The sequence below is a fragment of the Artibeus jamaicensis genome, unplaced genomic scaffold (assembly GCF_021234435.1).
Source record: "Artibeus jamaicensis isolate MK-2021 breed Jamaican fruit bat unplaced genomic scaffold, CSHL_Jam_final contig_484, whole genome shotgun sequence".
NCBI classification, from domain to species: domain Eukaryota; kingdom Metazoa; phylum Chordata; class Mammalia; order Chiroptera; family Phyllostomidae; genus Artibeus; species Artibeus jamaicensis.
Window position 1 is genome coordinate 4,839,145 of NW_026521859.1, and position 72,089 is coordinate 4,911,233.

General features: G+C 42.4%; 1 protein-coding gene and 1 pseudogene across 7 annotated transcripts; both read right to left on the reverse strand.

The window, feature by feature from the left end:
• Positions 1-29,741: 29,741 nt before the first annotated feature.
• TFAP2B (transcription factor AP-2 beta) lies at positions 29,742-58,840 on the reverse strand. Of its 7 annotated transcripts, XM_037151252.2 has the most exons (10): positions 58,593-58,840; positions 55,613-55,639; positions 53,914-54,372; positions 49,171-49,231; positions 41,412-41,631; positions 39,647-39,765; positions 37,392-37,533; positions 34,216-34,475; positions 33,106-33,168; positions 29,742-31,884 (listed from the first exon to the last, which is right to left on the reverse strand). In XM_037151252.2, the coding sequence occupies exons 1-9, from the start codon at positions 58,671-58,673 to the stop codon at positions 33,107-33,109; spliced, it is 1,431 nt and encodes a 476-aa protein (XP_037007147.1). In that variant the 5' UTR covers positions 58,674-58,840; the 3' UTR covers positions 29,742-31,884; position 33,106. The 7 variants fall into 7 exon arrangements, with proteins under 7 accessions (XP_037007147.1, XP_037007150.1, XP_037007152.1 ...); XM_037151255.2 differs by lacking the exon at positions 33,106-33,168 and having other exon boundaries at positions 58,593-58,839; XM_037151258.2 differs by lacking the exons at positions 29,742-31,884; positions 58,593-58,840 and adding an exon at positions 55,846-56,208 and having other exon boundaries at positions 32,832-33,168.
• An 11,948-nt stretch (positions 58,841-70,788) lies between these two features.
• LOC119053619 (40S ribosomal protein S16-like) lies at positions 70,789-71,229 on the reverse strand (annotated as a pseudogene).
• Between the last annotated feature and the right edge of the window lie 860 nt (positions 71,230-72,089).

A 72,089-nucleotide genomic window follows, 5' to 3' on the forward strand; every position in this document is an offset into this window, starting at 1 on the left:
TATACAGAAAAAGGTATAGTTAGTAGGTAGTGGGTTTTATGTTATCCCTCTCAACCGCTAACTGAAGGTCAGTTGGAAAGAGTAGCCCATGGTTACTTATAAGTCATAATCAACAGGAATTGAATTAGTTGACCCTCCTCAGGATAGAGATCTGTGGTCTCAAGGAAGAAAACTAGAAGAAGCAGTTGCTAATAAGAAACAAAAATGTGGGAGGTTCTAGGAGTTCTGCCCACCAAGACAGGAATGCCACAGTCCAGAGCCCAGTATAGCTGCACAGCTAATACACAGATTGATTTAACCATTGCTCAGGGACACATTTCTCTACAGAAATGTAGAGAACTCCTAGTACACACTCCTTTAATGAGTGCAATTTTCACTGGGGGAGGGGAAGGAGGGATTGGAGTAGTGGGTATTTGCTAAACTAGTACAGATTTGAATTCTGTAATTTGCCAAGCATTGTGGTAAGTGATTTATACTGCCTACCGTTTAACCATTCAGAGTATTCCTACAAAGTTAATATTATAAACCAACTTTGCAGGTGAGAAAGCTGAACCTTGGGTGTTAAACAACTTTTCCCAACACCAAACAATTAGTAAGTATTCAAGCCAGAAAATCTTGATTGACTCCCAAGCTCTTCTTTACTACACAAGGCTGCTCATCTTTCTTTTTGTTTGATTCAGGGAAAATTATTACCAAACTTTGAATTCATAACACAATTTTTATGAATGGAGAAGTGCTTTCTTTACAAGGATGGCAGAAGTGTTCTATGTAGCATCTTGCTAGCTTAGTGACAAGAATAATTCTTATATATTCCAATATTGACACACACATTTAGAACTGTAGACCATGTTTCTGAATTAAAGTGAATTACCTAGAAATTTACTAAAATAGGCCTGAGTTAATTGCTTTTGAACACAAATAAGTTGGACTTAAAGAATTAATTTTTTAACTTTATAAATTAACAAAACTTTTTGGAGAAATAAATAGCCAGGGCTGATCTCTTTCTTTAAGAAGAGAGAAAGCAAACATAGAAAGAAGTGTCATTTCCAGACAGAGACTGAACAGGGAAATGAAATTTAAGCTCCAGATCTTCAATTATTCTTTCTGACTTTAAGACCACTCTCCAGAGAACGATCTGGAGGGCTCTCTGCTCCGAGCGAATCTCTTTGGAGACAGCTCTGCATCTTTCTGCTCAGTTTCTTCCCTTTCTAAAAATGTTTCAGCTTGTCTTTGAAATATTTGTGGCATTAAAATGCAATTCTGTCTTCCCTCTTGCTTTTCTTCTGAACAGCAGGGCATAATTACTCTCCCCACTGCCACTCATAAACCCCTAGAATGTCTACATGTATGCTGTATCATGCATGTGCTCAACAAAATGCTTTTCCCGTGTAGAGAAAGCCTTGGAGATCTGACAAAGCCTTCAAGCTTCTACAACAGAATTTTAAGCACAGTATCTTCTTTTCCTATATTTAATACAGACCCTAGGCATCTTCTGTGGCTTTAAAGTCTACAAAATTATTACTCAATTTACATTCTTATGGTTACGCAAATGCCAGTTCCTCACAGGCATTGTGGTTGGCTTGTCCTGGATTATTTGAATGGTCTTAACCCCATCTCTCTTGCAAACTTAGTCAAGACTTTTGAAGTTCATATTTTTTTTAGCCTTTTGGAAGTTGTGTTTCATGGAGTGCCTCATGCATGGCCTGGAGTTCTAAACCGTATGCACAGTCGCCTGCATCATTGACAGGAGCTACTGTTTTTGGTGCTACATCACTGGGAAGAACTCCAGGCAGAGGAAGATTTACCACAATAATAATAATATAGTATGAAGTTATTTGCAAAGAAATGAATTACCCAATAAATACCCAGCATGGATATCAGAGTGGATTAGCCTTACATGCCTTATAGCAAAAGAAAACTACTTTGTAATAGGAAAATTATTTTTTATATCTCTGACCTCACCTGCTACATTTTCCTCCCAATTATTTTCCTGATAATTTCATACACTTTTATGAAGAGCAATTCCAGACTCCATTATTGTCCCAAGCTTTGACATCCTTAAAAAAAAGTGAAAAACTGCTATACATTCTCCTCTCTTCCCCACTCATAAAGTCCTAGAAGTGGATCAGACCAGAGAATCTTCTGACATAGGGTAATTATTTTTCATTTTTTTACATAAATCCCCCAGGCAAGACTAAGAAAGTATTTGAAGGCTGCACACCTCTACCTGGCAGAACTAAGGCCTGAGGCTGCTGACTTGGTAACTCCTGAGGGAGATGAAGAAGTTGGATGCCCATTAGGTCCCCTGGCCCAGGTTTGGGGACACGCTGTCGGCCACCTGCTGGTTTGTCAGCCTGCTCACCCTGGGCACAGTCCACTCAGCACCTCTCCCTGACCATAATGGGAGCTCCACTCCCACACTGACACGGCCTCACACCTGAAGAAGCTCAGCAAGCCAGGAAGAATAAACAAAGCCTTCCCCATGGAGTCTGCCCTGTCACTGTGTTATGTGGAGAAGCTGAACATATTCTAAAGCTAGAAGAATCCAAAGAGAAAGAAAGGGAAAGAGATCAGCTGCTATATTCCCAAATGCACAAGTCAGAAGTACAGACCCTTACCTGGCTGGTTACTATGAGACTACAGGACAGCTGACCATTCAGAGCCTCTGCTGTAAACTCCAGACTATGAATCCCAGAGCTCAACCAGGAATCATAAGGTAACACTGGAGGTGCAACAAGACAAAAAAAATTGCTAAAAGAGAAGAACAGATCAAAGCTCCAGAAAAAATACGACTAAGCAACCAAGAGATAGCCAGCCTACCAGATGCACAGTTCAAAACACTGGTAATCAGGATTGTCACAAAATTGGTTGAATTTGGTCGCAAATTAGATGAATAAATGAAGACTATACTAAGTGAAATGAAGGAAAATGTACAGGGAACCAATAGTGATGGGAAGAAAACTGGGACTCAAATCAATGGAGTGGACCAGAAGGAAGAAAGAAACAATAAAACAGAAAAGAATGAAGAAACAAGAATTAAAAAAAAACTGAGAAAAGGCTTAGGAACCTTCTGAACATCTTTAAAAGTTCCAACATCTGAATCATAGAGGTACCAGAAGGGGAAGAGGAGCATCCACGAGTGGAAAACTTATTTGAACAAATAATAAAGGAGAACTTCCCCATTCTGGCAAAGGAAATAGACCTCCAGGAAGTCCAGGAAGCTCAGAGAGTACCAAAGAAGGTGGACCCAAGAAGGAACACACCAGGGCACACCATAATTACATCACTCAAGATTAAAATAAAGGAGAGAATTCTAGAAGCAGCAAGACATAAGGGGATTGTCACCTATAAAGGAGTTCCTATAAGACTCAGCTGATTTCTCAAAAGGGACCTTACAGGCAAGAAGAGGTTGGAAAGAAGTATTCCAAGTCATAAAAGGTAAGGACCTGCATCCAAGATTGCTTTATCCAACAAGCCTTTCATTTAGAATGGAAGGGCAGATCAAGTGCTTCTCAGATAAGGTCAAGTTCAAGGAGTTCATCATCACCAAGCCCTTATTTTATGAAATGTTAAAGACACTTATCTAAGCTAAAGATAAAAAACATGTATAGTAAAATGACAGCAAATTCACAGTTATTAATAACCACACTTAAAACAAAAGGAAACCAAGAGAACAGCTAGATCAGGAATGGAACCATAGAAATGAAGATCACATGGAGGGTTAGCAACAGGGGAGTGGGAGAAGGAGAAGGGGGGAGAAGGTACAGAGAATAAGTAGCAGAGATGGTAGGTAGAAAATAGATGGGGGCAAGAATAGTATGGGAAATATAGAATTTAAAGAACTTGTACAAAAAAAAAAAGAAAGAAAAAAAAAAAAACAACAAAAGGAAAAACCCCAAAACGGGAGCAAACCACAAGAAAGCAAAAAAAACTTTAAAAAAAAAAACCAAAAAAAAAAAAAACCCCAAAAAAACCTTTTAGAGAAAAAAACCCTTTCCCTCAAAAACACACTGGCTTTAAATTAAAAAAACAAACCACAATAGAAAAAAAAAGACAAAAAAAGAGAGCCCAAAAGAAGATTAAAAGAAAAAAAAAAAAAAAACAAAAAAAAAAAAAAAAAAAAAAAAAAAAACTCAGTGAGCTCAGCCTGCTATGACAAAGGTATCCTGGACTGTGTGACTTATTAACAACAGAGATTTACTTCTCATAGTTCTGAAGGCTGGTTTAGTTCTGAAGAGGTTCTCTTCCAAGCTGGAGACCACTGACTTGTCTTTGTATTCACTTATGGCCAAGAGCAGAGAAAGGAAGCAAGCTCTCTCATGATTCTTATAAAGGCATTATTCTCATTCATAAGCGTTCCAACCATACAAACTCATCAAATCCTGATTACCTCCCAAAGAGCCCACCTCCTAATGTTATAAGGGAGTAAATATTCAAAATACAGATTTTCAGGGATGCAAACATTCAGTCCATAACAAGGCGTGTTCATTCAATTGCGCCTATATAATATGAAGTTCAAAGTACTTCAAATGAACTTAACCTTATTAGTCACTGAAGTTTTTTAGGGAAAACAGAAAATCTCAGCAATTAAATTATCATTCTTTAGGAGGAGAATGTACTATTTAATCTTTCTTTGGATTTCTTTACTTTTTGTTTTGTGCTCTGTACTTTAATCTTCCAATACTACAGGCATTGCTCATCATTTGCTCCAACTTTGAAAAGGTCTTATTTGTACATGTCAGCATAGACAGAATACTTTATCAATAGTTTTGCTATTTTTAATGCATTTGTACCTCTCAGACACAAAGTCTAAAGTAATCTATGAATATCATAGAAAAATAATAAAATTAAAATATGATATAGTTAATAGTATATTACCAAAATCTAGAGAAAGGAAATATGGTCTACAAATTCAATTATCATGACACACTTTTAGATTTAAAAGATTATATCTATGAATTCTAATAGTTTCCAAATTACCCTTTGATGACAGACTTCAGAGAGTGAATCAATTGGATTTTAGTAGCAGTAGGCACTGCAATACTGTGTTAATAGAAACAGTAAAGTGGTCCCTTCTTTTAACAACATCCTCTTCTTTTAACTTAGTGCTAAATAAACACAACTCCTGGAATAAAGACTTAATAGGGAAAAAAAGGGAAAACTTCCCAACGAATAATAGCAGCAGCATTTAAAGCACACAAAGAATTAAGATACATCTCTGCCACCAGATTAGTAATGAATAAACAGGGGCCACTAATTTTTATTGTGCTTGCAGTAAAACAGACCACACAGGCCTTCTCTTCTGGAAGCTGTAAGTAGTGGTTTAAAATCCTTACATGGCTTTAGCACCTGTAATGACTTAGGATGTTCAGAGATGTCCAGAGGAAAATATACTCAGCATTTTCTTATACATGCAGTTAAAAATGATTCCCTGTTAGCTACTGTGATCCAGAGAACAGCTTCAGGCCCAAACACCAGGGCTGTTGTTTTTTTTTCTCTACTCACCTATTATCTACATTAGATTTTTTTTAATGTGACTCATCAATTACCTCTATATAAATTCATCCTCCAGACCTAATGATTGATATAAATGCTCCCCATCTGTGATAACATAATTTACAGTACTAACTCCCTTTCATCTACAATTCTGCATAGGTTTTTGACTTGTACTAAGATCCCATACCACTTTAATTTTTCATACTGAATTCATTTCCAGACTGTACCCCAGGATCCCCTCACAAGACAGCTCATTTTCAGGACAATCTGTAAACACTATGGCAATCTGTAAGCCAACCTGATAGGAGGCTATGTTTATAGAGACCCCAAGGAACTGCTGCGGCTGCCGCTGGGGCTGCTGCTGTAGCTGCTACTACTGCTGCTGCTGCTGTGGCTGCTACTGCTGCTGCTGCCGTTGCTGCTGCTGCTGAAGGAAGAATCTTTCTTACTGTGATGCTCCCCCCATATTTGTGACAGTACCTGCTGTGTTCCGACTGATCTGGTACCAAACTAACTCAGATATGGCAGAAATCAATCTCTTGTGGTGGTTTGGAGAGTTGTACAACCTTTAGTTTCCTGGGAACAGAGCAGAATCAAGATGTTTATATGCAGGCAGAAAAACCTCCACATTTCCCCTTCCCAACCCCCAAATCCCCACTGTCATTCTACTATCCAGCTGTGTCTATGTTATGGTAGAAACTTGACAGTAAAGAATTTCAGAGGTGTCCCATGGATTCTGTGCATTTGCAACTTTTTCCCCTATAGTTCAATTCTAAACCTGCTGGTTTTAAAAAACAGGCACGCCTTTAAAAATTGTTGGATCTAGAACCTATGTCATAGAAAAACCCATTGAAATAACCGGAAGGCATACATATGACATATTTAAGTCGGCATGAAATAGTTAAACAGCAAAAGCCTGTCAAGGCAGCCAGTGAACAGCTTTTAAGCAAGGGCTGCTGATGTCATGGGGGGTTGCTGATAGCAAAACACAGGAAGTAACAATAAAGTAAGTGACTTCTGAGTAGGGGGAGAGCCTTTTTTTAAAGTAGGGCTCAGCCTGAACTTTGTTCCATTTCCCATCCCTAGAATCTAAGAGAATCTTCAAAACTTCTCCTTTGCTGCTGCAAAAGAGAGATATTTATTTCTGGGAGGCTATAGAATAACAGAACAAGTACCAAATGGGAGGCTAGCCATATTTCCAGCATTCACATGAATCCAGACCATAAGAGATAGAAACCAAATAGCTACAGCCATGAAAACAAGTACATAGGAGTTTGTGATTCAAATGCTGAACTTTGTCGTGTCGGACAGAGTAAGAATTTTCCATAATTTGTCTATTAGCTCAGACACAGATAAGTGACCGCGCCTATATGGGCCACTGTAAGATGGAATGCATCAACATGGGACATGAATCAATGGGACACCAGGTGATAACAGAAAAAAACAAGCGGCCGGACCCGAACAAGGGCAGAGATGTTTCCTAGCCATGTCTGCTGCTTCCCGTGGAAATGGTGAGAAGAAACACAGAGAGAATACAGAACTGCAATAGTAATATTTCCAAATATTAGAGTTTGTTTTTTCTATACATGTGCATAATTTAATGATTTAGTAAACACAATTATTTCATTCTATTGTAGCCATTTAATTGTTAAACTTTTTATCCTTTGGAGAATTTTTATAGTATTTTCAACAATGCCATGTGACCATTTTTAAAGAGAGAAACTAACAAAATGTCCCAAATTAGGTTTTCAAACAAAATCTTTATGTCCAGGTAAGCATATTAAACAAAATGATGCCTGACCTAGACCTAAGCCCTGTGTGATATATCTTACATTATATTTTTATGCTAAGGACTAATATCTCATAGTTACACATGCATGAGCTATGCTGCCTGACCAAACTGGACCATCAAAAATGACTAGCATCTTACATTCTTTGTACAGAAATAAGACATCATCTAAGCCTATTATTTTTATTCACCACTGAGAGCTGCTAAGTTATCAGTTATAGAAACACAGCCCAAATGTATAATTCAATTTTCTTTTCTTCAGCAGAAAGAAATCCTCCCCAAAAGAAAATGCTTCTTCACTTTTTAAAAACTTTTTATGTAGAAATATCATCAAACATACACAATTATTGCAAGAACAAAGAACTTTCATATTCGCCCAGATTCTCAATTTTATTACATTTCTTAACTTCCTCTCTTCCTTTCTACCTCTCTCCCTCCTGAGCTACTTGAGAATAAGTTGCACTCACCATGCTCTTTATCACAGCAAATCATCAAATCACAAAGCTTAACACTGATGCAAAGTTATCTTCTAATATCTTAACCATATTTAAATTTCACCAATTTCTCCAATAAATTCTTTCAATAGCAAATTTTTCTTTGATTCAGGCTCTAATACAGGATTGTTAATTTCATTTGGTTGCATGTCCCTTCAGTCTTCTTTAATCTGAAACATTTCCTTAGCCATTCTTTGTATTTTATGACATTGATATTTTTGAAGCATACAGACAGACCACTCATAATGTGGTCTTTTTATAATGTCCCTAAATTAGGAGTTATATGATGTTTCCTTGTGATCAAATTTAGATTTAGATTATGCATCTGTTTTGCAAGATGTCATAGTGTATAATGACCACACAGGTGACTTCTCAGACATCACATGGGGGCCATGGAACCAGCCCAGATAACATTTTCTTATAAATATTTCCCTATATCCAAACAGAAAATAGGCTGAAATCACCCTCTACACTTTGACTGAAAATAATTTATACTATGTACTCTTTCCCCTGTATATCTGTGTTTTAATTTTTTTTAATTTATAATAAAGAATTGGAAAACTCTGCCTAATATCAAGGAAATTTCTGGCATCAAAAATCAAGTAAAAGAGATATCTAAAAGGAAGGAAGACAGCCTTTTTATGTTTCAGAGTCTTATTTAAATGTCTGGCTGACTCTAATTTAAGCTTAATATATTAGTATCCTAAATATCAGGTCTTTAGCGAGAAACAACAGTGGTATTACTAGCAATTTCACTTACTTGCTCATTCCTTAATCCATTCTTTCCTCTATTTTTCCATCTCTTCATCAAGCGTTCCTTTCTGTCCTTATAGTCCTTCATTGGATAATCATTTAACCTATTTTTTATAATCCTGTGCTTCAAAGTCCTAAAGGTTAGATGCCAGAAAACAATATTTCTCAAAAAACTGGTTTTTTGTACCACCACCCTTGACCTGGACATAAAACCCCTCCTTGGCTACTAGATGATTGGAAACATATACTTACGTACTTTAAAATTATCTAATTCATTTTTACATTATTCACCTAAATAGTTGCTAGTTGATAAGTGTGCATTTTCTATTATCATTTAGAAGACTCTGATGTGCCAGGATGTCCAGTGCCAATCAGAAGACTAGATGACTTTCTGAGAATCAGGTGAAAATCTCTTCATTGCTTGTCACTGGACAGGCCTATCAACTTTCTCCAACCTCCCTTCGTTCAACCAACTCTATGTGATCCATAGTATTTCAGAGAACTTGTTGGGGGGTGTTAAATGAAACAAAATATATGAAGGCACACTATAAACTGTAAGAAGCTAAAGAAATGTAAACTTGCTTTCATTACACTTTTCAACAAAAGATTTTCCTTTGAGTTTGCTTAAGGCCCAGACTCACATGAATGCTTATGCACTGGTTCTGAAGGTATCCATTAAAAGGAAAAGACATAGTATCTCAATTGGAATGGTAAAATTCAAAGATAGTAAAAGTATGTTAGATTTCTTAGTGTATATCCGAGGAGCTCTACCTCTGAAAATGAAGATTTGCTTACCTCAGAGAAAAAGAAGAAGAAAATGAAGAGCATTTAATATACCTATACCTATCTATCTTTATATATAGAATGTGTGTGTGTGTGTGTGTGTGTGTGTGTGTTTATGGAGAGACAGGTGGCAGATGATGATAGAGAGATAAAGGGGAAGAGAGAAATATTGGTGGAGAGAGAGTTTTTCTTAGCTTTGCTTCTTGAATCTCCCTCAGAAAAGAAGAAAGGAGAAAAAGAAGGAGGAGGAGGAGGAGAAGAGAAGAAGAAGAGCACTACGAGAATATCCTGAATCTGAAGTTCTGACTAAACACACTCTGAGAATTTCCTATATGATGAACTCAACTTTAATGCTGCTTCTACAGTATACCTGATGACCCAGTGTCTTTTGAGGAATATTAAGTTGCACATGTTTTTCTTCCCTAGACAAAGAACCAAATGCCTTGTCTATGATTTGCTTTCCTTAATGCCACTATTGTTCAGGGATTCGCTCAGCAAGCTAGGGGACTAGCGTGTGGATATTGAATACAAAGAGGCAGCAGGTTCCAAATGCAGCCTTCAAAAGATGAGGCTGTCCCTGCACCCTGCATGGGATAGAATGAAACTGTTTTGTCCAAAATTAAAAAGCCTGACCTGAGGGTCCTTACAGGAGAAAAAGATTTCCTACAAGGTGACATCTGGATTTTTTCCTTGCTTCTGCTACTGCTGCTGTTTTCACCACCATTTTCTATATTCCCGTTTCTTTGCTGCAACTGTCAAACTTTAAGTTTGAAAATATTTTATCCAGCCCTTTTGCACTAAACAGTTTAGGTAAAGGGAAAGCTTATGACTTCTCAAGTGAGTATATTTTTAAAGGGTTTAAAGGCCTCATCATTTCTTCCAGAAATTTTAATAAGCATATAGAAATAGCCAGCTGGCTAATCCTGGGAATATCCCTCCTCCCTGTTCATTTTATAGAAAGATCCTGTGGTCAGGAAATATAAAGCTTTCAACACATTGACCACAGCTAGGATTATAGCCTCATATGGTAGACATTTTTCCCACTGCCTTTTTCTGGTGGTTGGCAATATCCAGCGGTCCTCTCATCAGTGTTGAAGTCACCTTCACCCTTCACTCACCGGGGAGAACTTCAAGATTGACTGCACTAATGAGGGAGTCTGGAATTGAGACATTACATGTAAATCCATCAGTGTGATTAAACTTAGCAAGCACACTGTGTGTGCTTGGTACTTTCAAAGAGCCTGGCTATTAAACGGCTTCATATTTTTATACCTTTTGGCACCCTCATAAAAGGACTTAAGGAAACAGAATTTGTCCTCCACTGCTACAGATGGACTAGGGCAAATCTATGCTAAGAAGCTATAAAATAATTGGAAATATCTCAGGTTCATTGATCATCAAGTCAGTAACTCTGAAGAATATTTTTAAATATATAAAAGCATATAGTAAGAAGGTTATATGTGTATGTAAAAGCAGATATATGGTGCAAAAGCTATTAAGTTGCAAATAAAGTAAAACCTCATTAATTCAGACTCGCTTAAATCTGAATTTCTGATCTAACAAAGGTCTGGCTGAGCAGAAGTTTGTCTTTACCATATCAATGAAGGAAAGACTTACTGAACAAATTACTGGGGTAAATAAAGATAACAGGGAGAGGACATAAACTGTTTAAGAGAATACACTGTTTTTAGTATCCTCAAGAATTTAGGAGCACCCATTTACACACAAATGATTGATAGTATAATTACAAAGCAACCTTAGTACTCTTTAGACTTCTAAAAGAATCCACTTCTACACACTTGAAGGAAGTAAAGTCATATTCTTTTAAAATGTAATATAGTTCAAACTTCTCGCAAATGTATGCATATCTTTGTCCAGTTGATATAAATCAGTATGTTGTTAAATATATACATCATGCTATTTGTACATTAATATGCTACTAGTTTGGCCAAAAAGTTTGTATTTTTTCCCATAAGATGGCTCTAGTGGCACATAGTTGTTTTTAAGCTCATTCAAAATAATTTTGTTAGATTATATTGAAATGGCTCTCATATCATCATGCCTTTATAAAAACTTATCAAAACTGGTGAATTTTTGTATAGCCATTTTAATAATGAAGATGGAAGAAAATACACAATACTTTTGACATATTATGCTTTATTATTACAAGAAAGATAAAAACACACACAAAAAATTGTGCAATGTATGGAGAAGGTGCTGTGACTGATCAAACATGTCAAAAGTGGTTTGTGAAATTCTGTGCTGGAGATTTCTGGCTGGATGATGCTCCATGGTCTGGTAGACCAGTTGAAGTTGACAGTGAATAAATCCAGACATTAACTGAGAACAATTAACATTATACCCCACAGGGGATAGCAGGCATACTCAAAATATTCAAATCAATAAGCTTATTGGTGAAAATGAAAAATGTGTCTTATTTTAGCTGGCCCTCCCACATTGTCCTCCTCCTTGCTATAGGTTCTTACCAGTCTGGTTGTTCTGCTTGACTCTTTCTTAAATTCCTTGGTTGTCAGAGTTCCATGCAGTTTGATTTTCTGGTACTTCTGGTTGTTTATTGATTTTAGATTTGTTGTTATCCTCCTTTTCATTATGTAAGGAAGTGAAAGGTTTCTACCTATGCCTCCATCTCGGCTGGAACTCCCAAAATGTGTCTTTTATTTTAGAGAAAAAACTAAATAGACTTTTTGGCCAACCCAATACATTTGGTGTTTTTGCATTTCAAATACTATAACAAAATTTAGTTTTTCCATATTTCTATGGTACATACAGATACATATTTACATTTGTAATGTAAGTATGGCAGTATGGAACTGTAGAAGGAGCACACCTTAATCTGCTCTACCACCATCCTGCGAAGTGAGCTTGGGTGTCATCCGGAGACTAGGTTTCCTCACCTGTAAAATCAAGAGAGGTGCTTTAGTACTCATCTTACATCTCAATCTTGTTGCAAGGATCAAATTAAATGATATTATCTAAATAAAGTACTTTATAAAGTAAAATGCAAATAGTTTATAATTATTTTACCTATATAATAGATATGTATCTTTGATTTAGGAGGAAATACTGATGAGGCATACTATATTAAAATATCCAGATATAAATTTCAAATTCCTTATTACCTGAAAAATGTACTATGTCCTAGCACAGGGTGAAAGGAGAGTAAAGAAAATTGAAGCAATCTGTAAGCACCCACTTATTCTACTTATCACCTATGTGCAGCAATAGGGATTGAAACCATAAGATATTTTAGCAATTTGTAGAAACATTTCAGAGTTTAAAATTGTGCATGTAAGTGAGGTTTAAATAAAGTCCTCACAAAGGTACAATGTTTAGAAAACACAGAATAGCTCAATCCAAAGGGCAGATAAAACACAATGCCCAAACTAGGAGCTCCTGCAGCCTGGTTCATCTGTCCCAATGAAGCCAGGGTCTAGCACAATTGTAGGGTGTCCATCCTGTGGCCCACAGGCCACATGAAGCCCAGAATAGCTATGAGTGTGGCCCAACACAAAAATCATAACTTTACTTAAAATATTATGAGATTTTTCTTCTGATTATGTGTCTCAATGTATTTAACGTGTGGCCCAAGACAAATCTTCTTTCAGTCTGGCCCAGGGATGCCAAAAGATTGTGCACCCTAGTTTGAGTCTAGACTAGACTTGAGAATACAAGAGGTACTCAACAATTATGTTGATACCTCTTAGCTAGCTATCAGCTAATCCCAGGTGGAGTCACAAATTCAGGATCAAGTGAGGCAGGATGACGGAACAGTGAATGGAAGCCACACTACCAACCTTCCAGGACCAATGTGGAATTACAACTAAGTTCTGGAGAAATCATCAGGGACAAACAACTGAACAAGAGCAAGAGAGAAACCTTATTACCTGGGACAACAGAAGAATCAGCTTCAGCACTAACTGACTATACCTGCACAACAGCGCACAAGACATGGTGGGTAGAGTGACCCTCAGTTAACCAGATGGAGAAAAGGACCCACCAAAGAATGACCCAACAAAAATCAAAACCCAATTACATTTAGAGAGCCAACATATATGGCATAAAAGACATCTCAAGAACATCAAGTTCAGGAGATTAAAAGGACTACACCATGGAATCTCACAGTTCTCCTACCTTAGAAGTTTATACCACAAATTCAGGAAGTCAAGCAGTTTAAAAATCAGAGGCAAATTAGAAGAGTTTCACAAATAATGGGAAGACAATGAAACAATCCCCAAATGAAAGGAAAGTAGGAGTCCTCAGAAAGAATATTAAATGAAATAGAGGCAAGTCAACTATCAGATATTGAGTTCAAAACAATGGTTATAAGGGAGCTCAGTGAGAATTACCAAAACTACAGGGAAGGTACAAGGAACTTACAGAAAATTACACCAGCATGAAAAAAAGACATAGAAACTATCAACAAGAGCCAAGAGAAAATAAATAATACAATGTCTGAATGGAAGAACACAGGAAAAGAAATCAGAAGCAGGCTAGCTGAAGCAGAAGATCAAATCAATGAGCTAGAGAACAAAGTAGGAAAAAACTCCCAGAAAGAGCAAGAAAAGAAAAAAAAGACTTAGAAAGAAAAAGGAGGGGTTAAGGGAAATGCAGGACAATATATAACATAATAATATCTGTATAATAGGGATACCAGAAGGAGAAGAGGAGCAAAGGATGGAAAACCTCTTTGAAAAAGTAATGATGGAAAATTCCCTAATTTGATGAGAGAAAAAGTCACACAAATCCAGGAAGCAGACAGGGTCCCAATCAAGAGGAACCCAAAAAGGCCTACTCCAAGACACATCACAACTAAAATGACGAAATTCAAAGACAAAGAGAGAATCTTAAGGGCATCAAGGGAGAAACAGAAACTAACATACAAAGGAACCCAGATAAGGCTATCAGCTGACTTCTCAATAAAACACTACAAGCCAGAAGAGAATGGCAGGAAATATTCCAAGTAATGAAAACCAAAAGCCTGAAACCAAGACTACTCTACCCAGCAAGGCTCTCAATTAAAATGGAAGGTAAAATAAGGAGTTTCTCATACAAAAGAAGGCTAAAAGAATACACCTTCACCAAACGAGTGAAGACATGCTAAAGGGACTTCTTTAAAAAACTAAGAAAAAGAGTTAGAGAGAGGAACGTAGGTACAAAGGGGAAAAATGGCAATGAATAAGATCTATCAAAAATAACCTTCAGCCCTGGCTGGTGTAGCTCAGTGGACTGAGTGCAGGCCTGTGAACCACACAATTGCGGTTCGATTCTCAATCAGGTCACATGCCTGGGTTGCAGGCCATTTCCCAGCAGGGGACTCATGAGAGGCAACCATATATTGATATTTCTCTCTGTCTCTCCTTCCCTTCCCCACTAAAGATAAATAAATAGAATCTTTTAAAAAATAAAAAAATAACCTTCGATATAAGTGGATTAAATGCTCCAATCAAAAGACATAGAATAGCTGAATGGATAAGAGAGCATGACCCACACATATGCTGCCTGCAAGAGACCCACCTCAGAACAAAAGATTGCAAAGACTGAAAGTGAAGGGTTGGAAAAAAATATTCTAAGCAAATGGACAGGGAAAAAAAGCTAGGGAGAGATAGGTATATCAGACAAAATAGACTTCAAAACAAAGGCCATAAAAAGAGACACAGAAGGTCACTTCATAATTCTCAAGAGAAGAATCCATCAAGAAGACATAAACATTGTAAACATATATGCACCCAACATTGGAGCACCTGCATATATAGGAAGAATCTTGGAAGACTTCAAGAAAGCTATAGATAAGCAACACACTTATACTAGGGGATTTTAACACCTCACTGTCAAAAATGGATAGATATTTCAAAGAAAATAGCAACAAGGATATTGTGGCATTGAACAATACCCTAGATCAAATGGACTTAACTGACACATGTAAAATCTTTCATCCCAAAGAAGGAAAATACACATTCTTTTCATATGCACATGGAACATTTTAAAAGATAGACCACATGGTAGGACACAAAAGAAACCTGAACAAATTCAAGAAAACTGAAATCATATCAAGCATGTTCTCAGATGACAAGCACCTGAAACTAGAAACCAACCTCATGGAAAAAACAGTCAAATTCATGGAGATTGAATAGCATGCTATTAAACAGTGAATGGATTAAGAATGAGATCAAGGAAGAAATCAAAAATTTTCTGGAAACAAATGAAAATTAACTCACAACAGTCCAAAATTTCTGAAACACAGTGAAGGCAGTTCTGAGAAGCAAGTTCATAGCAATACAGGCCTACCTAAAAAATATAGAAACATTTCAAATAAACAACCAAACCCTACATCTACAAGAACTGAAAGAACAGTAAGCAAAACCCAGAATGAGTAGAAGGAAGGAAATAACCAAGACTGAAGCAAAATTAAATGACACAGAGACTAAAAGAACAATTCTAAAGATCAATAAATTCAGGAGCTATTGCTTTTTAAAGATAAACAAAATCAACAAGCTTTTAACCAGGCTCATCAAGAAAAAGAGAGAGAGAACCCAAGTAAACACAATCAGAAATCAAAGAGGAGAAATTACAACTGATACCACAGAAATACAAAGGATTGTAAGAAATTACTATGAACAAATATACGCCAAAACATTTGAAAACTTGGGTGAAATGGACAAATTTCTAGAAACATACAATCTTCCAAAACTGAATCAAGAAGCAGCAGAAAGCCTGAACAGGCAGATAACAGCTGGTGAAACCAAAGCAATAATCAAAAACTCCCATCAGAGCACAAAAGCCCTGGACCGGATTGTTTCACAGGAAAATTTTACAAAACATTTAAGGAAGAGCTAACCCCTAACCTTCTCAAACTATTCAAAAAATCCAAGATGAGGAAAGACTCCCAAACTCTTTTTATGAGGCCAGCAACATTCTAATCCCAAAACCAGATAAAGACACAAGAAAGAAAGAAAACTACAGGCCAATATCATTGATGAACATAGACACTAAAATCCTCAACAGAATATTGGCAAACTGCACTCAGCAATACATTAAGAAGATCATACACCATGATCAAGTAGGATTGATCCCAGGGGTGCAAAAATGGTACAATATTTGCAAATCAATAAACATAATATATCACATCAAAAAAAGGAAATACAAAAATCACATGATTACATCAATAGATGAGAAATCATTTGATAAAACACAGCACTCATTCATGATAAAAACAGTCAGCAAAGTGGGAATAGAGTGAGCATACCTCAACATAATAAAGGCCGTATTAAGAAATGTACAGCCAACATCATACTCAGTGGGCAAAAACCAAAAGCTTCCCCACCCACTAAGTTAGGAACACGACAAAGATGTATGCCTTCACCACTTCTATCCAACCTAGAATTGAAAGTCCTAGCCACAGTGATCAGACAAGCAAAAGAAATAAAAGGCATTCAAATCGGAAAGGAGAAAGCAAAACTGTCATTGTTTGCAGATGACATGATAGTATATGTAGAAAATCCTATAGACTCCACCAAAAAGCTACTCAAGCTAATAAGTGAATTTGGCAAAAAAAGCCAGATACAAGGTCAATATTTAGAAATTGAAGGCATTTTTGTACACCAGAAATGAAATATCAGAAAAAGAAATTGGGGGGGGATTCCATTTGATAGAGCAACAGGAAAAATAAAGTACCCTGGAATAAGCCTAACCAAGGAGGTAAAAGACATGTACTCAGAAAACTACACAACTCTGAAGAAAGAAAAGAGTAGATTAAAAAAAGAAACAAACAATGGTACATTTACACAGTAGAATACTACACAGCAGGAAGAAAGAAGGAAATCCTACCCTTTGCATCAGCATGAATGGAACTGGAAAGCATTATGCTAAGGGAAATAAACCAAGTGGTGAAAGACAAATACCACCTGGATTATCCTAAATGGATAAAAGATTTATATATAAGTCACAACACCATAAAAGTCCTAAAGGAGAACATAAGTGGGAAAATTTCAGACATTTCATGCAGCAATATTTTCACCAATATGTCCCCTAGAGCAAGCGACATGAAAGAATAAACAAATGGGACTCCGTCAAAATAAAAGACTTCTGCATGACTAAAGAAAACATCAGCAAAATGAAAAGGGAACCAACAGTATGAGAAAATATATTTACAAATGATACCTCAGACCAGGGTTTGATCTCCAAAATATAAAAAGAAACTGCATGACCCTAGGAAGAAAAACAACCCAATTTAAAAGTGGGCAAGGGACCTAAAGAGGCACTTCTCCAAGGAGGGCAATACAGAAGGCCCAGAAACATGCAAAAGGATGCTCAGCATCACTAGTCATTAGAGAGATGTAAATTAAAACCACAATGAGATACCAATTCACACTAGTCAGAATTGCCATTATAAACAAACAACGAGTGATGATAAGGTTTTGGAGAAAAGGGAACCCTAATACACTGTTGGTGGTAATGCAGACTGGTGAAGCCACTGTGGAAAACAGGATGGAATTTCAAATCTCAGAAAACTAGAAATGGAATCGCCTTTTGACCTGGCGATTCCACTGCTGGGATTATGCCCTAAGAATCCTGAAACCCCAATTCAAAAGAACCTATGCACCCCAATGTTCATAGCAGCACAATTTACAATAGCCAAGTGCTGGAAGCAACCTAAATGCCCATCGGTAAATGAGTGGATCCCCAAACTGTGGTACATTTACACAATGGAATTCTATGCAGCAGAAAGAAAGGAACTCCTACCCTTCGCAACAGCACGGATGGATCAAATACTATATGATCTCACCTATAAGTGGAACCTAATCAACACAACAAACAAGCAAGCAAAATATAACCAGAAACATTGAAATAAAGAACAAACTGCCCTGGCTGGTGTGGCCAGTGGATTGAGTGATGGCCTGCAAACCAAATGGTTGCTGGTTCAATTCCCAGTCATGGCCCATGCCTGGGTTGTGGGCCAGGTCCCCAGTTGGGGGCGCTTGAGAAGCAACCACACATTAATGTTTCTCTCCCTCTTTCTCCCTCCCTTTCTCTCTCTCTAAATATAAGTAATATCTTAAAAAATAAAAAAGAACAAACTGACAGTAACCAGAGGGGAGATGGGAGAAGGTAACAGGGGAAAACGGGGAAGGGTCATCAAGGAACATGTATAAAGGACACATAAACAAAACCAAAGGGGAGTACAGTTGAGGGTGGGAGATGGTGATGGGTGGGGTAGGGGGAGTGGTCAGGGGAAAACAGAGGCAACTGTACCTGAACAACAGTAAAAAAAAGAGAAAGAAAAAAACAAATTCAGGATCAACATACTTGCCTTCAAAGATAAAGTACTATGAAGTTCACAAGGTAAAAAAAAAAAAAAAGCAAGTCTTTCTTGTTACTGACATAGCCCCAGAGTCTATAACTTTTTAACTGGTCAGTAAGAATCTATTAAATAAATGAGCAACTACTATGTGCCACATTTTATGTAACCTGATTAAGATGATCTTTTACACGTAGTGTTTATAATATGAGGTGGCCAAAAGAAGACTTATAATAGGACAATGGGGCAAGTGCCATATAATGAAGGTGCTCTGAAAACAAAATATTGATTTGCTATCCCAATGGTACATTACAACCACCTGCAGATCTTTTGAAGCAGTAGCAGCGTCTCAGATCGAATAAACAAGAGGATGGGGCTTGGACATCAGTGTTTTATAAACTCCCTGTAGGTGATTTTACTGTGCATCTAGCATTGAGAATCATGGCGAGAGAAGTTTTTTTGTTTGTTTTTTTTTTTTTTAAGTAAAATAGGAGGTAAAGAAGTTAGGAAGGAAATTTTTCCCAGATGAGGTGATAGTTGTACTAAGCCTGTTTATCCCTATGATCCATCGAGCCCAGAAAAATGCTAAGATTTCTTCCCCTTCCCAATTTACAACAGATTATCTTTTCTCCAGGGACTATAAGGACCAGCTCCTTTCACAAAATGTTCTTCCAGACTCTTTGAAGTTCCCAAGTCCCAAGGACTTAAAGAGGCCTCAGAGAATCTCAGGAGTCCCAAATCACATTTCACTGGAGAGTAAGATTCAGTATCTCAATGTGAAGCAAGGCTGGAAGAAAAGGCAAGAACTAGGACCTTGTGAATCTCAAGTGGTTGAACTGCTTTATATTGGCTAATTTTCTTCACTTTGGGAGTTTTTCACATGTAATCATACTTAAGGGTGTGTGCTTTTATAATTGAATGAAGACTGGCATGATCTGAGAAGACAGTATCTTCATCTTTTTCATTGAGTTTCAATCATGACCACAGTTATGGTAATGTACACTCTCTTTTTTTTTAATAATAAATAAACAACCTGGTGTACAATTTTAGGAAAGAAAATGACGGCGTTCTAGAGTTCCAGCCAAGATGGAGGCGCAGGTAGAAACCCTTCACTTCCTCACACAACCAAATGGTGGATAACAACCAATCTAAAATCAATAAACAACCAGAAGTGCCAGAAAATCAAACTGCATGGAACTTTGACAAGCAAGGAATTAAAGAAACAGTCAACCAGACTAACCAGACCAATAAGGAGACAGATGGAGAAAACCTGAGTGGAGACGGTGGACCGTGGAGGCAGGGCTGGCTGTGGCAAGGCTGTGGGCTGTGAGGGAGGGGCTAACCTAAGGGGAAACTGAGACTCAGAGCTGACTGTGGGCTACAGCAGTTGCCGGAGTGGGACAAACTCCCAGTCTCACAAGAGTGCACTGGAAAGTGGGCTAGAGCCAAGCAGACGACCTGCACTGTTCCCTCTCTGGCCCCTCCCCCACAGGCAGTGCTGCTGCACAGCAGCACAGCAAGGACGGTTGCCCTGTGCAGGTGAATACCTAACGCCCTGCCCCCTTACAATTTATCAGGTGTGCCACACAAAGAAATAGAGCCCAAATGAAAGAACAGAGCAAAGCCTCAGAAAGAGAGTTGAGCCATGAGGAGATAGCCAACCTATCTGATGGAGAATTTAATTCCTGGTAATCAAAATGCTCACAGAACTGATTGAGCTTGGTTGAAAAATGAAAAAAACAAATGAAAGATACCCAAAGTGAAAGAAAGCAAATATTGAGGGAACCAATAGTGACAGGAAGGAAAGCAGGACTCAAATCAATGATTTGGAACAAAAGGAAGAAATAAACATCCAACCGGAACAGAATAAAGAAACAAGAATTCATAAAAATGAAGAGAGACCTTTGAACCTCTGGGACAACTAGAAACATTTCAATATCCAAATTAGAGGGGTGCCAGAAGGAGAAGAACAGCAGCAAGAAATTGAAAACTTATTTGAATAAATAATGAAGGAAAACTTGCCCGGTCTGGTGAAGGAAATAGACTTCCAGGAAGCCCAGAGAGTCCCCAAAGAGTTGGACCCAAAGAAGAACACACCAAGACACATCATCATTGAGTTACCTGAGATTAAAGACAGAGAATCTTAAAAGCAGCAGGACTAAAATAAAGAGTTACCTACAAAGGAGTGCCCATAAGACTATCAGCTAATTTCTCAAAAGAAGTCTTGCAGGCAACAAGGGGTTGGAAAGAAGTATTTGAAGTCATGAAAGGCAAGGACCTACATCCAAGGTTACTCTATCCAGCAAAGCTATCATTTAGAATGGAAGGGCTTCCCAGATAAGGTCAAGTTAAAGAAGCTCATCATCACCAAGCTTATTATATAACATGTTAAAGGGACTTATCTAAGAAAAGGAAGATAAAAAATATGAACAGTAAAAGGACAACAAACTCACAGCTATCAATAAATGAACATAAAAAAGAAAAAAAGCAACAAAAACAAAAACTAAGCAAACAACAGAACAGGAACAGAATCAGAGAAATGGAGATCACATGGAGGGTTTTCAGTGGGGAGGGGGATGGGAGGATAGGAGGGAAGAGGTACAGGGAAGAAGAAGCATAATTGGTAAGCGTTAAATATATGGGGAGAGATCAAAATGGTATAGGACACAGAGAACTCAAAGAACTTATATGTACAACCCATGGACATGAACCAAGGGGGTGTGGATGCTGGAGAGTTGGGGGTGCAGGGGGGAGGGGGGATAAAGGGAGAAAAATTGGGAAACCGTAATAGCATAATCAATAAAATATACTTAAAAAATGAAAATGATGGAGTTCTTTATTATCCTGACCTTTCAATCCCAGCTAAGTTAGAGAAATAATTTTCATCCTATTACAATTAATGCCAAAAATTTGGATACCAAAAAGTACTTATTGTGCCCTGGCCAGCGTGGCTCAGGTAGTTGGGCACTGCCCTGCAAAGCAAAAGATAGTCAGTTCGATTCCCAGTCAGCGCACATGCCTGGGTTGTGGGGTCAGTCCCCAGTGGGGGCACCTACGAGAGGCAACCAAAGGATGTTTCTCTCCCTTCCTTTCTCCCTCCCTCCCTACTCTCTAAAACAATTAATTAATTAATTTTAGAAAGTATCCATTGTAATGGATCTCCTTTTAAAAATACTGTGCTTCAGTCCTAACGCGTCAGGAGTTTTTAAGGCCTCTTCTTAAAACTGCTGAAAGCCACATAGAAAAATATTTTTTATTTTAAATAATTCTGTATTTTTATTTTATTTTTAAATTTTATTTATTTATCTTTAGAAGGGAAGGGAAGGAGAGAAATATCAATGTATGGTTGCTTCTGGTGCATCCCCTGCTGGGAAGTGGTCCCTGCTGGGAACTGGCCTGCAACCCAGGCATGTGCCCTGACGGGGAATCGAACCGTGATCATGTGGTTCGCAGGCCTGTGCTCAATCCACTGAGCTACAGGGTCAGGGTCCATATAGAAAAATATTTGACTTTAATACCTAGAATAAAAACCAAAGCACTAAACTCTTTTGTAAAGGAAGGAGCACTCTGCAACTGAAGTTCTAACTGCAGTTCTTCCAGGAGCCCATGGGTAAGGTTGAACGAGCCATTCTCTAGCACCTGTAAAATGAAGTAGTCAGGTTGATGATGTTAAAAGAGCATTTTCCATACTAACAGTCTGCTCTATGTTAAATTCAACATATAGAACATTTCCAAATGCATTCAAGGCAGACAGAAAATATCTTGAGGTAAGAATAAGCCAGCCTCCCCCGAATGCTTTCAACCTTTGTGTACAGATTCCAATATTGAAAACCATGTGAAGTTCGATCTCACCACCACCACCTTGGGATAGGGCCTTTAACATGTCACTCTAAATCTCTCAACACCAAGGCAGTTCTATCCCAACCAGGCTCTAAAGAACATGGAATTTTTCTTACATATATAATACATACTTACATTTGTAATATATATATACTTACAACTTTTTATGACCACAGGAAGCCTGTGTGGATTTTATTAGTGCACAGAGACTTTTTCCTGCACAGCTATTGCTCATCTAACTACAAGAGCCATAGCCCAGTTCTCTGCATAAATAAGGCCGTGCATGGGTAAAATGAAGGGGCTGATAGGTGGAAGCAACATAGAGAAGTGGCTATCGTTACTGTTTTAGGTCTCATCATACTTATTTGAGGACGATAAATCAATCAATAAAAAAAGACACATGAATAGAATGACAGGACCGGTCAGTCCTAAAGACAGACTTTCAGGCTCATCATTAATGGATCCAACAAGTGTGTTTAATTCGACTTTACACTTACAGACCTAACAGAGCCTGAAAAAATTCATGACCACGCTTGCCCATGTAAACTCAAAAGAATGTGCTTCTGGGGTGGCATAAACTCCTCTCTCTGCCCCTGTACATTTCATGGGCCCTTCTCTCATATTAACAAGGTTGTGGATATTACCTGCAGGATCCGTAAGCCCTTTACTACATGCCCTTTGTGGCGAGGTGCTTAAGGATCCAAAAACTTGTCCAAAACCAGGTGGGTAGAAAAGGAATTTAACATGTATTTGATAAGCACCACAAATTATATCATTAAACCAACCCAGAGTATGAATGATGGCAGGTCCAAAGGAGAATTAAAATCACCCAAATCTTCCTCATAGCTGAGAAGAACCACAAAGGACCTAACCGATTGTAAGATTAGAAATTACATTTTAAATTTCCCATCTGGAGGCATGTTTGTTTCTTGCTGCGTAAGTTTGCTCCTGAGTTCTTCAATGGTCTGTTTTGAAAGGATGAGGCTGCCTGAAACAAATGCCTCTATCTTAGGACTTAAAAAAAAATCACTGAAAACAATGTAGGATATAAATGTCTGTGCCCACAGCCAAGATAAAAAATGCAAAGTCTGGGCCACCTTGCCTTTAATTTTCTAACTGCTGTTTTGTAAGGCTGTGTCATGCTTCTCAGTTCAAACACGCTTTGGCTCTTTATTATTCATGGACCTTTTTCTCAGTCAGTGGTGTTGAATAATAAAACAGCCCAGGATCAAATGGGCCAATTCTCCACGCCTGACACCAACTGCTACTGTTCGCTGGGCTCTGCCAAGCGTTGCCTCTGATAATGAGTGGGATTTGGTTAAACAGTAAATTAATGAATAATGAAATATCCAGGTTGATCAGTTAGAGAGCACGCTTGCTTTGCCCTGGGCTAAACGCTCGGGGCAGACATTACTCTCAAACGGCACTTGCCTGGCTGCTGGTCTGGATAACTATTTTACAGCCTATTGCTTGACAGAATGCTGGGGAGGGGGGAATCAGTGGGGGAGAGAAAAAGAAGGACAGAGTTATTAACAGGGAAAAAAGAAAGAAAGAATAACCTAGTTATCACCTTGTAGGTTTCTAAACTGCATATGCAAGAACAAAGTCACAACTATGGTCTAGAGCAGTCAGGATTCCAAAATTTCTAACACATGTTCAACATCAAGGAGAAATGATGAATGAAAGTAGTCTTCTACCTGTGCCTACACACATATGTGATTAAGTGTAGGACAATTCAACTGCAAACTCATGTTTCTGCATAGATGTTAGAGCGATGACATGCAGGGAAGCCATCGGTGTCCAGCTGACAGGAAAACACTACTCTCAATTTCAAGTTTCATTCCCTGGTTCGTAGACATACCCCTTCTACAAATTTAAGAAGATTAAAAATAGGATGAGTTTTCCAAATCATCATTGCAATTGAGATTCCAAGAGATAGTTACATAGATATAGACATAGATACAGTTCATTTTTTCAACTTTAACATCACCTAATAGTTTTACATTGTTATGTAGTTTCACTCACACACAGTTTGGCTCATTTAAGATCAGATGTATATCCTCTGTAAGAAGCAAGCTTTAGATTAAAAAAAATTGACAGCAAAGTACTGTGAGGACAACATACACTAACAAAACATGCTATTTCACTCTTGACATTTATTCTGGAGACACATTTCTCTAAATGGTTATCTCTGGACTATCTACTTCTTCCTGGACTTCAAATGGCATCAAGATTGGTGGGTTTCACAGTTTTATACACTGGAACCTGAAATATTTTTCAATACATTGATTAACGTGTAGTGAGTGTGTGTCTTTGGCAAGTTGTTTGGGTCTCCTTTGATTTTAGTTTGTTCTTAAGTGGCCTTCACAAAAGTGAGGGGAGAGTAAGAATGTATTCAGGCACCGAACTTAACAGTCTTCACTGCTGGAAGTAAACACAACAAGGCTGGAGTGAGGCAGAATTATCTTCTGCTCCTGGTATAGAGGTGGCAAATGATAGGAGCCTAAAACCATTGCCCACAATCTAATAAGGAAAGGAGCGAGATGGAGGACCGGTAGCCTCAGCGCCCTTCCTTCCCACCCGGCATCCCCAGGGCCTGCAAAGCAGCAAGGCCAAGTGGCTGTTGCTCCCTCCGTTTCATCGTGCAAAACAGCACCATACACAAAGTTTTTACCTCTCCACACTGGCACCCAAACCGCTCTTCTGCAAGAAAAAATAAAACACTCTAATTGTCTTTATTACTTTCAGACACTGGCCACCAAACACAGATGTTCATGAGGATTAAAGGAAGGGGAAAAGGTCACAGGGACCCAGATCAGCTTGATCCTTCTTTGGATTATTTGGCCCCTTTGTCTTGAATGGTCCTTATCTTTGAAGAACAAAATAATATTTAGATTGAACATAGAAGTGAATAAATCCCTGTGGGTCCATTTTGGGGGTAGGGCTCCTGCCTGGGAAACCACCCATAAAAAAAAAAAAAGGGAATTGTGCTCTGCCTCAAATCTTGGAGGTTTCCTAACTTTAAGAATCTCTGGCTAAAATAATTCTATCTAGAAAGCAAGGGTGCTAATATCCAAGAAATGAAAAAACCTTTTCTTCCTTCCTTAACACATAGGACTCTCATGACAAGGAAAATTCAGGAGTACATGTGGTTTGGCTGTGGTGTGTTGGGGAGCTCTCATGTTGTGACAGTGTGTGTATGTGTGTAAACAGCACTAACTACAAGCCCCACCAAAAAAAGTTCTCTCAACTACTTTCCTGGCAGAATCATCTACCTAGAAGGGTAACATATACACAAAATTCATCCTGGTCCGATGTTGATACTGATATCAAAATCAGTGCTGGAGCTTTTGGAAGGGGGGTATAGGGTGAGGGGTGGCTGGCTAATAGGCCACTGAGCTTTGATTTGGTTTTATGCTTGTTTTGTTTGTACCGACTGGGATTTCTCCAACCATTTAGTACCGCCCTCCCTGCTCCTTTCCAAGCCTAGAACTGTCAACAGTTTAGCAGAAAAATCCACCTCTGTATATAAACTATCAAAAATCCAATTCCCTTGGAATCTTGGATTACAGTCGCACTCACTTTGCCCACTTGAACAGCCACAATCTTTACTCGTAATTGGGTGTTTCCCAGCTGCCTGTCTCTAATGGCACATCCTGATGCAGAGTTCTAGAGCTTAGAACAACTGGGCTGACCTGACCCTCCCCCTCAGTCTACATATGCGGGTCTGATTTGGGTCCTAATTTCCACCCCTGAAAGACTTGCAAGCCCAGTTCGTCAAGCTCCCCTTCCCACATCTCTGTATCCCACTGCTCAGGTGCCCCCTTTTCTCCAGCCACTTGATAAACGTGCAAGTCAGAACATTTGGCTGTTCCACGGGACAGACTCTGACCTCCCTAAAATATCCTACGCACATATGTCATGACCATCCCTCCCTCCCAGTTAAGTGCATTGGCTAATGACATCTGACAGCCACATCCTTGAAACGCTTGCTAATATCTCCGTGAGCAGGCACGTCCAGCACGTTAACTGGTGGTCGAGTCACAGATGACTGCCAGAGCTGCCCTCCGTGCTGCCTGGGCACGTCACGCTTTGCTAAGTCCACCGGCTATTATGCTGCTTTAATTTTTTTTTTTAAAGAACATTTTTATGCAGAGGCCTCTCCCGGCAGCAGGTGCGACCCTTTTGGGTTTGGACCACTCTGACCAGAGTTACCGCTCCAGAAGGCTGCAGCCCTTGTTAGAGAAGAAAAAGGTGGGGGGCACAAGTAGGGTGGGAAGGAACCATAGATTTCAAACAAGTAACAAAAAGTCGCGGCCTGACCTTGCTAGCTTCTGACCAACGTGGAACGTGCTGAACTTGTGTGACAAAACTGCTCCCTCACTCTCAGCATAAACAGCTTGCCCTCGCGGTCGTGCTTTGGGACTCTGGGCCCTGACCCCAGACCTCATAGGAGAAACCCTGTGGGGAGGGCAGGAGGAGCCCCGGGCGCCGCTGTGCGTGCGCGCGCCCGTGCGCGCGTGGGCGTGCGCGCTGGTTGAACCCAGTCCTACAACCCCCAGAAGGAGCCCAAGCACAGTCAGTGGCTCCGCGTGGGTGTGCTCCGCGCCGGCTGGGGCGGGGCACTGGGGGTACGTGCGCTCCCGGACACTGTGCTAGGGTGTGACTGTCACTGTGCGCAGCCGTCAAAGCCACGCTGTCGGTAGCTGCCTTTGGAAAAAGTGAGGCAAGGGCGGTGGGACTGCGCTAACCTGTTACCTGAGAAAGGGTCAAAGAGGGTCTCAAGCGGAGAAAGTGGGCCCGGGTAGACATTTAACTGACCTCATCCTAAGAAAGCTTTGAGGTTTATGAGGCCTATTTTAAAAATAGTGGCTGCCAAGGAAATGAAAAAGCTCCCCCCAAGGTGTGGAGAAAGCATAGTTGCAAGAAAGCTGTGTCTGACAGTGCACATATCAACGCGGAGATTGTGAAGGGAAATGTGGACAACGTGAGTCTGCGATAGAAACAAGGAAACAAAGGAGGAAAAAATGAGTTTTCCTCTTCTGACTTTGCCCCACCCCCTCGCCTCGCCATTCCTCCCTTCCCCAGGAGCCCACGATTTCCGCGCGGAAGCTGGGGAGGGGTAAGCACTCCCCGTCACTTGTCGGTCCGCCAGGGTCTTCCCTAAGTTAAATGAGACTCATTGGAGTGCGAAGGAATACATGTAAATAAACAACTTGGAAGATTTATTGGAAGGAGCTCAGTTTTATAGGACTGTATTTATAGAGCCAGGGCTGGCTCACTTATAAATAGATTAATGGGAAACTAAAATTAATGGACTTGTGAGCTGCACGGTTTAATTTCTGAAGCTTCAACATGACAGACAACCTCCCTCGAAGTCCAAGCTTGGAAGGCACATTGTGTCGGGGAGTCGAGAGACCCCTCTAAGGTACAGGTCCCTTCGGCCGGCTTCTCTGGTGGCTCTAAGCTCAAGTTGCCCAGGGTCCCTAGGAAAAGACCCCACGGGGCTGTTATTTGCAAATGAAGAAAAAGAATGTGGCCTCATAAAGAAATAATAGGGTCTTCCTCCTAGCATTGTTTTTAATCAGGGCCCTTAAGCCGCTAATACTGGCGTGCGCGCTCCTGGAGCACTCACTGTAGACGCGCTCACCGGAGCGAGGCAGGGGAGGCAGCAACACCTCCTCCCAGGTCACCTAGTGTCCTTGCGCTGGGCCCCGTGGTCAGGGTACCTGGCCTAGCTGTTCCAACTGCGGCTCTTTCTTCACGCCCTCCGCAGCCCGGTAAAACAGTAACAAAGAGGCCAAAGAGCTGGGACAGGCAGCAGCCCAGGGCCATTTTGTTTTCTCAGGCTTTCCTCCCCATTTCCCACTTTTTCCTTTCAGCCCTTTTCTCCAGTTCGCTCCCACCCCCACATTCAGGCCCTTCAGGACCTTGAGTTTTAGTAATGGTGGTTGTCTCGGATCCTCTGCTTATCCAGCGGTGGTGGGAAGGTGGCAGTGTGTAAGTTACCTGCGGGATAATAGATGGCAGGTCTGTTTCTCCAGAGTTAAAACTAACCCTTCTGTAGAAAAATTTGCCATAGGACATGGAAATTACTCACCACCGCTCTGGGTAATCCCAGTGGTAACCAAACCCTCATTCTCCAAAGAGCAAATGAATAGGACACTCAATATAATACAGTTGAGCCAGAGATAAATACTTGTACCTATTTTCTTTCTAGATAAATGGATTGCATGTCCTCTTAATTACACTTCTTTTGGTTTTCTTTCCTTCTTTCTACTTGCTTTCCTTTTAGGGGAGATGAGGGGAGTTTTCTTTGATTCAATCACTTGCAGTTCTAGCTATGATACACGCCCCCCTTTTTAATTAATAAGGAAGCCATGAAATGGGAAATCTCACACAAAGCAAATTACATTGTCCCTTCTGTATTTCCCGACAGGGAAGTCCAATGGGGAATGATTACCTGAAAAACAGAAAATTGATATAGAAAGCATATTATTAAGTAACTGTGCATCCACAATATGTTAAGTACTCTCATAATCTGGGGTTATCAAGATGTAACTTTCCGATTATCCTCAAATGAATATACATATTGCTGTTTCTGCTTTTTATAAACCAGCTAATGTTGATGTTGGAAAGGACCTAAGGAGGCCCACATTTTATAGATAATGACCTTGAGTTACAAAAAGAAAGAATGACTCGTCCAAACTGTGTAACATCTTGGACAACTTTATTTTCCTAGCCTCAGGGAAGACACCCAAGCCTTGGGATGAAATACAGATTGAGATGTTTGATCACTGCAGCCCATTAACCCCAATGAGAAAAGCTCTGGCTTCTCTAAGCAGCCTCTGCACCTAAGCTGAGAGCCAGCCTCCTAAGACAGCCATGCTTTTCCTCATTTGTTCATGGAGGGCCTTGCACTGCTGGTGAGGTCAGGGTTGGGTTCAATCCTGAAGTGAGCCAGTTGGCTCCTCCAGATTCCAAGGTTTAAAGTGCAGCATCTCTCCCAAACCATGTCCTTTAAGGAACCCTGTGCCAGAACACTAGCAGTGGGGAGGGGAGCATCAGCTTTGGCTTGCAGGTAGAGCCCTTCAGATGCTGGGACATGTAACTAAATTCACTTACTGGGAAGTAAATTTGATGCCTCATTTCTCAAAAGGGCAAAATGAAACAAGTGATAAACATGATCTTTTATTGTGAATCTGGTTAGAAATAAGACAGTCTGGAATTTTTTAATTTTTTTAAAAAACACCTAGTGAAAACAAAAGTGTCCATTTTTCTGAGAAGCAAAATTTATTGTATTTATGATGTAACAAAAACATTGCCTATGTTTTGATGAGGGGGAACAAAAAGAAACTTCTTGGCTGTAGTTGGTTTTTTTTTCTGTTTGTAGAATTAAACAATATCCATATATCCATATTCAAGAAACTGAAGATGAAAACGCAACAAAAACACAATGATCTTTTATTTAAGTAAATCAGATCAACACTGGACAATAAACCAATTTCTACCCATTACCATAACAGTTTGTCTATAAAGAACAGAAAAATTCAGATAGCATTCTATCTAGGGTCAAGCGTTTTTTGTTTTTTGTTTTTTTACCACCCATTCACAGAGGTATAGATTCACAGATAAATAATCCCAAACTACTTGCTCGCCATATTTACACATTCCCATTAAATTAAGCATAAATAAATATATACAAACTTAACATGGATACCTTCCAGAGTTCTTCTCCTGAAGAGTCAATAGACTGATATTTCTTGATTGTGTGGCAAAACAATGTTAGTGAACTAGAGACCAACTCAACAGAAGAGTCAATTTTGGCATTTAAAGAATAGTTTTCAGTCCACTTTAAAAAATGAATTTTTATATTTTTTCTTTTTTCTTTTTCCCCCCGACAATTTAACAGACATTGGCACAGGAGGGAAAAACACAGTTTGGGTTCTTGAGGCAACATCAGATGGTTTCGGTTATTTCCTTTCCATATAATGTGCTGTACATACAGCATATCAGATGTGATGACAAATTCTCTATAAACACTCTAAGTAAGAATGTGTTGCCCTTTTAAGTAAGGCTTTGTACTGGAGGAACAGTGTGTAGGTAAGTTCAGGGTTTCAGGGTTTCCAATGAACTACAGTTTTCTTAGGATATGAAATAATTGCTTGAGAGAAAGCGTTTTCCTTGGCTAAAGAAAATAAAAGAGTCCGGTCTTTGAAAAGCCTCCTAGGTTCTTTATGTGGGGGTGGAGAAAGCTAAGGATGCAGAACCTGACAGGAGGAGAGAAAATGCAAGATAATTGGGGCAAGGCAGGGGTGGGTACCTTCCCAGTTTGGGGGAGAAGTTCAAGATCACTTTGATACAGAATCCTCACTCAGGAGCGCCTTTTTTTGGAGCTGGGGAGGGAGCTCCTGGTGAGCCGCACAGTTCCTGGAGGAAGAGGCAGTGGTGGGCACAGAACGGTCAGGAGACCTATAGAGCTTCCAGAGGAACTTGCAAAGTGGAATGTGTGAGAGCAGCGCTGCCACATCCTGACTCCTTTCTATCTTGAGCCATTTTGGTTTGGGACCGAGCATTTGGGAGGGGGCACGGGGCCTTATAAATTGTCTAAAAAATGGAGGGTGGGCGGAGAGTGGTAGTTCACCTGCTTGGTTTGAAAACGAAGCTCAAAAAGGCTTGCTTTAAATAATGTTTCCCTTGATTTAAAAGCCCAACTCTTGCGTTAATCCTACTGTTTATTGATTTATAGGCCCAAGGAAACCAAATCTTTTAATAACTCAATTATGAGATAAACATAGAGGGCCTGGCTAACGAAAGCAATGGGGCGGGGGTCTTACATAAAAGGAGAAGTGAGGGAAGGCGAGGAAGCAGTGGCTGCCACCACTGAGGTTGTGGTGGGGCGGAGGAGACCCGCACTCAGCTCCACTGGGATGCTGGGGGCGCAGGAATGAATGGCGAAGGGCCACGGAAGTCTGTGTACCCAAGTAAGACCAATCCTATCCCATCACCTGCCTTTAGGAGCCTGAGGATGGAGAGTGTTTTCGTCCTGGCAAAGCCGGGGGAAGCTTCCGGTTCTCTGGACATTTCTAGGGCACTCGCCCTCCTGAAGCAGGCGCCTCGGGGTGGCCGCTGGTAGCAAAGCGCCTGGGCAGTGCTGAGACCCCTCTCCGCCTGCAGCCCTCAGGGCACCGCCCCATTACCTACTGGAGAATGGGGCTATCTCGGTCGCCTTAGCCCTTAAGATCAGACCGAGAGCAGCAAAGGCCCACGCGGCCCGCGGCCCCTGCAGCGGCTGATTCTATGTCCTCAACACGACTGGGCGCGAGTGGCCCCCACGCTCTCAGGACCTGCACAGTAAGAGCAAGGCGCATCCATCGCGTCCCTCGCACGTCACACGCGTGGGGCGCGTTGCCCTGCAAGGAAAGGAGATGATGGTTTTCAGTGTGGTTTCTCCTGGCCTTTTGCAATCAGAATACATCTAATGCAAATGGCCAGGCCCTCCGACTAAGGCGCAGGCTTCTGAGCTGGAGAGATGGAGTGTCTACATTCTCCATAAGGTCTAGTTCCCGACCTTGGTACTCCTTCAACTCTTTTAGGGCTGGGACTCCCAAAGGAGCTGGCGGTAAATAGGCAAAAGTGAGACACTAACCTATGCTTTGGCCCTCCTGGTGACCTGAAACCAGCTCCCTACTCCCTCCCCTATAAAAATGTCAGTCCAAAGCTCTCAACAGGTTCCTAAACCCAACCCTCCACACCACCCTCCCTCCCCCTGCCCCTGCCGGCCCACAAAGCCCAAGACCCATCTGAGTGGCAAAACTGAAAGTCCCAGAGGGTGTTTCCAGTAAACCCTGTGGAACAGATACCTGGATGTTTATTTTCAAGGGACGTAGCAAAGGCCCTAATGGCTACTTTGTATAAAGAGGTGCCTGATGGATACTAAATTTAGAGACCTAGCTGACCCCCCCTCACCTGGGGATTTCCCACTACATTTGGGAGGGCGGGGACAATGGGTTCCTGATCTTATTCATGATAAGGCTCCGGTGAAGCCCCAGAAAGGAGCAGGGCTGCCAGAAGTTGAGAAATATTAAATGCATGAAACTTTACTCACTGGGAATAGTCCCAGTGTATCCTGACAGTAAGTTCAAAGCTGAAAAACATCTTCTTTCATTTTGCATTGTTTTACCATTATACGCCAAAACAAGTGCACGCCGGGGGGTGGGGCAAAATGCCTCATTCATATAGCATTTTGTAAAGAAGCAATTTGTGCTTAGACACAGAAGCTTGCACCGCCCTTCTCCCCATGACCACTCCCAAAGCTGCTCATTTGCCCGCCAAAACAGCAATCGCCAAAGAGCCCAAGGAAACAGAATCCATTTTAATGACAAGGTAATATTGTTAAAATATTGAACTCCAAGAACCCTTATTTTTCTTCCCTAAGATTCATTTTGCAGCGCACCCTGTCCCCCAGAACTTCGTGTTGAGGTATCTGTTAGCAACTAGACTCAAAGCTGCTTCAATCTCTTATTGGCCACTTCTAAATTATTCCCTTTGAGCTTCTTTAAAGAAGTGCACCTGCAGAATGCTGACACACAGGCTTTGATTAAAAAGGGATCGGATTTTTTTTTTCTCTGTACCTTATAGTTTGTGTAGGAAGCCCCAGTCCTCTTTGAAGAAGCTCATAAACCATGCGGGCAAAGCTTTGGAAAACAGAAGAGAATTGAAATGGTACATACCCCTCCGAAGGAATTACATACTAATCAACGTATTCATATTTTTTTACTATTATACTTAAAATTGGTAGATGACACAAATATTATAACAAATGCGAGATTCTCTGTGTGCCGATGCTGGCAAGGCTGGGGACTAGTAACATTTTCTGAAAGGAACTGATGATGAGTCTGAATCAACTTATTGGTCCGGATTTTCCTCATCTGCGGAGGCCTCTGCTTGGCGGCGCCACCAAAGCTGCAGCCACCGCCCGCGTCTCCGCGGGCCTCCTGCCGCGCCCGCCCTCGCCCTCCCTAAGCGTGTGCACGGCCGGGCAGGGGTGGGGTCGGGGGAGCTGGGCACCGGTGAGTTTAAAACGCGGGCGGGGCGGGACCCAGGCGACTGCAACACCACGCAAAGGGGCTAACCACACTCTCGTTCATCCTGGAAGATTCCCGTGACAGTTTGAGGAAGGGGAGGCAATGTAGAAAAGGGTACTTGGAATAGGAGTGAGGTGAGGGAAAAGGGCGGGGACTGCGAGACAGTATCCTAAAAAAATATTAAAAATTAAAAAGTTCGTGCGTCTCAGTCAACCAGCTGTCAAAGCACTGACACCAACAGTTCTCCGATTTTCTTCCAATAAGTTAGCGTTTTCTCAAGTTTAGTCTTATGTTTATTTTCCAAAGGGGAAAAAAAATCACGGTTTTCTTTTATTATCAGTATTACTAAGCTCGAAAGAACCGAAGTGGACAATCCGGATGGTTGTCTCCAAGTGTATCTTGAAATAGACACTGAGAACCGATACTGTTGCTCCGTTGCGCGCCTCAGTTTTTAAGTTACTTAGCTTTTTTTTTTTTTGCTTGTTTTAATTTTGATTGTATGTGTATTCTACCTAATATAATTCTTCCAAAGCCAATCCAATATTTTAAAGCTAAAATTATTTTTTTCTGTTTTCCTTTTGTATTTAAAACATTTTTTTTTCCTTTTAAACATTTTTCATTTCCTGTGTTTCTCCTCCTTGTCGCCAGTTTTACTACCTGGGCCTTCCCCAGACGTGTGCCTGTTAGTGGTGGTGTTGTTCAAGAACATCTTGTCCATGCCTTTGAGCGCCTCGGTGAGATAGTTCTGCAGGGCCGTGAGCGCGGCGCAAATGGCCGGGGCGCCGAAGCCGTGCGTGATGAGGCTGAAGTGCGTGAGGCAGCTCTGGATCCCCGGCTCCAGGATAGGGCTGGGCCGGCTGTTGCCTATGGGCGTCCGGTCCTGCGCCAGCAGATCTGTAAATTCTTTACAAAGTTGCCTGCAGGGGTGTGGGAGAGGAGCAGGAAAAAAAAAAAAAATCACCCTTAGTGTCCTTGTCATTGGCATTAGAAAGGAGAGGCTCACACAAGCCCAGAGGCGCCCGCTCACCGAAGAGCGAGGCTAATGTGAGCGATTCCGCTCTGTTTCCTTTGCCAGTGCTCGCGCTTCTAGAGCAGCTGGGGCTGGAAGGAGAGCAAGCGGGGGTGGGGAGATTATGCACCCCTCGCATCCCAAAGTCTAGCAGCCCCCATCCTCCACCACCTTCCAGTCTTTTTTTCCTTCATTCCAGGACTGTATAACTGTGCTTGGGGAAATCCGCTAGGCTTTGGCAATTGATTCGGAATATTCAGTAATTTTTAGCTCTAACCTGGCAATTCATTTAAAAGTCCTTTCCCCTCCTCTCCCTTGCCTCTCTTGGTGATCAGGCTCAAAAAGCCTTGAAAGATTTAGGCCCCTCGGCCACAAGCCTGTCCCTAGCACAGAAGCAGATTGCTGGAGCTTTGCATGGCCCAGGGCAAGCAACTGTTTATTGCAGAAAAGAATGCTGATTCCATTCAAAGCAAAAATCTGTTTACCTGCAGTATTTGGGAAGGGAGGCATTCCCCTCCCCCCCCCTTTTTTCTTTCAAGTGTAGGTGACTGAAACTCTTTGTACAACAGAATTGTTGTCAATATAAAAGGATTCCTACATTGTTTAAATAAAACCTAAAGGTAGATGGTTAAGACACAGGGGAGGGTAGATTTTTATTTGTTTAAGGTTTTTTATTTCCTCAAGGCACCTACCATTTAGAGGAATCTCCCAGCCTTAGAAATCCTGTGGGCCTAACTATGGATTGGGCTTATTTGAGAAAGTTTTAATATAAGAGGTGGACAGGAGATTTAGCCCTGAAGGCACAATGGCTTCACTCTGCTGGCAGTCAGAGGCATGGCATCCCAAAAGCCACAGCCTTTTACAGTTTGGTGGGCTCATCCATCAGCCTGCCTCCATCAGTGGTGGGTGGTGAGACAAGAAAAACTACAGAAGTCCAGTCCCAGGCCCTTTTGGGATAACCTGACACCTGGTGACACCTGGCCTGGCCAATATGTAACAGGGGCAGGCACCTGGAGGCCACTGTGAGGGACCTTCAGGCATCCTTTCCCAGAAGATTATCACCAGGAAGAGGAATGGCTAATTTAGAGAATACCTCCTCCCCTACCCCCAGGTGCAGCTGCTGCGGCTGAAAGATTTTTGGCTTTAAGGCTGGTGGGTAGAGAACACTAACAAGCATCCTCTCTCTACCCTCCTTCCACTGGTGTCTCCATTCAAAATGCACATGTACATCCTAACACCCAGGAAGAAACTGGTAACAGCCGTGACCCAAAGAGGGTGCTTCTTAAGTCAGAGGTACCTCAGAATCACCTGTGGGGTTCAAATGTCCACCTCCAGGCCTCCACCTCCACTGATTCCAATTCGGGAGGCTTGGGTCTAGGTTCACAAATAAATATCTTGAGAAAGCTCCCCAGATGATTCTGACACTCACCCCAGGTTAAGAAGTGCTGGCCTAAGAGAAGCCGCGAGGTTTCAAAGGTGAAAGTTACAAGCATTCCTTAGGGAAATGTCATTTGTGGAATTCTAACATCTAATTTATACAGGTTGGTTTTATTCCACCCCGCCCCCCTCCTCAAAGTACCTTTACCTTTTTATAAGGCACCAACTGGTCCCCCACCACCAGACACCAGGGTGGGGAGTAGGAAGGCAATTTACTGACAAAGATCTATTATATTTTGAGTGTTACATCAGAGGAAAACCTTGTAAAAACAGGATGGGTGCCAGGTTTTGATCGTTGGAAGAGATGGTTAAAGTCTTTCCTTAAGTTTGCACTCATTACCGAAGTGCCAAAAAGGAAATTCTGAACTGGGGAGAACAAATACTCAGACTCAAACATTTTAAATCTTCAAAGCCCAAACCAGGGTCTGTAAGCAATTAAAGTTCTGGGACATTAATATTTTTTGACCCTGCGGAAAGGGGCAATCAAATTCCAATCACGTCTCAAAAACATCTGGACAAATTTGAGCAAATGATTTTTCAGCCTTCCATATATTTCTTTAAATTACGCTGTCAACGGAACAAACCGCGTCCTCCAGCACTAAATAAATGAGCGCCGCTGTTTGGGCCGCGCCTGCAAGAGAAACGTGCGGGCGCACGCAGCGCCGCCCACTGCAGGCCTTTGCCGGCCATAAAACACCAACAATATGACACGGAAGCCAAAGACAGGAGTAAATCAAATAAATAGGAAACCCACTGTAAAAGTTCAAATGAGCTCTAGACCTAAATTTAGCCAGAGATTTACTATTTTCCCCTCTGGAGTTGTAGTAAATTTTATGTCTGTGGAAGATGCCAAACTGCAACGTTGAAAGAGAGTAATTAGAGCTGTGGGTAGGGACGGGCACACGTGGGTGACATAAAGACACTCAAGCGAGCACACGTGGCTGTGTGGTGGTGACGCGGAGAGGTGAAGCCCAGGCAGAAATATGCATGTAGACATCCATGGAATAACTTGAATAAGGACCCACCTGGAGAAGACCTGCCTGATATCCCCGGGGTTGGAGAAGAGAAATCTAAAAACTCTGAATTCAGATTCGTAAAGCCATCCTCCTGAAGAAACTTGGAAAAGAGGCGGCAGAGACCAAGCCACAGCCCACCATCAACTGGCGGAGGGCAGAGGCCGGATGGGGGGAGCTCGGGGGAGGGGCAGCAGGCTGAGAGGGCGAGCTTCCTAGCCAGCAATAGACAGGCTGCCAGCCAATGCTACTTCTGCCCTTGATCACTCTCTCTGCCCAAAAAAGGAGGTCGTCTGCACTGCCCTGCCCTCCGCCTTCTCCCAAGTCAGGTGAGTGAGTCAGCAGGGTAGAAGTCAAGGATTTTCGACACTCACTTGGTGGCCAGTAGCATATTCTTTCGGGAGTGCAGGTCACTGGGGTCCGTGTGCTGCCGGTTCAAATACTCAGAAACAGCTTTGGCAGGAAACTCTGTTTCGCAGATGTACCCAAAATCCCGAGCTAAGTGAACGGCTTCTCCTGAAAAAAATAAAATAAAATAAAAAGCAGCAGAGGTAATAATCAGCACTCAGTCCGTTGTCATTATCCCTGGGCAGGAGAGACTCCCTGGTCAATTATTATTTACAGAAGAGACCAGCTGTTGGGGGATGGGGGGTGGGAAGCAAAGGTGTGACAGATGCCTGAAATAAAAATGATTCTCGGGCTGTAGCTGAAGTTGATAGAAGAAACTGTGCGTCTGCCTGTCTGTCCACACTCTCCCTGATCATCCTTTCAGCCACGTCCTGGTCAGACATTCCCTGCATAGCTTCAGGTCTCCCACACACCATGCTTTGTCTTAAGGGCAACGGGATCGATGTATTCAGGAGACACCTTACAATTGCACCAAGACCCTGGGCTAGATACTCAAGCCAGATACCACTTCCTTGGTAGCACCTGTTATACCATTTTAAATAAATGTAGAAGTCTTCCTATCTTGTGTATCTTCCTATAATTGTACTAGAGTAAAATATCTTATTAATAACTAATAAATTCAAACATAAATTTGTATGTATAGATGTCTAGATATATTAAAGATTATGTGTAAAATGTATATGGAATGAGTATTTCTAACCAGCAGTGAAAAATTTATTCTCCCTTGCCTGTTACCAGCTACTTAGTTTTCAGGTTTCTTTTCAGAGTTCCCTGTCATCATCCTCCTACTGAAGAACTTTCTACTGTACAAAGGTGATGTGGCCGTGACAGAAAACTTAGATATCTGAGAGATTCCTCAGCTTATGTGGAAGCCTCTCTCATATAAGGCATTATGACCTGTTAAAGCACCACTGCAGGGATCTCAGGGAAGATCCCAAACATGAAAAAGAAATATGTTAAATTATCCCACAGCTACTTTATTTTTCAGGACCATCTCTCACTTTACATCATTATTATGACAGTGACAACAAAAAACTTCAGACGTGACACTTAGAATGATTCATAAAACTGAAAACTGCCAACAAAATATTGGAATTTCAGTTTCCTCCCTTCTCCATCCCAATCCTTGTCTTAGGCTGAAGTTACCTGGACTGCTTTCCAAAATGGGGATTGTAATATTACCAATTCCCTGAGGGGTGAAAAGTTAAACCCCCAGGCTGAGAGTCGACTGCTAATAAGCGTGGTCTGGATATTTGGTGACTGTTGTCCCTGGAGAGGAAGTTTGGGCCAGGCAACTTTGCCTTAGAGCTGGCAAAATGCAGTGCCTAGAAAGGTGATGACTTTATGGTTGCTGCTTAAATATTCTAACATCTCTTCCTGCAAAAACCAGGCCCCCAGAGGAGTGCCATAATATCTCACCCACAAAAATAGAAGGAAAAAACCTACCTGATAGACTCTAGAGATAAGTCTACAACTTCCTCCATTAAGACTATCTGGCTGTATTTCCTATCCTTTCTCCAACCCACAGATTCAAAAGCAGACCCCTTTGGTCTAGACGGTGCAGGAGGTCCCGTTTATTACATACTGTAAATATCATCCTTGACATCAAAATCATAATGTGTTTGTTATAATTATGTCCCTTTAATTCACAACTGATGAGTCTACATTGAAGATCATACCCTACTCCCTCCATGTCTCTTCATCTCCTGCCCAATAAGTCCCATTTAATCAATCAGCAGGATATAGGGCTCTGGGAGTGACAGGAGTTTTATAATAGCCATTAGGGATTATGAATGTAATAACAGTTTCATAAATAGACAATGTGTTTTCCACTACTGATGCAGAGGTAAAATGTGGGAAGGAGAAGGGGTATACAACAGATGGCTGTTTACAGAGTTACTCTTGCAAGAGTTCAGAGGGTATTTCAGACACTCTGTCCTGTACCTGGCCACAGAGGTGACCCCTGCACTGGCTTGGAGGCTGGACCTGAGTACTCTTCACAGCATAGGGACCTTCACACACTCCCTTGGCCTCTCTACAATTGCTGGCTTCCTCTAAGTAAAAAGACCTTTGAACTTCCCTCACACAGTCACTTGACATCCACTCACAAGGGCACAACAATTGCAGTGATTTCCAGTTAATCATGAAATGTGTAAAATGTCAGTCTTCAGCTGACAGTTAAGCTCAGCTGCTTCATGAAATGGCCACACGTCTTGCTTACCTTCCACCAGGGAGGTGAGTAACGTGACATTTGCTGCTTTGCGCCTGCCCGCGGGTAAATTCAAACCGATTTTTTCTAGCCGTTCTCGCAAAGATCTCCCCCCATTTTTCGATTTGGCTCTGAAATTGCAAGAATTAACATTCTGATTAACCTCGGAGTGTTCCTGAAACAAAGTTTAGGCTTAGCAATCTAAAGCCCAGTGGAGCTTGAAGAGGTTTTAACTTGAGGTTAGCACATTTCCTCCCCACCCCTACCCCGCCCCGCTTCCCTTTGGTTATTTGCTGATAGTTTGCTGAGGTTGGCTTAATTTCTGCAATACAGAGCATTTAAAAAATTGAGTGTTTTTGTTTTTTTTTTATCTCATGAGAAAAGTGATAGCAGATGGGAATAATTATGGTGTAGGTTGCGGGTCTAGAGAAGGTAGAAGCTGCACGTGCTCACACACCAGCTCTTTCCTTGTCATGGAGCCAGATAGGTGAGCAGCAACTGGGTGAGCACAACCGTGGAGAAAAGAGGAAAGAACTGGGAGGTTCAGAGACTAGAAGGCACTGACTGAAACAGGTGGGCTTTGCAAGGATGGGGTCAAGAGTCGCCATAAAATGGAGTCAGGTTAAAAGGGAAAGGAAGACTGAAACATGAAACTAATGGTGATGGTAATCATAACTGTAAAACTAACACTTTAGGGAGTTTAGTTATGTGATAAGCACTTTATATTATCTCACTTAATCTCATAGCAAGTTTTATACACACACACGCTCAAGGCCTGGGGGTGATTGAAAGAAACTTCCACACTCTGGGGCTCAAAGGACTCACTTGAAAACTGAACCGAAGTGGGGCACAGCTAGAAGATTCAAAATGAGAAAAGCCTGTGGATCACACCCTTAGTTCCTCCCAAGGCTCTCCCTATATGCACTAAGGTCGGAGCAAAAATACAAGAAAAGAACTACTGACTGGGACCTCTCTTTCTGTACCTTTCACAGAGCCACTTTTAGTATAGAAAGAGACTTTCAATGCCTGAAATTGGCTACCTAGAAAAGTCCATCTCGTACAATGTCACCTACATATCAGGGACACTAACAAAGAGTTCAAGAGTTGGCAGGGACTTTGGGGGAGGCTTTAAATCCTGAGATAAAAGCCATCGCCTCCTTCATTTTCCACAAGTAGTCTATGGACTGTCTTTCTCCAATATTGGAGAGCATCTTAATGGTCCCGAAGAACAACTATTAATACTTCTAAAGTGGTATCATTGTTTTTGTTGCTGATAGTATTGCTGAAGAAAGGAGGTCTCAAGTCTAGAGCAGTGTTTTCCAAACTGTGGAGGGCAGTGCATTGGTGGGTTGTTTAGCAGGCAACTACAATTTAATACAATAGAGAGATTAATCACAGTACACTGCAAAGGGTTACTCCGTGAATCTTGGGTTTTAGATAAGTGTGTGTAGCTCCTTGGTCACTCAGGAGAGAATGCCCTACAAGTGTCCTAGGGATAGGAGGGACCTGCACGCCGGGCTCAGAGACTAAAAAAGGGAGGTTCCCGCAGCCGCTGCGACGGTGGCAGAGCCCGGGAGCGCGTGTGCAGCGCGGGCCTGCGGCGCCGGGTCAGAGGCCGGCGATTGCGCGCTGGGTCCGCAGCGCGCCTCCGCCGCGACTCCCCGCGCGCTCAGCTTGGCGGCAGCCCAGTTGCTAGGCAACCGCGTCCGGCTTCCAGGCTGTTTCAGCGCCAGCCCTCTTCTACCGCCCCATAAAAACTAGTTTGGGGGAGCTTTACCTTCTGAGGACGCCACCGAGGAGAGACGCATTGAGGCATTCGGGGGGCGAAAGACGTCTTTGAACTTCCCCCACCGTTACTTTGTACTTTGAAGTTGAACTGAGCAGAGACAAACGGCCGGGGACTGAGCAAAACACCTCGCCGGTGTTGACGGACATGCCTCCCAGGAAGCCATCTTTATTCATCATCAGAGAAGTCACAGATTTGGGAGGAACCGGAACTAGAGAGAGAAAAAAATGCCATAAAGGTGACCTGTTTCGATTCTGGTGACCGGCTGACAGAATGTGTCGGTGCCCGAACAGGGACGAGGCCACAGGACCGGCGCTAAGTGGAAAGCTGGAGGAGGAAGTGTTTGTTCCAGTGGTGCTTCGGTGCGTTCAAAGCACTGTGTACAAACAAGTGAAAAAGCCGTCACCTCTCTAGAAATTTACCTCATGTGTGTGTAGACATCTGAGTGTCTCTTCCCACGCCCTGCTCGAGACACAAATCAATAAAACATGCAACCCAGAGTTTGGACGGTGCTCTGAAACCTGGCAAATTATATTCCATCACATGCTGGCTGTGTGACCTTAGACATCTCACTGAACCTCTCTGAATCTTGGTTTCCTCATCTGTCCCCTGAGGATAAGCACATGTAGTGGTGAAACCTGAAGGTGATTATCACTGTGAATGGTAGAAAATGGTGATGCCAAGGGTCTTTATGGGAGCCCCTCCCTCTTTCCCCGTTGGAGAGGATCATCGCTGGGGCGGATCAGGAGGATAGGCCCATCAGATGCTGTGCCCAAGAACAGCCAAGTAATACCATTACGAGGGAAGGCTGGGACCGAAAGAGCTGCTGGTTCCTCTAAAGTGGATCCCAGTCTTTCCTACGTCATAACAACAGATTCATTTAGAAATGAACCCAAATGCTTCTCTCCAGTGAAAGCAATTCTGCAGTGACATGAATTTTGTTTACAAATTAACATAAAGCAAAGCACCGGCTGGTGATTGTTTGGAGCGGTTATGATTTACAACAGGTGCCCTGATCAATCAACCAATCACTCTAATTCATATGAGCCGCAGTCTTGCCTTGCCCCAGTTGTTTCATTTTGGCAAGTAATTGATAACAAACCACACTCAAGGTATGTTTTATGCAGAAGTTAATAAGAGCTGACAGCTGGTTGCCACTGCTACCCAGGCGCACTCAGTCTCTCCAGCCTGTATTTCTGTTTAATTGTTTCAGTGTCATCTGTATCTCAGAAAGAGGCGGGGCTCAGGAGAACCAGAAGACTGGGAATGAGGAACAGGGAATGGTCAGCCTCCCAGTTCCCTGGTGACTCTCACTCCCTTGGACGTCCACACTGCTATACCCCATTTTCTTTCTGCAGGCTTTAGAAGCTACTGGGCAGGCAGCTTTTCCTCCTGACTTGCCCTGCACCTTAGCTTCTTCCATTGGGTTATGAAGCCTCCAGATATTGAAACAGCATTTGTTGATCACTAGTCCAGGGTATTTATTGAAACACACATCTGGCATGAAAAAGGAGGCTTCCATCCACTCTCTTAGTAAAGACTCTGTCTCACCCTATAATCCTGGTAGTGGAAAGAGATGCTCTTTTGGCCCTCTGGAGGCTAGACCTCTGTAGGTCTAACAAATTGTATAACTTCCCTCGTATAGAACAAACTAACCAACACATTTTTGTAGCAGCTTATTCCCTACCACAGATTTCAGACCTCCACGATTGTTTAGAGACTCCTAAAAGCCAGTGAGTCCCCAAAACTTTCAGATACGATTAATTGTAGTGAGCATTTTACAAAGACATTGTGGAAAGGGGCTTCCTAGGATAGTAGGTATGCGGACTGAAGCATTGCCTTTTGCTACTTCTGAGCAGATATTTTCAGATTTCTGGCTCTGTCCATGGAGTCCAAGATCTGGTTCCATGGCAGATGAGTGATGCTAGGGAACGGAATGGATCTTGAATGTGGACATGGTCTTGGTGGTGGTGAGTTACTCAGAGGCTTCCTTCTTACTCATTGCCCTCATCATATTCTCTCATCAGTGAAGTTGCTTCTCATATGAGAATGAACCAATGAAAAATCAAAGTGTGAGTGTTAATTAAATTTGAGTAAACTATGGAGTTAAATTCACTTAACAGACAGTGTTTGGGGTTGGGAACATCTATAATGTAATTTTTTTAACAGCATCCATATCTGTTTTAGTCTACCTCATTCCTCACAGGGGTTCTGATGTCCATATTTCAGATTCATATTTGAGCACTATAAACAATTTCTGGTCATGGAAACTGACATTAGATAGCATTGGAACACTGTTCTCCAAAATGTAGATGGCCCTTTGTATTTTCAACAAGGTATGAACTATATGAATAAAGTGTATAAAAATTTCATATTTGAACGCCACAACATTTTAATATTTAAATACTAAGAATATTTTAACAGGAAAAAAACCCCACTAAGCTAAAAGCAGTAAATTTCATTCCTAGTTCCCAGATAACTGAATATCTCCTGAGGATTGGAATTTTATCTGCTTCTCAAAGTCCCAGAAGCCAAATTTCTTAAAAAGCCAGGCCTTTAGAGACGCTTTATAACCTGTCCTCTAACTTCACTATTGCTAATTTTCTGATTTTACCAGACAAGAGCTGCTTCCTTCTGGGAATGTATATTGCTCCCTCCTGTGGGCTGTACTTTCCTCTCCGAATATATGTTATCACCTAAATATCACCCACCAGTTGGCTTCTGTCAACACACTGCTGTCTGGGGGTGGGGGGTGGGCTGTTTTTCATTTTTTTTAAACCTAGACAACTATTTGAACAGACACGATTCAGATATTTCCATTTTTAAATTTAAGCATCAATCATATTCTCTATTTTCTCATCCTCAGCTTATAAGCCTCTTTTCCACCTTGACCTCAGCACTGGTCACCTAGACTAGAGCCTAACACCTTTCTTGTCCCGACTTTCCTTTAAGTCCATGGTGGCACTGTTATCATCTACCTTCCCCTCCACTCTCACATCTGTCTAGCTCAGCTGATTAACCCTATATTTTATTCTTAGTCTTTTCCCTTATGCTTTCCCCCAGTTTATCAATAAACCCAGAAAGCAACAGGGCCTGGTTGATTTGTTAGTAATTATGAGCACACTGTTCCTGCTCACGGAACCCAGAGATGACTAAGATAGGTTTAAAGCGACAGCAGGAAATGGTAAGGAAATGGAGCATAGCAAAACTCAGCGTGAAGCTTTCAGTTCTTTACATGTTTACAATTTTCTGTGCATACATTAAAACTGTTTTTCCCCCTCTTCAGTTCTCAGTTGGGTAGCAGAGCTAACTTCTGGATGGAACTTCCTCAATAGTTATACTCCTCCTCCATTTTCCCTTGCATTTTGGGGGGAGAGAAGAAAGAGGTTTAAAAATTGACCAATATTTCATTACAGTGACTGGAGTTTTATTTAAGAAAGAGAAGAAAAGCTGATTGGATAAAATATAATTTGTTAATGGAGTACACAGAGCCAAAGTGTTAACAGACTAGCTCTTAATCTGTATTCTTTAAATTTAAGTATGAAATTGTAGCTTTGAGATCTTTGTGTTTGCCTGGAAACATACCCTCTACGAATCTGATCTGCTGGTGGGAGAAGAGAGGAGAAATAGATTCAAGGGTTAAGTCCTTCAGAAAGGTACATGGACTTAAGTATTTAAACTATACCAGGGATCCTCCAGGAGGTTGAGTATTACTTGAAATAATTTCTTCTCACCAGCAAAGTACCCCTTTCCTTATACTTGCATTGTTTTTCATCTACCTGAGGGTTAAATTATATATGTGTGTGTGTGTGTGTGTGTGTGTGTGTGTGTGTGTGTGTATATCTCAAGTGTATAAATGTAAGTGCTGAAATCCTGGAAAGAAAAATAAAAGGATTCCCACCAAGAAAGCTGGAACATAAAAAAGCTACAAACATTCACTGTTGGCAGCCTTTAGGGGTAAAGTCTAGGAGGCTGGAAACTGAGTTTGGTCCCATTACTTACTTGACATGTGGGACCTTGAGAAAGTCATTTTTCTACTCTCTTTCTGGGTTTCCACCCAGGGGGTTAGTGGGGGTAAAAAATAGCGTGTATAACGTTTCTAGCTTGGAAATTCTATGGACTCTGATTACTCCCTGGGTGGCTGGAATGTACCTCAGACTTCCTACCTGAATACTTAGTGGATCCAAGTCAGCTCTGGAAAGCCAAACCTCTTTCTCTGAGCGGAAACTCATATCCTTTCAGAGGCACTGACAGATTCTCAGCACTTTTTTTTACCTTTTGAGTCAGAAGGAAGAACCCTAAAAGAATCCACTGTAATTGAAATTGGCAATTTTCTTATTCTACCCCCACCCCAGAGAAAGTCCACACCAATTAATGTGTGTGTGCGTGGGGAAGGGGCCAGAACTAACAGGGAAAAAACTGGGAGACAGCGGAGGTTGAGCTGAGTCTAACCAAACAGGATATCCCTAAGACCAGTGAAAATGCCCCACAGTCACAGCATTTGAACTTGGACTCCAGCCACGAGAGCCTTTCCAAGAAATCCCAGGGTTTTTTTGTGTGTTTTTTTCTGCCCACGGTGTAAAACCAATTGCATATTGGCCTCTGATTGCACCAAAAACTTTTTCATAAAGTCTAGGTGAGCCCTTTTTTAAAAAGTTAGACTGTAGGATGTTGGCAGTGATCATGGTATTAGTTGGGCACCATCCTGCCTGCCCCCTCCCCTAGACGGCCCAGATTCCTAATCTTAACGGAACTGAGAATTAAGAATGATTTTTTAATGTCTCGTTGGATTTTTAGACTGCTAATGTACCGAATCCTTCTCATTATTACTTTATTGATTGCTCATTGACCAGCCCCCTTCAAATTGTATTAACCACCCTCTGCCGGTTTAGATTAGGAGAGTTTAAAAAGCACCTTTCATTACTCCCCCCAGTCCTGCCATGGAGTTGAGACTCTGAGATTTGGCAGCTTAATGGGATCTCTAATGGGGCAGCTAAGAGGAGAGGGGCCACGGTCCCTGCCGATTGCATTAATAGCTCAAAGGGGGCCAATACAGAAAATTAGCCGTAAACGAGCTCTGGAGATCCTCAAATGAAAGAGCCATTTATCACGCTGGCTACCTTCACTCCACTCGTTTGCTCTCTCTACTGGGAACAACTCATTTCCTCTTAACTAAATTACTTCAGAAATGTCAGCTAAGCCCAGATAGCAAACATAACAAGAGACCTGGCCTATAATCCACGGTGTGATATCCACACAGGTGAAAAATTGGGCTGGGTAAATTTTAGAAGTGGGTGCTTCCATAATGAAGGAGAGGGAGGGAGGGAGGGAGAGAGGAAGAGGGAGGGAGAGGGAGATCCTTTATCCCTAAATTTCTAAATTTTCTGGCTTCATAAGCACAGAGACACCAAATCCTGGACCAGTTGGGGAACTTTTATTAACATGTTAATTTTAAAAATCTCTTTAAAAGCCCATTGGAAAATAAATTACTGAGTCCCCTGCTAGTTGTTAAAATATAGAACATTTTGTTGAGAAAACTTTCTTACCTTCTCTTTTATGATATTAAACTTTTGGAAACATCCCTCATAAAGGTGGAGGGAGGAGCAAAGTTGGAAGACCAGAGAGCAGAGAAGGAGCTAATGAACCGACAGTATTATTTTTAGTGGTTCGTGATGCTTTAGAAAAATAAATTAATCACTTATTCTTATTTAGCCTATGGCTCTCTAAAGATAAAAATAAGATATTAGGGTCTTTCCTTCATGTAACAAAACAAATCCCCAAAATATTAAATAATAGAGTTGACCTAACATTTCCTATTCATGCCATACCCCCCCCCAAATCAATAAAATGACAGGAATGCCACTTATATATGTAAGTTGCACATTAAAAAAAAAGTCTGGGGGGCATACAAAGGAGCACACGTTTCAAAACAAAACCAATCACTTTAGGCAATATTCTCCTTTCCTTATTCCTGAGCATATACACCCTTCTACATAAATGTCCACATTCTGCTGACAAACACACACAAGCCCTGAAAGGCAAGCATCACACATCCAGAACTATTTTCAGCTCCCTTTGGTTAGGCAGGCTAAGTTCTGACTATTTTTTATGGGCCTGGCTATTAATAACATTTCTGATTGGTCATCGGTTGGGCATGCCCACTGCCAGTCCAAATGCTATTTCTAGGATACGGACCCTTAAGCTAAGGAGTTTCAGCTTCTCATGAAAACGGAGGGGGAACTAAAACAAAAGAAGAAACAGGAACAGCCAATGCAGGGTTGCTCGTGTCCCAGCCTTACCCCTCCATTCCCTCATCAACCAGCAATTAACCAGAAGAGGAGACCCAAGAGGTTAAGGCGAAAGTGAGCTATCAGCACAGCTGCGAATCTCCGCGCGGAGACACCCAAGCAAACCCAAAGCTGGCACTAAAAACCGAGCCGATACTACCTAAAGAAGAGATGGAGAGATGTTTGAAGCACCACTCAAATACTTTTGCCCCAAACCTTACTATTCTTCAGATGTTACATTCCAAAGACAAATGGCATCTCTTTTAAGTACAGCTTCTTCCGCCCACCTCCCACCTCTCTGAGCTACTTTCTCGGCCTTTGTAAAAGAAGAAAATTTAGAATGTCTCTCCCTTTCTGGAACCCTTACTTCACAACCCTCCTACTACACCAGCTGGACTCTAGATTATTTTCCAAAATACCTTTTCTTTTCATTGTTTTTGTGGAAGCCATGTGGTTCCAATGAGGCATACATGGCTGAAGCTAGGGACCACTGACACCAAACACAGGGACCGCTCTTCTCCAGCACGGATAAGAAAGGGTTACTGTAGTTAAAACTGTATCTCCAAACACCAGTTCTTGCGATAATTAAAGATTGTTCTGTTTACAAATTCAAGCTCCTAAATTTGTGGCATGTGAGTGACATTCGGGCTTTTCGACAGCCACACTAATCGCCAGGCATTCTCTCAGTGACTGTCAGAGAAGACCGGGTGGGGGGGCGGAAATTAAGCAGCTGCAATACGCCCGAAATGAGTTATTGTAATTACATTTAATTAGTTTAATTAGTTAATTATTTTGCTTACAGCTGTACAAGAGACTGCAAACATTTGTTAATATCACATGCCCTTTAACAGTATGGGGTGATTCCACAGTCACACTAAATCATGAACGCGTATGTAGGAAGATTTGGAAATGGGCATAGGCTGTCTCAGCTTCTCAGGATATGCGCATTTAGCAACCCATTTGGCACAATTAAAAAAAATAAGAAACAACTCGTGACACACAGAGTACCGGGAGCAACATTACCACCAAAAAATCAAACACAAAAACAAGGGGAAAAGGAACTATCTCAATGACATAAGGTTTAGTTCAGCAAACTCCAGTTATTAATGAAATAATTACCGTACGTTTTGAAAGCAGTGCTTCCCAGCTAGCTCCATACATGATGGTAGCTCAGTTCTGTAAGACAGTGTCTAGAATCGCTACCAAATGTGCCATCAGAAGAAAACAGCAATAGTCTCTGTCCCTCTGTCTCTCTCACCCGGGTTTTCTACCTGTGCTTTCCCTCCTCCCTCCCCACTTCCTTCTTCCCGACATGCCCTTTCACCCAGACAGCCGCTGTTCTGTAATTGTGAACAAACATTTGTATCTTATAAAATAATGAAGTCCCCCCAAAGGGAAAACTCATCATGAAGACATGAATGCACAGGAGAACTTCGTTTACTTTTGGGGGGAATAATCCGTACCTTTTTTTATGACAGACTGGTCCAATAGATTCATGCCGCTGTTATTGGCATCTTCAACTGACTGTGAATATAAAAACATCACTATTCAAATTGACTGGATATTAAAGAATCACACACATAAATCATGTCATTCCAAACTGGAGTTTCTGTTATTTCCATTTATATTAATTCACAAAGGGAGGTTTTATTATTATCATTATTATCTCCAAATCGACACAGAGATGAAATTCACCCAAATTATACATTCTTCCAATGGAAGAAGAGGAAAAAGGAAACTGTGAGAGACTTCTGGGATGTAATATTGGTTGAGTTATTATATTAAACAGATATTACATAGACATATAAAGTTTTATATTATTTGCTCTTATGAATTATGAAAATTTGGCAACGGCTGAAAATATTTCACCAATATTAGTAAGGGCAATTTCACTTTTCTATTCTATCCCAGTGGATCTTAATTCCAGAGTCATTTTACCAATACATAGTAGTTTACATTATGGGATTTTAATTAAAGTCTGAGCAGCTTGGAGTGGAATGCAGACAGCAGCACATAGGAACACGTCTGCAAGGCGCCAGGACCACACACCCACTGAAGTCCATACACATCCCTGGGCGCTGTGAACTTGTGCTGCACGACAGCCCCTCGGAGGAACCTGCAGGATCTGCTCGCCCTCCCAACCCCGCCGCGGCTGCTTCCCAGCAAGAAGCACACCTGTTTGGAAGGCAGGCTAGAGTCACAGACACATACACAGGTCCCGATGCTGCCAGTCAGCACCTAGGTAATGGCAAAGAGCATTCCTCTTCTATCCCAGTTTCATCCCTCCCGAGGAAAGTTTCCACCCTGGGTGTTGGCAGCACTTCTGAAGGGAAATAGCTGTTGGAATGAGTCTCTTACTGTCTGGCTGTGCATACCGCCCCCCCAAAGCCGTGGATTCCCTTCCCTACCCCCCCAATGAAAAGAAATGATAGTTCTTTCTGAAATATACAGCTGCTTTCCTTGATCCACAGAAATTTAAAGTTGGACCAATCTGTCGCCCACTCTACAAAGAAGTGACAAGCAAAGGGCTTGATAAGGAGGTAATGTTTTCGCAGCACCTCCCACCTAGTGGTGCTCTGCCCCCAGGCGGGGTGTGTGCTCCCCAAAAGGGAGAGACTGTCTCCCCCAAACAAGCAGCATATTAGAGACCAGATGATCTAATCACAGAGGGTGCATGCTCATTTGTTTCTTTTGGTTTTTAATGGTCATCCTTCTTTCCTCAGAAAGGCGAAGAAAATTGTCAGTAAGGCGCATTTTCCATGTTGCGACATGCCACGTAAATCTTAAGAAATAGTGAAAAGCCTTTTAAAAAATAACTTCATGTAACTTGTTTGAAACACCCCAGGAGACCTCACGACGCCACACGCTATGCTCACGTGCCTGCACTGGCAACATGTCCACGCAGGACAGAAACCCTCGCCTGCGTCTGTGGGAGGGCAGACTCGCGACCTCCTCGGCCTGGACCACTGCGCCCCCACACCTCGCCCTCACGTCCATACGTAAATATGTATATACGCCTCATCAGCGACGTGGGGTAGTTGTGGTAGTTAATGAGAAGGCTCTTGTCTGATTTTCTATCTAATTACGGCCGCCTGCTGGGTTTTTGTACAGGATATTCACGCAGCACGCTGGCGCTTAATCGTCACGGGGAGGATCGTAAAGATTTAATTAGGACTGCATGCGGAAGCGCAGAAAAACAACTCAGACTCGTAATTACTAGACTTCTTTAGTTAAAAGTGATACCAGGGGTTGCTTTAAGACACTAGGGTGTGTTTGAGAGTGTGTGTGTGTATGTGTGTGTGTGTGCGTGTGTGTGTTGCGCGCGCTCTGGTGTCCGTGCGCGTGCGCACGCGCGCGTTGGGAGGTTTGACTTAACATCCTTATGTTGTTTATACTCATGGGTGGTAGAGGTGATGAGAGGTTAGAGAGCAAAGATCGGAAGAAGAAAAGAGGTGCTCTTGGTATCTAAACAAACTCCAAACTAGGTGTCATCTCAGTCCCTCTTTCTTTCTCATGCTGTTTGTCTGAGTTTTTAACACTCTCCTTCCCCACCCCCACCCTCCCCCCACACACACAAGGGATGAAATGTAGCATACCCAGAACCCAAACAGCGATTTGCTAGTTTAATAGCCCCTGTGAGTAAATTGAAATAGAAATTGACAGGGTTTTATAGTTTCACTTAAAAAATATTAGTAGCAGTTGGTTAATTAGCTCTCCTCTCATGGTTGGGGCGGTAGCCATGTGTTTGTGTGTCTGGGTCATACAATAGCCCCCCCCCCCACAGGTGAGTACACAAGGCTGTGAGGCCCACCGCCAAGCAGCACCTTTGGGATCAGTGTGATGGGTGGCTGGGGTGGGGATGGAGGGGATCTGGAACTCACACTAGGCCCTTGAGATCGAACAAGTGACTGAGGTCTAGGCTCAGGCACTCTCTGATCGATTCTAAAAAAACCCCACGCAGCCAACCCATTCGGTAGCTGCAGGGAGCAATGAAATCCCCACTGGTTAGTGTAACTATGGCCCCAGAGCTCCAGATCCTGAAGTCCGCAGTGGGACCTCTGGATTCGGGGGTCTGGTCCTACATACATCTTCTCTCCCCTGTCTCCCTTGGTCAGTTGCCCGGTGTCAAGTCAGGCAAGATCCTCCCTGTCTGGGAAAGGTGAGAGCTTGTCTACCCCGTGACCCTTTGCATTGGAGGCCTCCCCACTTCACCAGATGACCAGCTGAGAGCCTTCTAGGGAATGCACGAGGCAGAATGTGGTGGGGAAGAGAACGGTAAAGCCTGGGCCTGCAGCTACTCTCCTTTCTGCTCTCTCCACCTCTGAGGCAGGGTTTCAGGGCCGGCAACAACTCAGCCCGGCCTGATGCACCTCTTCCGCAGGGGTGCTCTCCCAAGTGCACAGGCCTGGCCCTGCTCTTCTCTCACCCTTTGCATTTGGCCAAGCACTCAAAACTCCTCACAACTACGTATTTAAAGATCCAAAATCAAATAAACCCATTTCCTTTTTGGAGGGAATTCCTATGCTGGGGCACCTGAGCCCCCGCCCCCACCCCTGGGCCAGAGAGTGGGGGTGACAGCCAGTGTTAGCGCTCACCGCCAACAGCAATGGTGCTGGGCTGATCCACTTTCATTATCTAGCACTTTGAACCTTGCTCAGGGAGGTTAATTTAAAAACTCCCCCCAGACACACATTACTCCAATGCATTGAAAAATCCACAACTATTAAATATTTCCTTTCTCATGTGATATTCTGAAAGGAGCAATATTTTTAGACAGGGACAGCCAAGATCGGTTAAATCAACAAAACTATCATTCTTATTACTGTAAGTAAATTCAGCCACAAATTGGGTGATACCACCATTTTTGGAAATAATAAATAACCGGATTTCTTTGAAAACAATAAACCACGACAGACTATGCGTAGACGGCATTCAATCCTACCACCACATCTTACTGTTCAAAACACATCTTGCCATCAAAGTAGAGAAGGACTTGTGCATCCTCTTCCCTTTCCCATTCTTGTTTTCCTTTGCTTCAGATGTATGTCTAAAATGATGCATAATGTATACAACTATGCCAATGAGACCAAAGTGTCAATTAAATACTTTTCAACCATATTTATCTTTCCTGGAGACCATTTAAACTAAGGAGCAAAAGGAGACCTGCTCAGAATCACCCAGACAGGTTTTAGAAATCATTTCTTTGATGTTTCTTTGTTTAGTTTAATCAAGTATTCTCAACCAAATCAGGCTCCATTGTGTAGGTTGCAGATGGGATGGTGTGTGGGTAGGGGGAGCGTTTTGAGCCTTTTGTTTTAAGAAATAAACACGTGACATTTTTCAAGTGGGACAGCGGCACTGGGGAGAGGACGGTATTAATGGAGGGAGGGCACCGAAGAGGGATGTGGAGAATATTGCTGCACAGTTGTTTAATGAACCAAAAGGTGAAAAAAATCTCTAAAATGGTAGTTGTCCCCATAGACACCCAAACAGAATTATGCCTTTGTGGGTCTCTCCCCATAAATATTCCATTTATCAGGTGATGACTTTGGAACTCAGTTATCTTGGAAAGGTGTTCTGCAGCTTATGGGGCATTTGGAGAGATACATGACTGGGACAAATGTAGCACATGTGTTTACTCCAATGTGCACTGTCATGCTTAACAAAGTCTTTGCAGATCCAGGAGGAACCTCTGGAGCCTGCGGAGGACCCTGTGCCTCGGTGCAGCAGCCCCAGCCCTTAGGCAGAGGGTCCTCACTGGCCGAGTCATCTGGCCAGGCCCACTCTGGGAGGTGTTGGTGGGGAGGGGTGCGGTGCACTGGGGAGGGTACCCAGCTTGCTCGCACAAAGTGCAGGAGAATAGGAAGGAACCAGTAGCTAAGACAAGGCAAAAACATCTCCCCTTAATTCTGATGATTCTAAATTATCAAAGGACACACATATATTTTCTCCTTCATCATTTCATTTCTAATGGCTCTACCTTTCATAACTGGACCCGTAGAGCCACACACGTTTGCACACACATAAACAGTTGTGTATGCGTGTCTGGAGGGTCCTGTTCTAAGGATGCAAACTACCCTCCTGCAGAGAGGACAGAGCTGTCCCACCCCTGCCTCCTCTCCCTCCCCGGGCATTCACTATTTATTTACTGTCTTTTCGTTTGTGTGTTTGTTTGTTTTTGTTTGTTTGGTGGTGGTGGTGGTTACCTGTACATCTTCCATTCCTGGGTGCCCGAGGCCGTGCAGCGAAAGGCTGTCGCCCATGCCCGCGTCCAGGCCGTGGTGTGCCGAGTGCAGCAGCACGTCCGGCCGGCGGACCGAGTGGTAGTCCCTTCGGGGGTCGAGGCCAGAGAGCTGGGGCAAGGCGGCCCGAGGCTGGGGCAGGAGAGAGCCGGCTTCGGAACCCACTTCTTGCCTCTGCCGTTGTCCCCAGGGATGCTGCTGGGGCTGGTGCAGTGGGTTCAGGGAGTAGGGGTCGTTGACGTGGGAGTAGGGGTCCTGGCTCTGGTGGTAAGGGAGCGGCTGGTAGGGGGGCGGGAAGTAGGGCGGCTGGAAGTCTGACGACGGCGTGTGGGACAGCGGCGGGGCGCTCGAGTAAGGTCCTTGGGACACCGAGCCCAGCTGGGAGAGCCGCGAGCTGTGGCTCGGGACGCCATCGTGCCGGTCCTGGGAGCGGAGAGAAGGGGGGGGGAGAGAAGGAGAGAGAGAGAGGGAGGGAGAGAGAGAGAGAGAGAGAGAGGGGAAAAAAAAACACAAGCGACAAATGGAGAAGCCTGGCTCCCGTACGTTCTTCCCGGGAAAGGGGAAGCGAGAATCTGAAACTTAGGCTGCCAAGTTGACTCAGAGGGCAAATGATTTTTAGCAATTCCAAACGCAAGGCTTTGGGGAGGGAAATGGGGAGAATCACCCACATAACCGACATCTGAGCCTTCAGTTAAGAGTGCAAAGCCAGCGAAAAGGGCGAGGGGGAAGTAACTGTATGGAGGGGCATTCTAAGTTTCTTCATTAAAAATGTAGTGATCTCACATATAGTGCTTGCTCTTCTGAGGGTTTTAAACAATTTTTTTTGTAACTCTGCCAGCGTTCCAAAGTGTAACACAGAAAACTTCACACTGTCTGCCGTGCTGCTCCTCCAGTTCAACGTCCACTTCTGCCTGCACCAGAACCCCCGTGGGCTGCCCACGGGCTCCCTGCACAGCCCCGCAATTCCGGGAGCTCCCGGGAATCTGCCTGATCGGGGCTCCCAGTCACCCCTCCCTCCCCAAGAGGAGTTAATTTAAATAGTGTCGGATTGAAATGGATCTCATTTGAAATCATCTCCTAAACCCACGTTAAGTCAAATTGTGGTTTTAAGGAGTTATTTCTAAGGTTGCTTTTCTACATCTAATGCGATTAACTCTCCAGGGTATGTTAATGAAGGACCCAAGCTTGAAAGGGGGTGAAAAAGCCCAGACAAGTTATCGCTGGTCCTGCCTGGAGCGGTAAACTGAGTGAAAACACGAGGGGGCTCTGAGTGTGTGTGTGTGTGTGTGTGTGTGTGTGTGTGTGTGTGTGAGAGGGGTGTTTAAGTTTCTCCCTCGTCTCTGTGGAAATGACAAGGCAAAGTCTTCATGGTTCTTTTTGGAGAAATAGACACCTGAATTTCCAAACTGCAATGGCAAATAGAAAGTTTTCTGTTTGGCCTCCCCTCTCCCCAGCTGACTCGAGGAGCTCAGACGGAGAACACACAATGCAGAGAAAAGCAGCTGCAGCCTCGTCCAATTACGGTGCTAAATTACCAAGCCAAAGGCGTTCAGAGGAAGACAGGGACGGAGAGAGTGAGGCACGCACACGGAGACAGAGAGACAGAGAGAGACAGTGAGAGGAGGGAGCATGCAATTCTGGTACAACGTGAATCCAAACTCACCATGGATGAATAGGTGTGGACTAACATCTGGAAAAAAAAGCCTGGTTACTGCTCAAAATCAAACAATGATTAAAAAAAAATCAAGGAGTCCAGCAGAGAAACGAGCTGGACACAGAAGCAGAGCTTGAGGTGTTTCCAGGACAAGCCATTAAAAAAAAAAAAAATCCCCCCCACCCCTCCAACAAGATTGGCACTGCCTATCACACAGACGGAGCTGTTCATCGGCCCCTTACTGTCTTTTTGGCCTTTTTTTCTTCTGCCGCTCTCAGGGGCTCCAGAAGCAGTCCTCTTCCACCCGAAGCTGGGCTCAGACTGCTCGGGCGCCCCTTCCTCCCTCCGCTTGCCTACACCGCCTCATAATAATTGATATTCATGACTATTAATATTACACGAGTACTTTAAAGGGAGAATGGAGGACAAATGGAGCGTGAAGCAGCAGCGAGCGCAGAGCTCCCCTACTATTGTAAATGACGTTCATTCAGTGGAGAATTACTAGATGTAATCAGACGAGGGGGCTGGCAAAGGCAGGCTGGGGAAAAAGTTTAGCAGGAAAGAGGCAGAACTTCAATGAACTGAGCTGGGGACTCGCGCGAAGCAGCCTCTGCTTCCTTGGACAGGGCAGTGAGGGAGAGCATCGCTGGGGGCTTGCATAAAACGTGTTCCCGGAGAGGGACTTCCCTAATGGGAAGAACTGATTGCCCTAGGTGCTTTGTGTGCAGATTAAAAGAGCAAAATAAAAAGGCGTTGCCTCATCCTTTGCAGGGGAGAGAAAAGGAAACCAGAGGCCCCCAACCCGTTGGTGCTTACAGTGGCGTTTGCAGACGTTCGCTGAATATTAGCGAATATGCTTATTTACGAAAGGACAGAGGCGAGGCGGAGGTTTTCCACCCCTTGTGCAGCCTTCCACTCTTTCATGCTCACACAGTCTGCGATTTTTACCTCCATTTAAAATGTATGCAATCAATCTTCAGGCACACTAAACTTATCCTTTCCAGGCAAAGCCAGGGGCAACAGAAAACCTTTTCGGATATTTCAGGAACCCGTTCAACTGGCTCGACTGCCATTTCTGTTAAAGTTCAACCTTCCTCCCGACTTAAATAGGCTCCTTCCACCAGACTGCTGGTTTTCCTATATTTTTGAGCAGAAAATTGAGGCAGCTGGGAATAACTGCACTATTCTCTCTCTCTGCCCTCTCCCTCCCCCTTTATTCACTGCCTCTCTTCCACTCCACCCCTTCCTTTTCCTCTCACCCTCCCTGCTTTCTTCTCTCTTTCCTTTCTCACTCAGGCAGTTTACTTTTCATAATCTACGAGCGAGTTATATTCTGCTTACTTTTCAGGACGCACTGATACCTCTCTATGTGCGCCCCAAGCTTGTTTACACCATGGCATCATCCCCGCTAGTGTCTTGCCCACTTCGGCCGCTCGCATTCTTTTTTAAAAGCTATTTCTAGTGTCTTCAACTTTGCCTTCATCCCGCCTGTTGAAGAAAGAAAAGGAGGCCGAACCGAAACAAACACAAGCCGGTGGCGCGGCTCCGCGTTACTGTCCCCACAGAACCACAAAGAGGAAAGAAAGGGGAACTCCGAGCATCAGTCTCAGAAAGACCCTTCTCTCTCTGTCTCTGTCCGCGTCTCTCCACTCCCGCCTCCTTCCCGAAAACCAGGACTCAGGGCAGAGCTGGGGGCACTGGGCGCCGGTGCCGCCCGCGGGGTGCGGCGGGCGGGCCCCTCCGTCCCGCAGGACCCGGCCCGCGGCGTCGGTCGGAGCTCCCGGCGCTTCTGGGCGGCCTGTTCCCAGCCTCCGCGGGGCAGCTCCCGCCGGGCTTTCGCGAGTTACCCCTTGAGCGACGCGGTCGCGTCTCCCCCCTGGTCGGGGGAGCCTCTGTGCGCCCCATCGCGACCGTTCCGTCCTACCAGGCGCTGCCCTCGCCCGCCGTGCGCTTTCTTTCCCCTTCTCCCTCCTTTTCTCCAACGCTCCTGCTCTGCAGGCTCCGCTGCCCGCTCTCCGGCTCCGACCTTCCCCTTCCCTAACTCCTCTTCCCTTTCTTTTTGATTTTTCCTCCCTCGACGTCTCCTCGGAGTCTGCGCCTACCCCCTTCCCCTTGCACCTAATTTGGGGTCCCCGAGTCCGTGCTGCTCCGGAGCGAGGCTCCGCGGGCCGCCAGCAGCGGTTCCTTCCCACCCCGCCGCGCGCCCCACCGCCCGCCCGGCCTGGGAGCCGCCCCGCCGCGCGGTCGCTCGGCTGCCGAGACCGCAGGCGCTTCGCGGGCTCCGCCGGGTCCCTCCAGCTGCAGGCGCCTCGGGCTGCGGGCAACTTCTCCGGCCGGAGGGAGAGTTTCGTCTAGAGAACCGTGTGCACGGAACGCGGGCAGCACATTTCGTTAAAAATGCCCAGACACGGGGTGGTTTGGACGCTCTGCCCTCAGAGAAGCAAAACCCAAGAAAAGGGAAAAATTGTGGCAGCTCCTTGGCTTGTGCTGTACAGACACCCCTTCATCTACCCCCTCTTTTTAATTTTCTGTCCTCTACTTGGATCCGTTCCTCGCCGATTTAAGGAATTTTACTGAAAATAAAAATTAAAAGCCCGAGTCTGTTACCAATGAGGCTTGAAAACTTAATTCTGCCCCACGCTCAGCCCGAGGAGGGCCCCTGTCTGCCTTCAGCAGCCTCTCCTTTCTCTGCCCACCTTCCTCACCGGAGTCTATGGGGGGGGGGGTGCGAGGAAGAGAGAAGGAAAAATAAAAGAAAGAAAAGAGAAATCTTCTAAGTCAGAGTAGTCAGACTGCAACCTCAAAGTGCTTTTTCAGGATAGTAAAGTCTCCTCAAAGCAGCTTTTCTAAAAGTTAGAGAAAGCTGAAAAAAAAAAACCGACCGGAAATCTGCGAGTAAATAGCTTAAAAATATCTATCAGTTGGGGTGTCAAGAAGCTCAAATTCTCTATCTGCAAAACTCTAAGATGCATCTGGGGTGTGGGCTCACCTCATAGATATCTTCGTACTTGACATTCTCCACGAGCTTCCAGAGCATGATGGCAGCCTGGTCTCTAGGAGGTGAGTGCATTCATGTGAGGAGCAGATGTCTGGCTTCTCAGGACTCTGCCGTCTGTAATGATCCATCTATAATTGGAAATGGGGGATACACACCAAATCCGACGCTCCTCTCCCATCGCAACTTATATCTGTTGTCTCAAACAATAGGCTGCAGAAGTAAGCCTCAGCAGAGGGAAAAACATTGTTACACACGCAGGAGTTAGATGCAACCCACAGACATAGATATATATTATAAAAATCATAAACACGTATTTACACCCAGAGACCCACATTTAGTTATGTAAGCACCCCTGGGTCACACAGTCTACAGACGCTAAACATGCATTTAAAGAGAGATGGTTGTTCCGTGGGATTGATACAAATATACACATTAAAAAACCTCTATATTGAAAATGATGAATCATTGTAGCCATTAACTAAAGTCTTTAAAATTCACAGTGAGAAACCAGGGGGCTAACAGTCTCCCATTTTCTATCTAGGTCTTAAAGGGGAGACCATTACTGAGATTTTAAAGCAGAAACTCCTATTCTTGTGTGTTCAGAAGGAGGGTATTTTGAAAGCCGGATTTGGGGGTTTTAAGGGTGATCTCTCTGTGTTGATGGTTACACAACTTTTTTTTCTCAACTGCACCTCTGACAGTATAGAACAAAAAGCCAGCTCATTTCTAATATTGCTGGTCATTTGTCCAACATATGGGGTAACTTAAATACTATACGATCACCCCATTCTGCACTGTTTGTCATTTTAGGGGTTGTTGGTATGTATTTTCAACAGATTCCACGTGCTGTTTTTTTCTTGGCTGGAGTCTCCATTTTATGAAGACTTTTTCTCCTTTTTTCAGATGTTGGGAGCAACATGCACAGGTCGGCACAATGAGTGAGTCTGGAGCCTTCTTTGCAGAGACAGCACATTTCATATTTACATCTGTTGTCTATAACCAACTTTTAAGTGGTTTTAATTATGGAGCGTTGAGAAATGGTCACCTAAACCTTTGGAAGGTTTGAGCAGAATGTTCTTTAAAAGTATAGTGAAAATATTTAGGGTTTCATTGGTTTGTTTTGAGTGTATTTTTTCATAGTGCGATTTGTGTGTATGTGTGTGTATATATACACACACACAAATATATATATATATATATGCACACAAATATATATGTATGCACACACACACACAACATAAACACAGACAAGAACAAAGTTAACCAAACCTTAAAAATGGGCTCCCTTTAAGGCACAGCATTTCTGGATTTCATCACTTAGTAAATATTCACTTCATTCCCCTTTTTCCCACCCCCTCTTTCTTTTTTTTTCTATTCTCTTTCAGGGTGCTGAAGGATCTCCACAGCCATAAGGGAAGTCCAGTGGAAGATCTCTGCCTCTGGGGCAGAAAATAAATGACAGGAGGGAATGAGGAGGGATGGGGTAATTTGGGGTGGGAGTTATTAAACCTGATAAGAGTGAATCTGCAAAGGACGATTGTCTGTAAGTCTCAGGACGGCAGAGCGCTGCTGTGCACGCAGGGACTGGCGATCTTTGGGAGAGGACTCCGGACAACCCAACCGCGGTGGATACCGGCTTGATAAAAGCTGACCAGAGGCTTCATATGCAGAATAAACAAGTCATCAGATTTTTACCTTAATTTTTAAATGCTAGGTGAAATCAAAGGAACACAAAGAAGGTGCTTCAAAAGGAACTTTAGACATAAATCCTACCTTCATTTCCAGTTTTAATTTGTGTGCTTTGCCTTTCCTGTCCTCCTTTCCTTCCCTTTCTTTCCTTCCTTCCTTCCTTCCTTCCTTCCTTCCTTCCTTCCTTCCTTCCTTCCTTCCTTCCTTCCTTTCTCCTTTCCTCTACTTTAAATATTAATACATTGAATTATATACAAGCTATACAGATGTTTCCACTAGGAGCATGAGCAAAAAATTCTTCTTTGCTCCCAGAGCTGGTCTGGACATGGAAAGGCATTTTTTCCTAATTTTATTGTGTGGCGGAACTTGAAATAAATTTTACCCTTCCTTTCCACACTTTTCAGAACTAAAATAAGTCACAGATCATTACTTTGCAAAATAAAGATTGTAGACTTGGAAATTCAGGTTCTCTAGACACAATTTTATTAATGGGAATAATTGTCTTCTCCCTTTCAATCAATATCTCCATTATCTTTTTTAAATCTAAAGATCATTCTTGACCAAAATAAATTAAGATTTTACCAAATGTTTTGATCAGATATTCTATTTTTCTGGTGTATCATTGGTCTAAAATAGATAAATCTAAAGCTTAAACCAAGAAAACCTAAGAGATAGTAATACTTTATGTATACAACAACTTAAAATATATTGCCATGATTACTTTATAGCTTTATATGTGTATAATTTCAAATTTGCATATAAATTTTATATCATGCCAATAGTGGGTATTTTTTTTAAACAAGAAAGGTCTTGAAATACTTGGTTAAAATTTATAAAAATTCTTCACGAAAACCAAAAACTAACCGATCTGGTTTTATTAAGAATAAAGCATAAATTGAAAAATATATACATACATATAAGGAGACAGCCAAAGAAGTATATAACAATAATTAAAACCGAATCAATTTTTCAACGTGGGCATTATTCAAAAAATCTTCGAAATTGCAAGGGAAATCTTTCCCAGGGAAGACTTCTCAGTCATTGAACGGGCAACAGCGCCCTCTGTCGGAATTTTGTATAAGCAAATCCAGCACGGCGGCCAGATTTCTTCTTCAGGGATTTCTTTCTGTTCTTGAAAACCTGTGCATGCTAAGGGCGTTTAAGTTGAATTCTTCATATTTACTACGTTTAGAAACAACTGCCTCAGCATCTAAAAAATTCAAACACGTTAAAAGAATTGTAAAAATGCAAGTTCAATCTCTACTGGGAAAATTTCCTAACTTGAGCCGAGTTTTCTTGCCCTTAATTTTCTGCATTTCGCTTTAACCTCCGATCGCGTAATGTAAGAAAAGATTCCCGTAAGGACTCACTAAAGCCAAAGGCATAGGCGCAACAAACTCTGGTCCCCAAGGGAAGTTAAGCGACTAAAATACGCATTTCCATCGCCCCGTGGTCTTGCCTGGTGCAGGTGTATCCCGCCCGTCCCCCCTCCCCCACCCGGTCTCGCCCACGCTCGCCCGGGTCGAACCGTGCTAGATAGTCATATTCGTCTTTTCCCTTTTCACTTCTATTTACGTCAGTTTATAGCAGCAGACGGGGCAGTTAATACCACCTTTCTTTTCTCCGCTTCAGATAGAGGGGATATTTGACGATAAATGTAGGAGCTACTGATGGAAAGCGAACGCACTTAGCATGGAGCCCTCTGCTGGCAGCTTCTGGAGTAGGTTAATAACTTAAAAAAAAAAAAGTTACCGAAACATACAATATCATTACATTCAATCAAACTCAACAATTAGCACGGCCGTGTCTTCTTTCTTCTAAAAAAATCTAATTTTGAATTATCTAAATTTTTCAGACTTCCTTCCCGTATTCCCAACCCTGGTATCTGTGATTTAAGGCTTCATAAACTGTATTTTTCTGCAGCTGACTAAGGAGCTGGCTTTTATTTTACACATTGAACAGTTTGCCAGGGTTTCCCTTTTTATCTTCCCCAAATACAAAAATAATAGAATAGCAAAAGACAAGACTTAGAATTATTGCGTCAAGACCCCTGGCCCATCTTGTTCTCAGGGATGGGGCAAGCTGCTTAACAGCATGAACTTCAGTGTACTGACCTTGGAAATGGAAATGATTGTGAGAAGTCATTAACACAACACTTGTGAAGGGATATTTGATACTGTCGCTCTGTACGACAAGTTAATTTCTCAACATTAACTCAAGACACTGTAGCTGGGTAGAAACAAAGTGAAGACTTCATCAGCCAGGGACTTGCTGAGCTCCTGGTTGGCAAGTGGAGGTCAGAATCCTGACTGAAGTCTTTCTCCAATGTCCTCAGAACTTCCCCCTCAGCTGTCTTCCTTTCTTTCCCATTCTGGAATTAAGAAGACAGTATTTGGGACTATTCAATTTTTTCAGAGTTATTGTTGTCTTGACCTTATAAATAAGCAAAGGTAGAGAGAAAGGCAGATTGACTTACTCTGAAGTACCCAGATAGTGCCCCCATCTCTTACCCATCAGGAGCATTATTTTCCACTGAGTTGATTCATTATACATGACAAAGACAAACACCATAGGATCTCACCTATAAAGAAAACCTAATCAACAAAACAAACAAGCAAGCAAAACAGAACCAAAGACATTGAAATAAAGAACAAACTGATAATAACCGGAGGGGAGGGGAGGAGGATAATGGAGGAAAGAAGCTTGGACAGGGTGGTCCAGGAACATGTGTGAAGGCCCAAGGGCAAAGCCAAAGGGAGGGTAGGATCGAGGGTGGGAGGTGGGGCAGTGTTGGGTGGAGCAAAGCGGTGGCTACAAAATGGAGACAACTGTACTTGAACGACAATAAAAAAGAAATTAAATTAAATTAAACTAAATTTAAAAAATGACAGCTACATTTTTCATTGTGACAACATGTTTTTCTCCTGTGTTTCTAACTTCAAGGTTTCTCATGACCCTATTTTTGGGGGATCTTGCTTATGTGTTTTATCACCAGTTGGGAAAAAGTATTGTTGAATGTGTGAAACTATGATTCAAGTACCTGTCCTTGGATTTATAGGGCTACTACCACAGGGGTTTTTGTGATCTGGGTTTGAGGAAACAAAACAGCAGGGGCTGATGTTTGCATTCACAGTGTTTTAAAAGTTAAGCAAGGATGGAATTAGCTCTCGATTGATTCTTCATGATTATACAGATGGAGGCCAATGTTACAAGAGAAATAGCATTTCTTACTTTAACCATAGTATTTAATCAATGATTTTGTAAAGCTGAAATCAAGTGGAGGTCAGAATCCCAATGGTGAGAGTGAAAATCATTGGGATTGTGGAAACTCCTCCTTTTTCTTGGATTTTGGAGGAACAGGAGTAATTTTATTACATATTTTTGGTCTTCTGAAGTCCTTAGGCTTTTCTGTTTAATTGTAGAGTATAAATTTACCAAGAGGACCATTTTAAAATTCCTGTTTCCTGGAGAAAGAGCAGTTAAGAAATGGAAGATTGGGGGGGGTGGAGCAAATGATGCAGACAGCCACAGCAGGACTGTTTCCACACCAGTGGGAACTTGCCACACAGAATGTGAGAGCTGTGCTGCTTTCTTGGCCTGACTAGTGCAGGCGGGCAGGTATTTCCAGCACTGTGGACATTTCCCATGTTATTGCTTTAAGAAGGAGCACCAGGAAGCTCAGAGAGTCCCAAAGAAGCTGGACCCAAAGAGGACCACACCAAGGCACATCATCATTACGATAGCCAAGATTAAAATGAAGGAGAGAATCCTAGAAGCAGCAGGCGATAAGGGGATAGTCACCTACAAAGGAGTTCCCATCAGACTGTCAGCTGATTTCTCAAAAGAGACCCTACAGGCAAGAAGGGGCTGGAAAGAAGTATTCCAAGTCATGAAATCCAAAGACCTACATCCAAGATTGCTCTATCCAGCAAAGCTTTCATTTAGAATGAAAGGGCAGATAAAGTGCTTCTCAGATAAGATCAAATTCAAGGAGTTCATCATCACCAGGCCCTTATTATATGAAATGTTAAAGGGACTTATCTGAGAAAAGGAATATAAAAAAGATGAACAGTGAAAGGACAGCAAACTCAAAATTATTAAGAACCACACCTAGCCCTGGCTGGTGCAGCTCAGTGGATTGAGCGCGGCCCTATGAACCAGACAACCGCAGTTCGATTCCCAGTCAGGGCACATGCCTGGGTTGCAGACCAGTTCCCTGCAGGCCAGTTCCCAGCAGGGGACGCACGATAAGCAACCATACATTGATGTTTCTCTCCATCTCTCCTTCCCTTCCCCTCTAAAGATAAATAAATAAAATATTAAAAAAAAAAAGAACCACACCTAAAACAAACGCAAACTAAGAGGACAGCTAGATCAGGAGCAGAACCATAGAAATGAAGATCACATGGAGGGTTAGCAACAGGGGGGTGGGAGGAGGAGAGGGGGGAGAAGGTACAGAAAATAAGTAGCATAGACAATTGGTAGAAAATAGATGGGGGGAGGGCAAGAATAGTATGGGAAATATAGAATCTAAAGAATGTGAGACACGTGGTCATAAACTAAAGGGAGGGAATGGTGGGGGAGGGGTGTGCAGGGTGGAGGGGAATGAGGGGGGAATAGAACAACTGTAATGACATAATTAATAAAATATATTAAAAAAAGAAAAAAAGAAGGAGCAATCTCAAAGTGTGAGAACACTAAACAATCTGGCTTCCAAATGCAACCAATTGACCAATACATTTCTGTGAGGAAAAGTTTGCAAATAAAGATGTGGAAAGATGTAGAGCAGAAATATAACCTTTAAAGCATGAATAAACACATACAATGTACGACATCAGAGCTGAAGTATCTCTTAAGTACAAGAGACATTTAGAAGGAATTAGCATTATGTTGGAACTACTTTCTAAAGCTCCCATTTATGAATTTTGATAAAAAGATAGAATAGTATTCATTTTATGATCACTTTCATTTCTTTAACATAAGACAACTCCTTCACTTGCCAGCTAAATTATCTTGGGCAAGTCTTTTGGCCTTTCCAGGACTTTTAAAAAAATCTATAAAATGAGATTAATTTACTGGTTGATATCCAAGTATTTTTCTTTAGAAATGGGCTTTATGAGATTTATGAAAGCATCAAGAAGAATTTAATGAAAAAAATTTAGTTGGAAGTATTCCTTTATAAATATGTTGTCACAAAAATCTCAGCTTTGAAGGGACAGTTTAAGAGAACTGACCTGATCTCTTGGTAAATGCTGATCACATACTTACACAGTATTTTTAGGAATACCATCTTAGAAGAAAGCAAACAAAGAAAAGATAAGAATGCAACCTGAGGGGAAAAATATCATTTTAATAGTCAGTACCTAATAGGCACTTTGAAAGACGTCAATCATCTAAGTCTAGAATAATGACACCCTCATGTAGTAAAAGAGTTTGCAGTATTGATCTTGAAATTATGGTCTGTAACCTTTGATTAAGTGTGTGAAAGGGAAGTCATGTCTACTAGCAGAGGCTAGAAAACACTTCATTTTCAGAAAAAGGGGGGAAATGGGTAGTGGATACAATGAGGAATCATGCTATTTCTGCGCCCCCAAAATGACAGTGTAAGTTGTAAAAGTCCTGCACCCTGGAAGGGAAGGAGAACCCTACAAACCAACATGAACCAGGAAGAACAGATTATTCCACATTCTCCTTTCCTTTTGGTATAGATTTACGAGACAGGGTACAAATGTCCCTGCAGATCAGAGAGCCATTTCAAAGATTTCCCATTGGTTCCCCCATCTGAGTTGAGTGATGGTGTTTGGGGGTGGACTGCCTTTTGCTAAGGACATGAACTTTGGGGTGCAACAGATGCGTGTGAATTCCGGATCTGCTGCTTACTCCCCTGGATATTTGAAAATTATTGGACACTCCTGAGCCTCAGTTTCCTTACATGAGGAAACATATTTTCACATACAAGACTCATTCATTGCATGGAACCTGTACATAGCAACAACCGAGGTGCGGGCATGGCCATGCCGGGGAGATAATACATAAAAAATGCTGTCGTAACCTCCCACAGAAGGAAACCACTCGGCGAACTGAATCTGCTGTTACCATCATAAATTTACAGCTATTTGAGTAATTCTCCCCCAAAAGTTGACTGATAAATAAAAACAGATTTGAGGCAATAGCTTTAATAGGTAGTTTGCCATGGAACTTTGTTCTTAGTCTTATTCTTTCTAATACTTTCAGAGAATTGGTGACTCAGAAGAAGAATTAGAAGACATGCTCATCATTTTGTACCTGCTACACATGGTGGGGGACAGTCAGTACACTGGGTTACAGCATGAGGATTCAAGCATATTTGGACTGGCTAATTCTCTGGAACAAGTCCCAAAAGCTATAATCAAACAAGGATAAAGGCAACACAAACGTAAGTGTAGAAGGGAGGATCAGAGACTGACAGAAAAAGACGCAAAAACATCTCCGGCTCTGCACTGCTCAGCGCTCTCACTGTTTCTGGAATACAGTATATTCACAGCAGCGTTGCACTGTGATAAACACGAATAGTGAGTGGAATCCCCAGTTGCATGAGCAAGGTTTGTATGTTCAAATTTAGAGAAGTTGCACTCCCACTGTCCTGTTAGCTGGACAAACTGGGTTTCTGACATTGTGTTCAATTGAGGTGGCCTGCTTTAGGATCGTCCCCAGCAGAACAAACGTCCCTAAAAGAAAGCAGTAGGGTTAAAGGAAGTCTGCAAGCCATGTCAAGAGAGGAAGGGTTGAGGAAACAGGGACCCAGGGATCGTCATTCTGCAACAGAGAAAACTTGGGGATGTGAACTCTGTCTTGTAATATCTGGGTTAATGTTTGGGAAGAGACAGTAGAGGAAAAAAATAACATTTGTTTTAGTCACAGCTATATTGTCAGCACAAAACAATGTGGCTGACCCAAATTTGCTCAAAACAATTTGGGTGAAACTAATTCTCTTTCCCTCTAAAGACTTAGGATAAAGGTCAATAGAAAGATATTGCTAAGAGGCCAATTTTACTCGGTGTGAGAAAAAAATTCTGGAAATTTGAAGGACTGGACAGGGCAGCTTTGATTGTGGTGAACTATCAGTCCCTGCAAGACTCTGGCAGGGCTCGGACTACCTGTGTCAGGTGGAGGGATGCTGCGCAGGAAGTCCTTTACAGCGCCAAGATATTGTGATTCCACGTCACAGGCTCAGCATTGTGAGTTTAGCAGATTAATAATTGTAAAGGACTGGCATTGAGATGTGTATGTGCAAATCCCATGATTTCCATCTGTGTATGAGGTATACGTGGAAAATGTCCAGCCATTGTTAATACAACGAGAACTGTTTGTGTGACATTGTTGTAGCGATGTACCCGGGCAGCCAAGGAGAGTGGACTGAATGCACAGGTGTGAGCAATGATGACTTCACAGTACCAGTCAGTGGGGGCAGTAACACCATTGAGTGAGCATGTGTAATAATGTGTGACTGTTGCATTCAAAATGACCAAGTGCATAGAGCAACAAATCTGCATCAAATTTTGTGTCGTTTGAACGTTCCTTCATGGAAACTGTTCAGATGATTCATTCAGAAGGCTTTCAGGGACAATGCAAGGAGCACAGCACAAATGCAAGTGCGGCACAAAGGCTTCAAAAATAGTCGAGAATCTGTTGAAAGTGATCCATGTTCTGGAAGGCCTGCAACCAGCAGAACACCTGAGAATGATGAACGCGAACCAGCTGCAATCAACCAAGATTGGTGACTGACAGAGTGAGAACTAGAAACAGATCTGGGGATTCCAAAACTACTGTGTCTTGAGATTTTGATGCAGGATCTTGGCATGAAACTTGTGGCAAAATTTGTTCCATAGCTGCTACTACCAGAGAAGAAGGAACATTGTGTTGCATTTGCTAGTGACTTGATTTAAACAGCTACAAATGAACCAGATTTTCTCAAGAAAGTCATAATCAGAGATAAATGGTAGACGTATGGCTGTAATTTGAAAATGAAGGCCCGGTTATCCTAATGGAAGTTGCCTGGGTCACCACACCTGAAGAAGGCGGGGCAAAGTCACAACAAGATCAAGATCACATAAACTGTGTTTTTTTCTTTTTTAATTGGGAAGGTGCTGTCCATCACGAGTATGCCCCGCCAGGCCTGCAATTAATAAGGAGTACTACTCAATGTTCTTCCTCCCTTGAGAGATGCAATACAATGAAAATAGCCGCAGCTATAGGTAACTGGTGATTGGCAGCATCATCACGACAACATGCCTGCATCACATCTCACACAGAGATTTTCGGCAAAATATCAAATTACCCAGGTGACTCAGCCCCTCTAGAGCTCAGATTTGGTGCCCCGTGACTTCTGGCTTTTTCCAAAACTAAAATCACCTTTGAAAAGGAACAGATTTCAGACTGTTGATGAGATTCAGGAAAATACGACAGGGCAGCTGATGGCAGCTGGGAGAACGGTGTGAGGTCCCAAGGTGCCTCCTTTGAAGGGGACTGAGGCGTCATTGTCCTATGCACAATGTTCCTTGTATCTTGCATCATCTTCATTAAATGTCTCTAGTTTTCATATTAACCATGGCTGGTTATTTTCTGGATGGTATTATCTGATTGGGCAAATGTTCATTTACTGAGCCCATGTCTTTATGTACTGCATATGCTATCTGATTTCTATTAGTAGAAATAACATCAGACAGTAATTATATACTCAATAGCCTTATTGGTCTGTCAGTTTCTGATTGTTTTGCTTTTGTCATTATCACTTTTCCCCATATTTAATAGGATTTCTGTGGGTGGCTTTATAGAATGGAAAAAAGGACATTTATTTATTTAGGGTATGGATGAAGGCCCATTTAGGCTTTCATTTGCAATTATTTTTGAGGGACAGTTGTTTGGTTCATAGAAGAAATAAATCTTTTGCTGATGACTTAGCCAATGATTGCAGTGCAAGCCAGAGTCCCTTTGAGCAAGTTTTAAAAATCTTTAAGCTATTAGTAAGAGCTTTGTCACTCTAAACAATGTACAGTAACTTTTGTCTCTGTTTTTTTATGTAAACCATTTTTCTCTGTATATTACAGTAATACTGTGTCACTGTGTCTCACCAAAAGGTATATGAATAATTTTAAGAAAACAACGACAACATGTTTGGGCAACATCTTTGGGCCATTTAATAAGAACACAGTGGAAAGCAATTCTTTCTAAATATTTTGTTAATTGCAGAGAACTATAAAGATTCCTTTTTTAAAAAAAGATTTTATTTATTTATCTTTAGAGGGGAAGGAAAGGAGAGAGGGAGAGAAATATCAGTGTATGGTTGCCTCTCGTGTGTCCCCCTCTGGGAACTGGCCCACAACCCAGGCATGTGCCCTGATTGGGAATCGAACCCCAATCCTCTGGTTTGCAGGCCTGCCCTCAATCCACTGAGCCACACCAGCCAGGGCAAGAAATATAAAGATTCCTTATAAAACTTTCACTATTATTTTAAAAAACTATGAAGTATGTTCTTTTCTTACTGTATTGTAAAATATTTTTATTAACTCTACTATCATGACCTAAAAAAATGAAAAAAAGATTTACAGACCTGACTAAACATAAGCAGTCAGTTTTAATCATCTTCTCTCACCAGCTTCCTTCAAAAGTTTGGTTAATACATTAAATGTGGAGTTTTCAGCATGAAAACTATGGGAAAGCTTCCAAGGAATTGAAATAAGAACTTGAGTCAGGTCATGTTTACAGCTTCTGTAGCCATCTGATGCCTTCGTGCGGCTCATTCTTTCCATAAACACTTATTAAGGGCCCATTTTTTGCAATGCATTATGCAGACATAAAGATAGACCAGAGAATTAGATTTCTTGGAAAGATTTTACTGTCTTAGTAAAGGAAATGAAATATTATAGGATGAGAAGAGTTTGTGATCTTGACTGTAAAACTAGATTAAGCGGCATTTTAGTTTCTAAGTTAAAATGTTAAGTAACTTATCACATTCTATCAAGTGTTTTGATATCCTAATAGTAACAAATTTTACTTTTCTGCTTAAGCAGTTTTGTTTTAAGTAAAAATCATGATTAGTGTTAGTGTATGAAACACATAGATGTGTGGAGGGGGAGGGCTTGTTTGTTCTTTATCAGGCTCTAAGATCCCAAACTTTAAAAAAATTAATTTTTAAAAATTTAGGTGATATTTGTTAATAACATTATATAAGTTTCAAGTGTACAATTCTAAAATGTAAGAGCCCTGACTTGTGTGGCTCAGTTGATCTGGGCGTCCTTCTGCAAAGTCAAGGTCATTGTGTGCTCACCACCTCAAGGCTAGTGTCCCTTTGTCACCATATATTTGGTGACATCTTTACCATCTTTATCCTCCGCCCCCCTTTTCCCTCTGGCAACTACCATATTGTTGTTTGTTTCTGAGGTTTTATTATTTTCTTCATGTACTTCTTTTTTCTTTAACCCACGACCGTTGTTTATTATAAAGGTGAACTCTGACGGGCTTATCTGTAGGATTTCTGGTAACGAGCACGGGCACCAGGACCTCCAGTCTTTTTGGATTTGCAGCGACGGGGATCAGCTACCAGTAGGGTCTGGTCATCCTGGATGAAGATGTCTTTGGTCTCCTTCTTGGAAGCCTCATCCATGTATTTCTGGTAATAGACCACCAGGGCTTTGGAGATAAACCAGCGGATTACATAAATCGGGGCCACATGACCACCACCCTTCACTCAGACGCAGATGTGCACACCGGCAAATCGCTCCTTCCCCAGGAGCAGAACAGGTTCCAGTAGCTCGTATTGCAGCGTGTGGGGCTGGATCATCTCCAGGGGCCGCCCGTTCACCTCGATGAGACCGTTGCCCCGTGCGCAGTGCGCCACCGCTGTGGCTGTCTTCTGGCCTCCGAAGACCTGAACGGACTGCAAAGGACCCTTGGATGGCATTGCTGCGGGCGTGCGTGCACTAGTGGTCCTCACCACGTGGACCCCACACCAGAAAAAAAAAGTGTTCATGTACTTCTTGCACTCTGTTTTACATCCCACATATGACTGAAATCGTATGGTTCTTAGCTTCTTCTGACTTATTTTACTTAGCATGTATTTTCAGGGTCTGTCCATTTTGTGGCAAATGTCAGTATTTCATCCTTTCTTATGGCTGAGTAGCATTCCATTGCATATATGTCCACATCTTTACGGATGTTTTGGCCACTGTAAATAATGTTGCAAAGAACATAGGGGTTCATAGGTCTTTAGTGATAAATGTTTTCAAATCACTTTGGTAGATCCCGGAAGAGGGATTGCTGAGTCATGTGGTAGCTCTATTCTTTTTCCTTTTTTTTCCTTTTGAGGAACCTCTATACTGTTTTCCATAGTGGCTGTACCAACATACATTCCCACATGCAGAGCATGAGGGTTCTTTATTCTCCACATCCTCTCCAACACTTGTGATTCCTTCAGACTTTTCATTTCTGCATATTCTGCCAGTGGTGACTTTGTGCCATAAAGGTCTCACCAGACGCGTTCCCAGGTGATTTACTCAGTCATCAGTGAAAGCCTGTCTTCAAGACCACGTCTCTTATCATCTTTGTAGCTCTTCGCCCTCTGCCTTGGGATAACAAAGAGCATTCAGTTGTGAAGTGATGAGGAGGTCTGTCTTGGGCTGGACACCAATGTCCTATCTGGCCTTGGCTGGTCTTCTACCTCCCTATGTCTCAAAATCCAGGATCAGGTTTGTGTGACTGAGTGTGTCTGTGTATTGAATGACAACTCATGGGAAGAGCTGGACCAGGCAGCAAATAGTCAGC

Excerpts from the sequence above, each read along its gene's own strand:
- TFAP2B (XM_037151252.2), bottom strand. The coding sequence starts at position 58,673 with ATGCACTCACCTCCTAGAGACCAGGCTGCCATCATGCTCTGGAAGCTC. Across the intron at positions 54,373-55,612 it reads TCCACACCTATTCATCCATG|GACCGGCACGATGGCGTCCC; the intron begins GTGAGTTTGGAT and ends CTCCGCTCCCAG. Across the intron at positions 49,232-53,913 it reads CAGGAATGGAAGATGTACAG|TCAGTTGAAGATGCCAATAA; the intron begins GTAACCACCACC and ends TTATATTCACAG.